The sequence below is a fragment of the Natator depressus genome, chromosome 6 (genome assembly GCF_965152275.1).
Source record: "Natator depressus isolate rNatDep1 chromosome 6, rNatDep2.hap1, whole genome shotgun sequence".
Lineage (NCBI taxonomy): Eukaryota > Metazoa > Chordata > Testudines > Cheloniidae > Natator > Natator depressus.
In genome coordinates, this window is record NC_134239.1 from 42539422 (window position 1) to 42611510 (window position 72089).

Below are 72089 nucleotides of genomic sequence, written 5' to 3' on the forward strand. Positions count from 1 at the left end.
AGAGTCCATTACATTTTCATTGAAGCAATTCAATAAAAGACAACAGCAAACATTAATCATATGACAGGTCACTTACAGATACAATGAGGAGCAGAGTGCAGGAGTACAGGAGAAAGAAAAGCAAACGGACCCAAAAAAGGAAATAAAAAAAGCATAAGAGTCTTCAACAAGGCTCGTGTATGTCAGTCTGGCTAACCAAGAGTTGGTCAAATTATTCATTGCAATTATATTTGTTAAATTAACCTCCTTCATTTACAGACTTTCCCCCCCTCCCAATTATTCAATGACCAGTTTATGTGAACTAATTTTAGCCTACAGGGTGTTCACAAACTGACTGTTCATTTTAGTTCTTCACTAGACATGGTTTGTGACTGGTTATCTAAGTCACATGGTGTTACTTCTCCCTGATTAGATGACTCAAACTTTCAAAACAGGAGAATAATGATTGGTGACTAGTGAATAGCAAGGATTTGTGCACAGATACTTCTGTTCACCAGTGAAGAGGAGTGTTCATACTACCACCAGCTCTTCATGGGAACAATAACAGTTTATGTGGAGAGTAAATATACAGTCAATATTCCTGGACACTGTACAGCACCCAGCACAATGGGGCATTGAATAGTGCACAACAAGCACAGAAGAGGAGACAATCCCTGCCTGATATGTAAAAAATCAACCTACCCAGTTACTGTCTGGTGGCTGCATTCATCCTAGGTGAATAACCCCTGCCTTAGTCAAGATACTGATCACAAATGGAGGGAGGACTTCACGAAATGTGCATCCTGCACAATACCACACCTGAGATTCAACTTGGAAACCTCCAGATTGCAGCAAGCAGCAGGTCTACCAAGAAAGCTAAAAGGGAACTTCTCTCTAGCTGACTCACTGTGAGCTCAGTAAAGCTTGGGTTGTCTTTGCTGGAAGTTGCTCTTGGCGACACTTAGATGCAGAATGTAAGATATTCAAAGTGTCTCATTCCGCTTAAGTGACACAACCTCCATGCTATATAAGCACATGCAAACCTATGGAAGATGATTTCCCAGATCTTCTGCTGTCTTGTTGAGGCAGAAGACTAACATTTTTTGCTGTTTTGGACCTTATCCGATATTACAGGAGGGAAGACAGCAGATAATTTCAGTATTTGAGCAATACAATTCATTAGAACTTTTAACGTTACCAGCTGTGTACTAGCTACTTGCTTCTCCAAAATATGTTTGTCAAACTTAGTGAAGTTGGACACAAAAGGTGACAAGTTGCATAGTCCTGCAGAGCTTGCCTTTAAAATGATATTTTTATGAGGGATTCTTACATGCAATCCTTCCTAGAGGGACTCTACTCTGTTAAAGTCAATTGGTCATTGACTTTGATAAGAGCAACGTTACACCAACACTGAAAGCTTTTGTAAATCCTTTTGTTCTACTAGTAACATGTCTCCAAACTTTTATCTCATTTACTGACAGTGTTGAGTCTCACCAGTGCTTCATGGTGAGACTTCAACCTATTGAGAAGTGTTGTATCTAGTTACCATAATAGCCAGAGCTGGGCAAGTACTTCAAAGACTTGCTCAAATAATTAATTGAAGTCATTTTGGACCTCATAACTCATTGGTGTTCATGCTTGTAAGTAGTGCAGCCTCACCCCATTGGCACCCCCTCATCTCTGGTTGAAGCATTACATGGGATCCTTGTCTCTAGTGCTCACTACCATGCTCTCCCTCAGCCCTACAATAGCCTTTCCCAACCTTCATCTTCTCCTGACTCTCCTTCTGGGTGTTCTGTGGCTTAGCCCTCCAGCCAAGTCACATGAAAGCCTAAACTCCTTTTAGGGTAATACAAATGAGTCCACATAAAAATCCAAACAAATCTTCAAAATAATACCCCTTTTACACCTCTCACGTACTGTAGTTCCCTTGTTGGACCTACCTCAGAGCTTTGCCAGCAGGGGATGACACAGGTCCTCTAGAGTTCTCTCTCCATTGTTTCCTGTCTGTACCTGTCTGTTTCCTGTCTGAACCCTACCCTAGGGCTTCTTCCCAGCTGAACTTCTCCAGTCTACTTATAAGGCCTATGTCCACTGCCTTAGTCCAGGAGGCAATTAATCACCCATGTGCAGAGCATAACTAATTGGGGTTCTTATTCTTGTCTTGGTGGTGATGTGGGTTCAGCCCCATCACAGTACCCCATTGAAGTTTACTACCTGCGGACAGCTGAGTGACAGATTAGTGGCAAGGATATTCATGTAACAGCCAGTTTTAAACAAACTGGACATTATGTGAAAAGCAAATTTTGAATATTCAAACTGAGTGTCCAACAGACCAAACTACTAAGTCTCCATCCTTTGATGTCTGGATGACTTTCTGGAAGATATGATTTAGTCAGTGCAAGCTATTGGGCTCAATGCAGTGCTGACTGGGTGAAATTCTGTGGCCTGTGATATATAGAAGGTCAGACTAAGTGATATAATGCGTACTTCTGGTCTTAAGATCTATGGAGAATAAAAGGTATAGCATGTTACCTGCAGTATGTGTCCAATCAAAACAAGCCAACAGAAGTGGAACTCTGAAGATCCACCACTGTAATGACTTGCTGGTGAACAATGTACAGAAGAAGTAGTAGACAAATAAATGTTTGGGGGGTGTAGAGGACCAGCTCAAGGCCTATGCACCATTTAGGTTCCATATAAGACCATGATACAAAACTCGGTGAAGTCAATGGAAAGCCTTCAACAGGGGTAGTGCACAAGCCTTGTGCTGGCCCTCTGCATAGCTGAGACTTTAGCCCTAGGTGAACATGCTTATGAACTCATAAGCTGCTCAGGGGCAAGTCACAAACAGAAAAAGATGGTAAATTCAACAAATAAATGATTTACTATGCTTCATTTCCACAGCTCTAGTATTGACAAACATAAGCATTGTTGTGTGGCACTGTGTAAATCTCTAGCCTTTTAAAAGCATGTTTTACAAGCAGCTGTCCCAAAATGTCCTGTGAGAGAGTCTGTTGGATCTCACAACTTAAGAGGAATGTGTTGGGACAGTGGTGCATGAAAGGATGTGGCAATTCAGTAGGAGGTACTCTATTCCCTCAGTCTTTACTAAGCAAAGCCCAGGTATAGGGAATTGCAGATCAGATGTAAAGTGAAGTTGTGACAGCTTGCAGTTATTAACAATCATGGCTTTTTCTGTCAGAGTTGATGTTATGATGTTATGTCAGAGTTGATGTATGATGTTAACCCTAGTGTTGTTTCACTTCAGTAACCTTCATTTTCTGAGTTAAACTTTAAACTTCAAGACTTTCATTATAATCCTGATTTTGAGTCTCTGGCCCATTTAATCAAAATTACATAATGTACCACTGCCCTCTATTGGACAAAATGTATCTGTGTTTTTACAATAGATTGTGGGATCCCATCTGGCCCAATACTGGGCTGATGTAAATATAGTTTAGATTAGCAAACTAACTAATTACTAATGAGATATTGCAACATAAATTATGCGATCAAGAAAAAAAATTAATGATTTGAAGAATACTTTGTTGATGGAGTGTAACTTTTTCAATAAGACCTTTACAAAAGAATAAAATGATGCAAATGCAACAAAATCCTTTTTAATATTCTAAGAGTCATAAACAAGCACAGATAGAATTTACAGAAGCACTTTTGAAGGCACATTTATTCTCTCTCTCTCTCTCGCTGCAGATAAAGACCTGATCCTGTAATACTTATTCAGTTAAAATTCCCTTGCCTGACTAAGGAGTGGTGGTTTGGGGCCAAATATGAGTAATAACCTTGATTCTGATCTCACACCAATGCAAATCAGAAGTAGCTCTATTGACATCAATGGAGTTATTCTAGTATAAGACTGGTCTAAGCGAAAAGAGAATCAGGTTCAACATACATATTATTGTTCTGTCTCATAACTTCAGTAGAGCAATAAAGACCTCCAAAATGACATCTCACAAACAAAATTGTGATGAGAATTATTTTTTTCAGTAAAAAAGTCTTAGAAATTAAATAAGTTAAATACTATTGATGACAGATTTCCCTATTAACAGACAATCTCCCCTAGATAATTATATGCATAATAACCTTAAGCATTAATATCCATTGGTACATACAATGGACTAAACATTTTCTCTACTAGTCTGAGGCATATACCATATAGAATCAATACTAAACTAATATCATCACTGCAAAAAAGACAATTGCTGAATATAAAACTGTTGTAAAGATCTAAAAAATCTACCATCACATCAATTGTGTGGAACTGTATGAAAGAATAAGGGATCTTGCCAACCTAGGCCTTGATCCTCCCAAGACATATATATGCGAATAACTATACACACGGTGTCTAAAGTTAAGCAGTGTGTCTTTGCAGGATTGGGGCCTAGATAAGAAAGATCCCTTTCATTCTTGTGTAGAATTCCACAATAAAGGGGAAATATGACGACTCTGAAAAGATTTGAGGTAAAATTTTCAAAAGCAACTAAGTGACTGAGCACCTGAAGTCCTATTTTCAAAAGTGACTTAGAAGCCGAATTCCCATTGACTTTCACTTTTTAGAATGGGACGTAGGCTCCTAAATCACTAAGGGTACGTCTATACTGCAATTAAACACCTGTGGCTGACCCAAAGACAGCTGATGTGGGTTCGCAGGGCTCAGGCTATGGGGCAGTTTAATTGCGGTGTAGACACTTGGGCTTGGGTTGGAGACCATGTTTTGGGACCCTCCCACCTTGCACGGTCTCAGAGATTGGGCTCCAGCCCAAACCTGAACATCTACCCAGCAGTTTTACAGCCCTGCAGCCTGAGCCCAAGTCAGCTGACCAGGACCAGCCACGGGTGTTTAATTGCTACGTGGACCTACCCTAAGATCTACCTGCAAATATTACTCTTGGGCTTTGTTTCTAGATCCCTATAATGAGCAAGCTATTAATATCTTTACATGTACATGATGCTTTACAAAACACCTTAAAAATGAAGGTCCCAGCCCAGAGAGGCGTATAGTCTAACTTAGATAATTAAGATATGCAGGATAAGAGTAAAAAATAGGTGTGCAGACATTGCTGAGAAGGTGATCAATGATGGAAGGCTTTTAAAAATAAGTGTGTTCTAAGGGGGAATGGAATGAGGGGATAAAAGCTGCTTGGTGGGAAGCTGTTTGAAGCAAAAAGGATGGCATGGAATAAGATGCAAAGCTGAGAGCAGCAGGAGACAAATGGAGTCATGAGGGGAGACAGAATGGAGGCATGTAGAGAATAGAAGGGAGTGTTGGATGAGATAAGGGCAGAAATGTCAGAAGGGCGACGAAGTTGGTCACAAAGAAACTGACCTTGATTTGTAACGTGAGAGGAAGCCACGGAGGACAAATATAAGATGTAGCTCTCCATTTTATATATTGCTAATTGTTTTAAACTTGGCTGTATGTAAATTTCTTCGTTTGCTGTCCCTCCCTCTTTGTACTATTTTAATACAATACATTTACATATTTAAAACAGAAAACCAAAACTAGACTAACATCTTCAGTTCTCCTTATTCTTTGCTTTGGTTTTGGTTGAAGGAGCAGTAGCTTGGTCCTAAGCCTCTCACAGTGCAGTCAGTGTTGTCAATATCACATGACTCACAATGGCACTCTGTAGCCACTGGGTATGAATAAAACGATTCAGCATGGTCAGCACAGCCAGGGATCTTCACTGTTTCATAAACAAGCTCCTTGAAAGTACAGGTTTGCTGAACTGATGATGCCGGTGGGTACTTATACACTGGATCCTGAAAATGACAGGAAGGAAATATTTGACTTGAAATTAGTTTGAGACCTGCGATTTTTCTCAGAGTTTGTAAAAACTAGAATCTGCATGGCGGATCTGACCCAAAGCCCTGTGAACTCAGTGGAAAGAATCCCACTGACTTGTTAGGCTTAAAATTACAACCAAGTCTTCCAGTTTTCTCCTTTCAAAGATCCGATGTAGTAAATACATGCAACTATGGTGTAACTATAAAGGATTATTGTTTTTAGAACTCAAAGTAACTTTTATATGAAAGGCACAGGCGTCTATTTGGTAATGATTGGACACGTAAACTCCAGTGCAACCACCAGATTATATCCTTTTCCAACCCTGTATTAAACAGAAATTGGCAAAAGGCAGAGTACTAGACTGGAGTCAAAATATGGCCAACTTCTCAGCTGTACAAACTTTGTGATTATGTACCATCTCTGTAATGGATCAAATTGGGACACCAAATGTGAGCATCTTCAAAACTGAGGGGAAGATCCATTTGGAGCTAAACTTTAAGGCTTGGGGCCATCTTTAGTATCTATGTTTTTCCATATTTCTGGTTCACGATACATTCAAAACCTATGCTCGTTACACTGAATAACACAAGAAAGATTTGTTAGCATCTTTACTGTGAGAAAACAAATACATAGTTTATAATCAATCATTTATGCTAATTCTTGACTCAAAATACTTGTTAAACTCTATACTGGATTGTCTTACAGAATTGACTAAGGTTTATATTTTTGATTTTGTATTGTGTTACCAAATGCGGTAGACTCTCAGTTGCTCTCAGGTATAATCACTAAGGCCAAATTCTGCTGTCAATGACACAGAAGCAATTCCCAGTGACGTTGATGGGAGCTATGCCAGAGTAACTGGGAGCAAAATTTGCCTCCACATATCCGCTTGCTTCTGAAAGGCTCTTTAATACCCAATCCTGCACAATGCTGAGCACTCCTTTGGGCTGCTGAGTGCCCTGATGTCATTGGGAGTTAGGAGCACTTAGTATTGCGAAGGAGCACTCAGCAACTTATGACAGTAGGCCCTGAATATGCATGTCATAAAGCAAAGTCTTTTTAAAATTAAGGGAACTATATAAACTAACATTCCATGAGATGCACAGTGTTTATGTATGCAGAGAAGGAAGGACAGTTGATAAGTGGCTTTCAAACAAAATTAATTAAAGGTTGATTTTCTTTTTTTACACAATCCACAGTTAGGAAACCTGTGTATGCAGTTGAATAAATGCTGAATTTAAGGAAACCAAGCACCTTTTCACCTGTCTCTCTGTACTTCAAGGCAGCTGTGGCATTCACAGCTCCACTTCATAACACACATTGATTATTTAAGGCTGTTTCACATTTAACTGGACCCTACCTGAGTCTTCTCATTACAGACTGTAAGACTGGCTTGTTCATATTCATTTTTGGGGAGTATTTAATTCCTGTCCCAACTTGACAACTTGACAACTTAGATTCTCACCCTTGTGAAGCAGTATCCAGAGCACCAAGTGGCATTCACATTAATGCAGAACTTGCACTCCTCCTTCTCCACTGCTATGGTGATATTGGACAGCTCACAGATATTACCACAAATTGCTTTCCAGCAAAGTAACAGCAAGTAACAATTAATTGTCTTCATCCTGTAGTATAAAGCAAACAGTTCAGACTGGAAGAACATGTAGAGTTATTTGAAACATAAGATTTCTGTGGAAAAAGACAAAACCTATGTTGATTGTCCTATTATCCACAAATGCTAAAACAAGAACAATTTTTCTGCAACATTGAGGAACATTAAAAACATAGGTTTCAGAGTAGCAGCCGTGTTAGTCTGTATTCGCAAAAAGAAAAGGAGGACTTGTGGCATCTGAGAGACTAACAAATTTATTTGAGCATAAGCTTTCGTGAGCTACAGCTGCAGTGAATGCATCTGATGAAGTGAGCTGTAGCTCACGAAAGCTTATGCTCAAATAAATTTGTTAGTCTCTAAGGTGCCATAAGTCCTCCTTTTCTTTTTATTAAAAACATACAGCACATTCAGCAAAATACAGTTGTAGGATTATTGTTAAGGGAGACTGGTTTTGTTAAATGACTAGAACTATATATCCAGTAATTTTTGAGAGAAAATGATTACAGCACACCAAGACATTTTCTATGAATAAATCCTATCTTAATTCTTGTTACAAAGAATCCTGGTAACATTCCTCTTCTGAAAAAAAAAACTAGTGTAAATACATTAGAACTCAGGAATAGTAATGGTAAGGAATAATCAATTTTTAAAAAAGCAATTAAACATACATTTGCAATTTCAAAAACACCACAAATCCAACCAACAAACCTTAATTCAAGAGCTGATGAAAATTCACATCTATTCTACTTGTTTTGCTGGTAATAGCTGTAGAGAGAGCAAAGCCCCAAGCTTGCCTTTTATACTAAATCATGTGTAACTTACACCTTGAAGATTTGCAGGGTATTAATATAGTTTGGTGCGTGGTGAAAGAGGATTAATTGTTAGCCAGACAGTGAGATCAAATATTGTTTTTTTAAAAGCAATACTCTAAATTCAGCAGATGATGAGGCATGTTATTGTCACAGAAATAATAAGTTAAAAAGTTGTACCAGACTTTATCCATTAGCATGTATTGTAATTATTATTTAAACGGTAGCATCATTTGGAGCCGATGGAATAGCAGATATATTTTCTGTCAATAACTGTTTGAATTAAAAAACAAAGGGTGAGATGTTCACACCCTTTTTGTGATGTGTTAATGGAAACATTAAATTATTTGTTATTCAGTAGGTTTTTCTGGTGTGAGATAAAAGCATAAAGCTGGGATTTAGAAAATAGAAGTCAAGTGAACCATTATAGTGCTAACCCCATTCCTCTCCAAATCATCCATTGTGCTGCCAGAGGACCCCATTCCTCCATATGTTTTACTCCCATGTAGGGGAGTGGAAACCGTGTAAATTTAAACTTGTGGCATTTCCTTGGAATTCTTCTGCTGGTTTTTGAGTGGTTCCACCATTAAAGTCATGGGTCTGTGAGAGACATAAGAGGCTTCCATGTGGAGGCCTCTGCTCTCCCTGCTCCTACTCAGTGTCCTTCTTTCCTTGCGGCCCCTGAAGAACAAAGCTCCTACAGCAGCTGTGCTACTTCACTGGCAGGAGCCATTTCACTGACCATCTGCTACCTCTGAAGACCTGTCAAAGATGGACTTCTGCACCATGGAGGGAGAAGCTAGGTAAATCATTGCACACTCTCTCCAGTAAGGTGCATTGGTTTCCACTATGGGCTTTTAACAGGGGGATCTAGCAGTGTCCAGCTGTATTCTCAGCTGTGGGGGCAGTAGCTTGCAGATTACCAGTGTTAGGCTTTTGCAGAACTGAAGAGCAGGGGGGCATGTAGAAGAGGGTGCACTCCCCTATTTGTACCTTTTCTGCTGTGATCAGCAGATGAGAGATCCCCTCTGCTGTAGAACGGCAGGGAGCATTTTGCCCACAGCGTGCTGCCAAAGCAATAGAGATGTAGTCAGAATAATAAATTCTATTTTAACTTTCTGGACACATTAAAAACAACCAACCAACCAACTCATAGCATTAAATTGGCTTATCCCCCTGAAACGGCTACTAGATTCAAAGTTAAAATAATAACAATGATCCACATCAAAAATTGTCCAACTAGCAAGCTACGCCCTGTGAAGATAGGGAGAGTAGAATGGATTTGAACACCACTGCCCCTACTGGTTGGAATGCTTGGTCTGCTCAAGTGTTAACAGGTTTCTGTTAGCGGAGCTGCTTTTTTAGCTCTCTTTGGCAGAAATACGATTTTGAGAGGGGCTGAACAGGTTAGCTGAACTTCAGGTACCTCCAACCAAAAGATGTTAAGAGGCCTGTGTGGATTCCTACATTCAAAATGAGTATACTGCCAGCTAGGGCATCTTTAGTATAGGTATCCCCTCACTACTTAAAATTGAGCCTGACTTGCAAAGAGGCCTCATCCTGGCATCCATTTGTCCCCCTTCATGTGCACTATTTTGATGAATATTTTTCACACTAGCACTTGTGTATGCAGGTGGTGGCATGTCTATTAGAATTGGCTGGATGGCATCAATTCTGTTTCATGACAACTTTCAAGGTTTCAAAATTTGTTTTTGTTCCGCATTGGAATGAAAACAATTTTTTTAAAAAGGTTTTGCTAAACAGAATTGTGTCAAAATGTCATTTTCAGTGCAAAAAAGTCAGGTTTTCAATTCATCTCTCTCTCTGGTGTCTCTGGACTTCAGAAACCTTCCCATCGAAACTGATGCTTTTTATATGGCTTTGGCAAAACAGCATATCATTCTGTCCAGCTCTAATGTTTATGCATCAAACCCATTCATATTAAAAGTAGCTCCAGCCAATAGCTACAATGTGTGGAGGTGGTCAGTAACTTCAGGATGCATCTATGTGTTCTCCCTAACAATTAGGTTTACTCTCTGTGGCTTTGGAACCCTGAGGTGTATGAGGGATCTGTGGGCTAGCATCTTTGGTAGCTAATGTCCACAGGGCCTTATATAATATGGCTTGTTGATTTTTGGGGGCCAAAAAATTTCCAGTGGCTAAAAGTCAGCCTCTGATATTACACAGGTAAGTTTTGCACCTGTAAATGGTTGGGCACATAACACCCTCATATAGCTAAATATAGAACTAAGTGAGTTAAAGTTCCTTCCCCAGGGACTGCGCCTTGCCATGGAGGGAAGGCATGCATGCCCCAATAACTCTGAGAACTATGCTGGCAAGAGCATAACTCCTGGAAGGGTCACCCATGCCAGGCAGGTTAAAGGGTATGAGCCAGACTAAAAGTAGTCCACCATCCCTCCTGGTAGGGGGTTGGGAGTAGGCCAATGACCTGCTCCTGTAAAAAACAGTCATTAAGGAAACCAACACTTCTCTCAGTTAGGCAAACTCAATTCAACTCAACCCAATTCTTATCGACCTAGAAGACAGATGATGACGCAAAGTGGCCAAACCTCCAAGGAAGCTACTCTGCTGATGAATTTTCTCTCTCCTAAATCCATAACTAAAATTGGTACATGGAATGTGAGCACTTTGTGAGAGCTTAGTAAAACGGTCCAAGCAACAAAAGAAATGGACAGATATAAATTAGATATATGAGGCCTAAGTGAAATGAGATGGGTAAAAGAGGACAAATCACTTTGTCAGCTGGACACATTCTACTAAATCCTGGGCTACCAAAACATACACAGAGATGGCATGGGTCTGATATATCAAGGAGGGCAGCCAAAAGCCTGATAGAATGGGCATCAGATTCAGAAAGGATAACAGTATAATTTACATCAAAGTTCCAGAAAGTGTCCATTATTCAATGGTATGCTTCAAAAAATCAAGCTAGCCAAGAGGAAAAAAGAACGTCTATTAGCAGCTACAGAATATAACAGAAAATGTCCTGAAAAGAGATGTCCTCCTAGTAAATGGAAACACGAATGCTAAAGAAGGGAGCAACCAACACTGGCAGGGAAGTAATTATGGGTGAAATGACCGAAAATGGTGTAATGTTTGCAGATTTTTGTGGATTGAATGACTTGGTCCCTGGAGAACTATCTTCCTTCACCATACTATTCATGAGATAACTTGGAGGTCAACAGATCATAGAACAGGGAACCAAACTATCACATTACAATTTGGTGCAAAGAGAGAAGAACTATAGAAGATATACACAGCAGGAACAGAGCAGATGTGGGACAGACCATGCACTAGTAGTAGCTAAATTGAGAATAAAAATAAGAACAAAGAAGAGACTGGAACAGCAGAGATGCTCATGTTATAACATCACCAAGCTAAAAGAGTATGTAAAATTAAACTGAAACTAAATCACACAATAAGAAGAACACAGACACAGCAACTCCAGGAGGAATATGCTGTAAAGAACAAAAAGGCCAAAAAGAGTCCTAGAACAGACAAATGAGACTTTATAGACAACATAGCAACAGATGCACAGATGGCTGCAGCACAAAATGATGTGAAGACCCTGTACAACGTGATAAGACAGTTGTTAGGAAGAAAAACAGATCAGTTTAAGATAACAAGGGCAACTTAACAATGAAAATGTCAGCACAATTAAATGTATGGAGGAAGTACTTTAATCAGCTTCTGAATCATGAGCAGTGGCCAATCCCCCAGATATACAGGAAGGAGAAGATCCATCTGATGTTGAAATAGGATCTGTCATGAGAATAGAAGTAGAGAGGGCAATCAATTGGTTAAAAAGTGGAATGGCACCAAGTCCAGATAACATTCCAAGGGAGGGTCTTAAGGCAGACTTGAAGCACACAGTAGGCATTTTGATAGGCCTCTTACAAAAGATATGAGAAGAAGAAAAAATACCAAATGAGTGGAAAAAGGGTCATATTATGAAGCTGCCAAAGAAAGGGAACCAAAGTCACTGTGAAAACTTGAAGGAATTTAATTGCTAGACAGAATAAAGAAAGCAGTATATTCAAGGTTATGGCGAGAACAGGCAGGATTCAGGCAGGAGAAATCAAATAGTAACCCAACGTATCATCATAGAAGTGTCGATCAAATGGCAGTTATGAATGTTATAGATCTCCAAAAAGCTTTTGGTAGAGTGGATAGACCAGTTTTATGGAAGTTGCTACACTATGGAATCCTTCAGAAATCTGTGAACATCATTCAGAGCTTCCATGAAAATATGACATGCCAAGTAACACATAACAGCAAACTAACTAAGCCATTTGAGGTTACTGTGGGCATCAGACAAGAATTTCTTATGTCACCCCAATCTTTTTACTGGTAGTAGATTGGGTAATGAGAGATCACAGAACCACCCAGGGATATACAATGTGTTTTCACATAGAAGTTAGAGGACCTTGACTTTGTAGATGACATCAGCTTGCTATCCCATATCCATAGAGATATGCAAGCCAAAACAAATGATCTTCAGGCCTATGTGCTATTACTAGGGCTGAAAAACCACATCAAGGAAATGAAAACCATGAGAATCAACAATCATGAAAAACCAACAACACTTTCTGGGGCTGACATAAGAGGTTAAATATTTCACCTTTCTTGGAAGCATTGTAATTACACCAGGTGGAAGAGAGAGACATTTAAGACAGAATAGTTAAAGCCAGACATGACTTTGTAACTCTAAAGCTAATCTGCAGAAACAGAAATCTTGCCTTCCAAACTAAACTTTGAAAATTTAACATAATTGTAAAGGTGGTCAAACTACATGGTGCTGAACTTGGAGACTTAAAACCTTATTATCTAAACTCCAAGTTTTCATAAACAGCTGCCTTAGACAAATCCTCAATATCAGATGGCCAGACAAAAAAAATCACCAATGAAGAACTCTGGCAAAGGACGAAACAGAATCCAATAGGACAGGAAATCCCGCAACCAAAATGGAGATGACTAGGATATACATGGAGAAAAGATGTCAGTAAAATAACGAGACAGGCATTGGACTGCAACCCCCAAGGTAAGATGTGACAAGGTAGATCGAGGATAATACAACAGATGCAGAACTGAAAACTATCAGAATGACACGGGAAGAGGCTAAGATGGTGGCAGGAGACCAGCAAAGACAAAAGGCAGTGGTGAAGGCACTATGTTCCACATGGAATAGAGATGCATAAGAAAGAACAGAGAGTTACAGGTAATTTTGCTTAGAAAAAGTTAGTGCACATGTGTACTAGCTGTTTTCACTAAAAACGCTGTAAGGAATTTTGGCAGGCAGACTTAATAAGAAGAAATGAATAATACATGGAGTGAAGTTCCAAAATACTTATTGAAATACATCTACTGGAACGTTATGTTATGGCTCTATCAGCTTTCATTTTAAAAGTCCCTTAATACATAACTTACTGTAAATGCCAGCTCCCATTGATTTCAGTGTATTGGTTGAATATGCATTTTAAAGTAATCCTAATATACCAGCTCTTGACACCTAATCTATTTTCCACTGTTCCTGGGGTGCAAAGCAACCATAAACCTGGCTTACCCAGGTCACAGTGATTCCCCTGCCATAGGGCAAACACTGGGAGGAGAGAACTTCCCTGAATTAATGTATCAGATGCATGACCAAGAAAGGGAGTGTGACAGGAGCTGTGTGATAGGAGCTTTGCTCCAGTGAACCCCAGTTGTGAAATGGCCCATCAGGGATTGTGCTGCCAGGCATACTTTTCAGCAGCTCTGTGCCTGTTCTAAATTACACTGGGGGCTGAACTGGCTCCTGGTAGCTCAGGGGATTGGGGAAGTACAGAAGCGGCTAAAAAGCTACCTTTGCCCCCTACCTTCTATGCTTTGCTGAATAGGGCTTTGGTGCAACTGTATTGCACAGAGAGAGGATTTTTCTAAATGGCAGCCCTACAAACAGCTTGGGATCAGAGAGTCTTTCTGGCCTGTACATCACTGCCAATGTAATAAAGATTCTCCAGCCTTGATCCAGGGGCTCACCACCCCTCCTTGTTCCTTTTCCAAAAAGTTTCTTGCTTGTGGCATGTTAAATCTAGGTGTTTCTCTTAACCAGATCAATGACAGAAAAAATAAATTGTTAAAGAGTTTCACATACACCATGGCTCCAACGGGAGCACCTGAGTAGCAGCCCCTGCACTTCCCCCAGACAAAGGGACTGCAAATCTTACCTGCCCTTTCATGGGCTTTAGCATGGCTCTTAGGTCATGTGCATGAGGAGTGGAGCTAGAAAATATTCTGAGCTGCAGAGTCCATTTTAGACTGATCTTTACAGAACACCATCCACCAAATAATCTAGCAAGGATATTAAGTTAGAAGCATTACATCATCAACACTAATTCTCATTCATTTGTTAGTGATCCTGAGTACAGGAGGCTGCTCAGAAGTGGCTTTTACAAATTAACACTTTGGTGGGTTTCGCATCCTCCCCATTGTCAATGGGGCTGAGCATGTGTTCCAGTTTCTAGCTCTTTTGCAAAGGTTCTTCTTATTAACTTGGTTTGTTATTAAACTTACTACAAGTCCGAAGTTAATAGGCAATTAATGAAATTTCCCTGGGCAACTACTATAATTATAATCTTGTTTATATGAAAAAATTGATTAAAAAACACAGGAGCCAAGAGAACAGACAGCTGCCTCTTTCCTAATGATTTAAGATCTGCAATTATTTGGTAATGGTCTTTTGCCTCATTTAGTATTGATCGGTTCTATTACATTCTTTGGGCCAAATCCTTAGCTGCATAGAAGCCAATCAGGAGACTGATTTATACCAGCTGAGGGTCTGACCCAAAGAATGCAACAGAATTGATCAATACTAAACAAGGCAAAAGACCATTACTAAATAATTGCAGATCTTAAATCACTAATTTGTGCAGATTAAATAAAAATGTTTCTTATAACTAGGTTATCAATTTTATTTCTCTCTTGTTTAAGAGTTTCACAAATACAGAGACTAGACATCGAGGGAATATCTATTTTTCCCCATTGTGACAGTCTCATTCAGTATCCATGGGTGTTACACATGTGCTTGAAGGAGAACACAAACCCCTCTTATAAGAGATTTTACTATGTCATTGATTTTAATGGAATCAGGATTTGGCCATCCATTACTAGGCTAGCCAACCCTTAGCATACACTGTCTATAGTGTCAAGAAGATCATTCCATCAGTATCATGGTATACATTTATTTAGTGAAATGTTAGTTAAAAAGGTATACTATTTAGGTCTACTTCTGTTAACAGGAAAGATGTCTGTATTTTAAATGTAATTTTGCTACAGATTTTCTGTTCAGGAATCTGGGAAATTCATACACTCTAGCAATTTCCTCCCAGCTCAAAGTTACTCCCCCACTATCTAAAGAATAATTTACTTTAGAAGTAAATATAGGGAGTTTCATGAAAAAAATTCTGTTAAACTTCATTGCCTGAATTATCTCCTATCTGCATTACTGTTGCTGTGCTGTAATATCACATAGCATTCTGTCTGCTGTGCATGTGTACCACTGTTTAAAACTGATGGTAAACTGGAGGCAGAACTAGGAATTGAACCTTGAGCTCCTGAGTCCTCGTCCCTAACCACAACATCATCCTTCTTTTATCTACTGACTCCGTTGTTATTTCAAGATTGAAGAGGGAGAGCAAAGGTTGGTCTTTGCCTCTTCTAGGTGATTATTAGCACTGCATTGGTTTGGTGCAGGACTACATAGGGTGCCTGAAAATGGGGGTGTGCTATCATTAAGGAGATGAGCTATGAGTTTCCTTACCAGTTTCTTCACCATATAATGATTCATAAGTCCAAACTCACTCTATTGCTGCTAATCATTACAATGATAGCTGCCAACAGTCCACCCTCATCCTTGTGTCGTGATCTTTAAGCAGCGTAAGATTTCAAGTTATACTAACCCATATATAATTTAATTCTCTTTAATGTCACTTTTATAGCATAATTTAAAGCAAGCCATTATACTCGTGGAGTCACATGATAAAATCTTAACTCTAAGTAGCATTTATAGGAAAAAATGCATTTAAACCCAGTGTGGTCACCAGTTTTTATCTAAAAGTGTTCACTTGCAAATGCCCTCAATAAAACATAAGATAAATCAGTGATTTTGCTGTTTATGTTCCCCACAATGGCATGCAACCACCCCCAAATATACAGGGAAGTATTTATTACATTCTTCAATTTTTGTTTACTATTAAATCCTCTACTTCAGAGAGTTTAAGTTTAACTTCATTCTGAGCCTCGCCGGCAGTCCATTTAAAGGAGAGAAAGTTGCATCTCTATAAGCCAAATTCTGATATTCTTTACTTTTCTTGGATAGCACCATGTTGCAAAATAGTCTCACTGAAGTCAGTGGGACTATTGTAAGAGAAAGGTACTATTCAATGTAAGGGGTCCCTATCTAAGGAGGGACTGGAAGTGCATCTCTTCAAATGAACAGATGGACGGGGCAGGGCTCCGTGTCTCATAACAGTTTTATGGCCCTGTTACTTTCGCCTAATTAGATTTTTCTAATCAAATATACTTAATATCTCCAAATAAACAAAAAAATGTTCAGATTAATACAAGTGAAACTGGGACAGCCATCCCTTAAAAACACAACTTGGAATCAGAATGTAACTTAAATCCAAAGTTCTACACAGCATTTCAGTAAAATCTGCATCATCAGTTCACTGTGCCAAAACAGCATTTCCCACAAATATATTGCATATATGGATTGAAGTTTTCTATTAGAGCATAATAAATTGTCCAGACAGGAAAATGATTATATGTTTTTTGGGTGGGATTCATGAAATGTTGCAATGCTGAATGTCACAGTGCCTAACTTTTAGGCACCTAGAAAATTACAGGAATAACACTTGATCCACAAAGTCTGAGTTATTCTGGTGGGAGGAGAAGGATTGGAGCAGAGGGTATCCCACATCCCAGGCGAGTGCTCTAACCATTGGGCTAAAAGGTGGGCACCACCACCACCTCCTGCTCCTCCTTGATTTTGAATGGGACCCTATCTAGGCCCCACACATGACATACGTGAACAAATACCTATCTTCCCCTGGTATGTGGATTGCTCTGGGACATAGGAGGGACATAAGTGTCTGGACGCCTAGTGGGAGACAGGAGTGTGCATGCTCAGAAGTAGAAACATAGGCTTCTAGGGAACTTGTATCCTGAAAACTTAGGTGCTAAGTCAGGGGTGGGCAAACTTTTTGGCCCAAGGGTCACATCTGGGTATGGAAATTGTATGGCGGGCCATGAATGCTCACAAAATTGGGAGTTGCAGTGTGGGAGGGGTTGAGGGCTCCAGCTGGGGGTGCGGGCGCTGGGGTGGGGCCAGAAATGAGGAGTTCAGGGTCTCCGGGGTGGGACCATGGGGTTTGGAGGGCAGGAGGGAGATCAGGGTTGTGGTGCGGGAGGGGGTCTGGGGTGCAGGCTCTGGGCGGTGCTTACCTCAAGCAGTGGAGATGCGGCCAGGTGGCTCTGCATGCTGCCCTGTCCGCAGGCATCGCCCCTGCAACTCCCATTGGCTGTGGTTCCCAGCCAATGGGAACTGCAGGGACAGTGGTTAGGCTGGGGGGGGGGGGAACAGCGTGTGGAGACTCCTGGCTGCTCCTATGCCTAGGAGCTGGAGGGAGGACGTGCTGCTGCTTCTGGAGATTTGGCCCTATGTCCCCAACAGAGAGACTATTTGAATCTATTATTCTACAGATGACAGTTTCTGTAGTGTAGGAAGCTTGATAGGCTATTCCTTAGAGAAAGATATTCTACAGACTCCTACCATGCCACTCTTTGTAAAACGCTAACTGTGGAGTTTAAACTTTCCTTTAACCCTCTTGCTCCCACTCCCAACAACTATCAAGGCACTGCATCCCTGTGCATTGCCATTTTGGTACCAGTGCTGTTTGCCCTGGGGCTCTTGTTACAATACCAAGCAACCACAGCTACCGACACGCCCAGCATGGAACTCTTGCTCTCCTACCGCAATCACTGATTCCAGGCAGAAGTTCTGTGATGTGTTCCACTAGCTGTTTCCAAACTAGCAATGAAGGCACATGGGGCTTTTTGTTTTTGAGGAAAAAAAGAAGAAAAAAAAGTTTGATGCCAGGCCAAAAACTGGGTTTGCTTTTTCATTACCCTTGACTAATGTACATCCTCACTGAGGTGAATTAAAGGTTTTTTTTAAAGCACATCACTGCTATTATTCACAGCATTGCCTTGTTCAGGGAAACAGTTAAATACTAAGCACCTTTCAGAAAACTTCTGCATCTATGGAATTTGCCCAGTGCTGTTGGGGCAATTGATTATATATGTGCAGCTCATCCACACTGAGTAATAAAATTGATTCTATCCCAAGAGAAGATGTATTCATTAAACATTCAGGTGAGATAGACACAATGCCTGATACAAAATAACTGGTCTTATTGGCAAATAATTCCAGCTGTTCACTAGTTATAGCTCTTTATACATTAAAAAAAAAATGTGTCCAGGGATTCAGTCTTAGGCCTGAGAGATTCATGGCTGTAGCTTCCCTACCTGTTTTAGGTCCTGTTAAATAGAGACCTTTCTGGTAAATTGAATAGTGTTAGCATGTGAAAGCTGTTTCTCATAGAAAATATGGCTCTGTTAAGTTTCTACCGATGGGAACAGAATGGAAAGCCCTTCCCTGAAGTTTGGAGCTGTCCATTTCACTGCTGTCTCACAGAGTGAAATGCACTCCTGGCTGCTTAGGGCCTATGAACTACTTAATTCCCATGTAAGCCCTGTTTTGGCACATTTAAGTCTACCTCTGCATTTAGGTGTATGTCACCCACAATGTGTGCATTGAGCAAAATGTATCACTACTGCCACCCAGTGACTGATTGTCAGTATCCTTAGAGTACAAGGATCTAGGCCACAAATTTGAAGGGGTCTCTAGACCTGGGATGGTGAAGTACTGGGCTTCAGGAATCCCCAGTGAGGCTAGCATTCCCCAGCACTGGCTTGTCTGCGAACTGGTCAGAGCTTGGTTCTTTCTGCCTGCTACAGGAAGCAATGTGAGTGCTTTGACTGAATTCTGCACTACTGCGTATTCCTTTGGGTCTCAGTCTAATTCCTGTTAAAGTCAAAGGAACAATAGTCATTGACATCAGTAGTACTTGAATCAGGCCCTGGGTCCTCATCATTCAGTACAATTATTGCCAGAATTGTTTTATGTTCCCAGTGTCAACAGTATCAAAATTGCTAAATGGACTGTACCTGCCAAACATATAGCTGGGTAGCAGATACTAATTAGTGCAAGTTAAAGAGGAAAGCTGCAGTGAGAGACTAACATACCCATAAACTGACAGACTACTTCACACCAAACAGATAAATAAAGGGAAAGCCACAATGTGTTATCATCACTTAGGTCTTTATTAGAATAGATTTTTCTAGCAAATTCTGGTACCTGCCCCCTGGCAGGGATCCTCTGTAGGCTCCTGCACATCCCCTCTTCTCCCGCAGGGCCCCCAAGTCCCCCTTGGTCATGGAGTCTTCCCTCTCTTACCCACACAGTGCACAAGCAGGTACAGCCAAGTTTTCGGCAGACTTCCCTCCACGCTGCCATACAGGAACAGTCTATTACAGAACTATTTGATTATAGCACTATTTGGCCTGGCCGCCCCTCCACCTGAAGAAATGTGCATCTCTCCAAACAACAGCTGGATGGGAAAATCTCTCCATTATTATTCATAGCTGGACGACAGCACTGGCAAAGTGTGTTCAAATTACAGCTGTGACTAATAACCCTAGGCTTATTTGGATCATGCTGACAATGTGCATTGATCTGAGCATGTGATAGCACAGTAAAGTTGATGCAAAATGATGGAGCACACTGGGCAACAGATAAAAAGCTCTTTTCATTCTGGTTACTAAATAAAGCCTTAGGTAGGAAATGCCTGACCCACATATTTTTAGGTACAATAATTTGCAGGTCAAATTCCATGGGGAAAAATAGGTTACATAGAATTCATACAGCTACAACCAGTTCATATGGCAGTATTTTCTACAGTCTACCTGAATATCTATCTATACAATTTTAGGATTCTCACCTGGGGAGATTTTTTTAAAGGTTTTGTTCCCAGAAATCCCTCAATACTTTTTGTTCGAGGGCAGGAAATAGCCATTATTGTATAGCCGAGGTGAATGCATTGCTCTGAGAGCCATCGAGTTGTTCATTTAATTGGTTTGCCAGAATTTTCAGCAAGCTTACTGTAAATAAATGTGAAATGATAAGTCTCCACACAAATCTAGTGAATCTGTGCTAAATGGAGCAATCTTTCTGAGCTCTAATGAGGAAATTAATATGGGGCTTTACTGTGGAAAAATCTTTGAAACTATCAGCCCACTGCATATCTCTAGTAAGGAAACACAACTTACACATTTGCTAGGATGTATTGGAAAAAAAGATAGAATACAAAATTAGGTTAAGTTTCTAATAGAAGTTGTATTATTTTTGCAATTATAAATTTTTTTTAAAAGGAGGCAATTATTATTAAATAAGGTATTAATTTATTCCCCCCCCCCCTCATGTGGGTGGTAGCTGCTCCATCTCTTGCCACTTCTTAACCTGTGGCATCTCTATTTTTGAGTTTCATTTTACTATCTCTTCTCAGCTACTCTGGAATCTTTGAGTTTTGACTATAACTGAAGCCAACGTGTTATGTGCCTTTGGTGGCATATTTTCATTTCATGTTTTCAATGAAATTATTCTGCATTATTTTAAAAATGTGAAATAAACCAGACCAAATTCAAAAGTGATATGAAAGGTGATGTAATTTAGCCTTTTTTGCACTAACTTAGATCCTAGGCATTTCTGATTTTGAGAAGCCCTAAACCCCTATTAATATCTTGACCCTTCCAATCAATCCTTATAGTTCTGAAAGGTGAACCTCCTGAAGAACTTTGGCCCTTTCACTGCCGCCTTTTATCACTAAATGGAGTTAATATTGAATGGGATATTAAGGGCTTTCTTGTAGCCATGATGGTCATCATCATCTGAAGGAAGAAGGAGCGTACATTGCAACCCTGTTCTACCATGTGCCTTATAGGTTGCTCCTGTGCTTTCTTCATGCACATTTTTCTCATATGAGTTGAAGGAGGAGAGTTTGCAGTGAGGAGGTCTTCCCTAGCCATGTTCTCTCAGAAAATCTAAGGTAAGGGCTTGGGATGTGCACAGCTACCACACTTCTGAGTGAAAATGGACGTGTTCTTAGTGAAAATCTCAACATGTTTGAAATCGAAGGAGTAATTCCAACAAAAATCAATTTCCCCATAAAAAGCACATTTTAAAAGTTTCATCTGGAAACTGCCATTTCACAAAAAGTGACATTTTGAGGGCTTCAAAATGGCCTAGAACAAAGGGTGAATATTTTTCTTACAACATTTTGGGTTGTACAAAAAGGTAAAATAGGTATTTGGTTTTTAAGTTTTAGTTTTTACACAACCCTAGTCATTAGCAATGCATTCCTCCCTGGCCCAAATAGATAAATCTGTATGATGCATGCTCAATTTTGGGGATACAGAAGAAGGAGACTCCTAGGAATGAAGATGCATTTGCAATCTCTACCGCGCCATCCATGGAAAACTAGTGTTCCCCCTCTTGTCCAATTGTTCTTGATAATTAAACTACCTTTACAGCTTGTTGTTGTGCCATCTAGTGGTTACTGAATAAAGCTTGACAAATAGCTGAAAGTAATTGTTTTGCTGCAGTAGCATGTTTTGTGGCATTGGATCAAATAAATATAAAATAACAGCACTTAGAACTTCACCACTCCCTGACATCTTCTAACTATGGGGCAAATTCTATAGCTGGTGTATCTTCACAACAAACAATGGGTTGCTTTAGACCAGTAGTTCCCAAACTTTAACAACCTGTGAACCCCTTTCACTAAACCCTCTCCTAAAAAATGAATATTTCCAGGGATTTTCTCCTTTACCTGAGTATAAATTATAAAAGCAGTGATCTTGGACGTATAAAATGTGTTTTTATGACATGCTTGTTACACACTATTTATAATTATTTATCATTACAGTATTTTTATTACATTATGAAAACATCAACACTCTTCCAAGATCTCACTTTCATAGCTTGTATCACTTTGAATAAGCCTGTTATAAGACAAGGCTCCTATGTTTCATCAAGTAGTATCAGATGTGAAACAGCATGAAGGTATTTAAAAAGCCAACTCAAAGAGTTCCTCCTACATAAGCATTCAGGTCTTGAGCAGTCCAGGCAAACAACGCACGTTACAACAAAGCTTAAACTTGTTCTTCACAATAATTTTAAAAACAGTACTAGCTGCCTATTTAATTTGAAAAACAGCAAAAAATACCCACCTCCCTTTCCATTTCTTATAAGGAGTCTTGAAGTTTAAATCTCCTCGGTGTGATCGGTTTCAGAGTAGCAGCCATGTTAGTCTGTATCCACAAAAAGAACAGGAGTACTTGTGGCACCTTAGAGACTAACAAATTTATTTGAGCATAATGTTAGTCTCTAAGGTGTCACAAGTACTCCTGTTCTTTCAGTGCGATCAATATGCTTGCTTTGATCTGCTTAGCTCTTGGAAGTCCAGGGGCTCTAGGCTGCTGGCCCTAGGGGCAGCTCTGTTTGCCATTAGGGAATTTCCCCCCGAAAACCCTCTGTAACATTTCACAAACCCCCAGAGGTTCATGAACCCCAGTTTGGGAACCACTGCTCTAGACTCAACAGAGAGGCACAAGAACAATAATAGTACAGCAAACCTCAAAAGCTGTGAGATTAATTACTTTTGTCCAGATTTATCTGGTCCTTACATGGATATGTAAGAGGAATGGGGGACTGGGCCCAAAGAAACACTCTCTCTGTGTACTGCCGGCCACAGTTACATTCATCATGCTCTTCTGGACACAAGGACTTCTCTTAAAATGGGCAGGCTAGGGAGAGGTGGGGGGAGTGTAGAGCAGCCTCCAGGGCCCTAATGCACCCAGTCCCTCTGTGTGGGTGTGAGGGAGGGGAGGGGGCTGTGAGGATTTACATACCAGAATATCCTACAACCTGTTCCTGCCCTTCTTCCAGCTCACCGCCACCTGTCTTTTGCATGCTGTGACAGGGCACTGAGCAGGAACTGCTGAGCCAGCCCTCTGTCACTCCAGCTCCAATTCACCTCCCTTAATTGGAGCTGGTTAGACCACCTGGTCCTAATGGAGAAGCAGAGACAGCTGCTGCCTAATTAGGCTGGGGCTGTATAAAAGCCTCAGGGGAAGGAAGAAAGGGAAAAGGCAGGGAGTGGAAGCAGGGAGGTAGTGCTTCCCTCCAGACAGTAAAGGGCTACTTGTATGGTGAAAAGGTGGTGGGAGCACAACCTGTAAATAAACTGCACCGGTTGTTACTGAATGCAGGGTCTCCGAGTTACTATCAGCCCAACGGGGCAGGAGCTAAGAGGGCCCTTCAGCACCTTGTTACATATGCAAACTGAGCTGAACTTTGCCTCATGCTGGAAATGCACGTGCTTTGTGCAATCCCTCTAAATCCTGCCCAATGTCCTGTGAAACCACAGCCATCCTTAGGACTCTCTATCTGCACCTGCTTGGGAGGGGGTAGGATTTGCCTGAGTTAAATTCCTGACATTCCAATGCCATAGCTCTTAAGAAGCAGACACTAATGAAAGTGTCATGTTTGTTAGGCCTTGTTTTTGCTTCCGATCACAGAAAACCAGGAATTTTCAAAACAACATCACTTACCATTTATCAGTTCTTTCATCTTTGCTAGTACTGTCTTCTGGTTCCTTTTCACACTCTGCTCTTTCTAGATTATGGTTTTATCACTGTTTATTGCATCCTGGAGATTAATGGGCATTTTCAGCAGCTGATTGCCATCTAATCTGTCTCTTAATTTCCTGTTTGAATTATCTCTTTGAGATGGGAACTTGAGTTTGTATACTGCTATTGGAGCTGTAAGCCACATATCTGTCCACATGGTGAAATTTCTGGGGTATAAGTGAATGTTATAGTCCTACACACTTCAGTCATCTAGCAAGTCTGCATGACTCAATACAACTGCTTACCTAGAGTTATATTGTTCCACATCTAAGCTTTTGTGGATGGCCAGGACAAAAAATCCCAGCATACTTTGTCGGGTATAGCATGAAAGAGGAGAGAAACACTTCTGCAACAATGTCTCTCCTTTCCTAGAGCCATGTAGAAACTCCATGGATTTGGGCTTGGCCAGATCAGAGAGACTGAGACCAGGGACAAATGAAGGAGAGAAGACAGCTGCTGTCCATGATGTTTTGTGCATTCCAGTCCCTTGGTTGTTAATGGGCAATTTAAGGGATAGTTTTGATACTGTGGTGTGGGCAGAGTTACTAAACTCTTAGGGCCAAATCTGTCACTGACTCAAAACACCTGGAAGTGGATTGAGTAATGGTAATGCAAGTGTGTACAGAATCTGGGCCTCAGATCTTCACTTTCACTACAGTTAAATTTTTAAACCAGTTCAACTAGTAAATTATTACCCATTATTTAGTCTGAGAAAAGTGTTTATTTTGTTCCTATACTATGGAACAATCCCCTACTGGATTAGATTTGTAGATTCCAAGACCAGAAGGCACCATTGTGATCATGTAGCCTAACCTCCTGTACAACACAGGCCATAGAACTTCCCCAGAATAATTGCTAGAGCGGATCTTTTAGAAAAACATCCAATCTTGATTTAAAATTGGTCAGTGATGGAGAATCCACTCCAAACTTTGGTAATGTTCTAATCATTACTCTCAGTGTTAAAAATGTACTTCTTATATCCAGTCTGAATTTGTCTAGCTTCAACTTCCTGGCACTGGATTATGTCATACATTTCCCTGCTAGACTGAAGAGACAATTTTTAAATATTTGTTCCCCATGGAGATACTCAGAGACTGCAATCAAGTAACTCCTTAACCTTCTCTTTTTTTAAGCTAAATAGATTGATCACCTTGAATTTTTCATTATAAGGTAGGTTTTCTAATCCTTTAATCATTCTCATGACTCTTCTCTGAACCCTCTGCAATTTATGAACATCTTTCATGAATTGTAAGCACCAGAACTGGACACAGTATTCCAGGAGTGGTTGCACCAGTGCCAAATACAGAGGCAAAATAATATCCCTGTTCCCACTTGAGATTCCCCTGTTTATGTATCCAAGGACTACATTAGCTCTTCTGACCCTTTGGGAGCTCACATTCAGCTGATTATCCACCACAAATCCTAAATCTTTTTCAGAGTCATTGTTTCCAAGATAGTTCCCCATTGTGTGAGTATGGCCTACACTCTTTGTTCCTAGATGTATACATTCAGCCATACTAAACCACATATTGTTTGCTTATGCCTGTCTTACCAAGTGATCCAGGTTGCTCTGTATCAGTGACATGTCCTCTTCATTTGCAAACTTTGCCAGTGATGATTTTATGTTTTCTTCCAGGTCATGATAAGTGTGAAATAGCGTAGGCCAAGAACCAATCCTGTGGGACCCACTAGAAAAACACCCATTTAGTGACGATTTCTGTTTACAATTACATGTTGAGACCTATCAACCAGTCAGTTTTTAATCCATTTAATGTGTGCCATGTTAATTTTATGTCTTTGTAATTTTTGTAACCAAAATGTCATGCAGTATCACATCAAATGCCTTATAAAAATCTAAGTATGTTACATCAACACTGTTACTTTCATCAACCAAATTTGTAATCTCATACAAAAATTTATATATCATTTTGGTTTGACAGGATATATTTTCCATAAGCCCATATTGATTGGCATTAATTATATTAACCTTGTTTCATTCTCAGTCGCTCCATTGTCTTGCCTGGGATTGATGTCAAACTGAAAGGCCTATAATTACCCGGGTCATCCTGTTTACCCTTTTTCAATATTGGCACAACATTAGCTTTCTTCCAGCATTCTGGAACTTCCCCAGTGTTCCAACACTTATTGAAAATCATCACTAATGATCTAGCGTTCACCTCAGCCAGCTCTTTTAAATCTTTTGGATGTAAATTATCCAGATTGGCTGAATTAAAACTGTCTCACTTTAGTAGCTGCTGTTCAGCATTCTCCTGAGATACTAGTGTAATAGAAAGAGTGTTATCATATGATATGACTACATCATGTGTTTTTGCCCAGCTACAGAACAGAAATAATTATTGAACACTTTGGTGTTTTCTGTATAATTATTGATATGCATATTCTACCATTGTTATTATTGATAATTGAACCATTTCCATCTAATAATGCCTAGTTTAGGCTATGTTACCCTTCTTTTATGAGTAGTGCACATTTGCTGATACAAACAAATATTTCGTTTCATTACCTTTTCCCACTGCTCAGATGTGTAAGGGGGAAAGTTCTGTGAACCCCTTGGCTGTCTAAGTTAAGTCATCTTTCACAATTAATTTGAGAACTATATTGACTAATACAAAAGGAGAATAAAGAACTGGTTACAGCAACTAGGCAAGTAAAGACAAGTCATCAGCATATGCAATATTTAAGGGTGTGTAACCTATCTGAATGATCTGAAAAGGAGGTGATTAAAGATAAGGGACTGTTATATTTTACATATACCTTGCCTTTAAGTATTTCATAATGTGTTTAAGATTTACGTTAAGGCATCTCACATACTAGAGAGGGTCAAGATTTCACTGGCCTTTAAGCTCTGCAAAAGATTCAGACATCCTATATTTCTAGTCTTTATTCCTGACCACCGCTGTCATCACCTGTTTCTGGATACTGGAGATTATTATAAGGCTTGAATGACCTACTTAACTATACAGAGTTTTGACTAATAGCATTTTTTTCCACCCTCATCTGCTAAATGCCATTTTTCCTTCTTTAGAGACAACTGATAAATTGAAGATGATTATTACAAGCTTTTATAAGACACTTATCATTCTAGTCTCTGGGGAAAAGTTACATGTCTTCTCTTAAGGCAAATTTATCATGGAATATTATCAGGTTCTGAAAAAGAGAGCCCATGTTTTTAGGTCTTATAGATAATGTCATAAATATAAAGGGAAGCGTAACCACCTTTCTGTATACAGTGCTATAAAATCCCTCCTGGCCAGAGGCAAAACCCTTTCACCTGAAAAGGGTTAAGAAGCTAAGGTAACCTAGCTGGCATCTGACCCAAAATGACCACTGAGAGGACAAGATACTTTCAAATCTGGAGGGGGGGGGAACAAAGGGTTGGTCTGCCTGTGTGATGCTTTTGCCGGGAACTGATCAGGAATGCAGCTTACAACTCCGGTAAAGTTAGTAAGTAATCTAGCTAGAAATGCGTTAGATTTCCTTTTGTTTAATGGCTGGTAAAATAAGCTGTGCTGGATGGAAAGCATATTCCTGTTTTTGTGTCTTTTTGTAACTTAAGGTTTTGCCAAGAGGGATTCTCTGTGTTTTGAATCTGATTACCCTGTAAGGTATTTACCATCCTGATTTTACAGAGGTGATTCTTTTACCTTTTTTTTAATTAAAATTCTTCTTCTAAGAACCTGATTGATTTTTCATTGTTCTTAAGATCCAAGGGTTTGGGTCTGTGTTCACCTGTACAAATTGGTGAGGATTTTTATCAAGCCTTCCTAAGGAATAGGGCTTGGGGGGATATTTTTGGGGGAAGACGTCTCCAAGTGGTCTCTTTCCCTGTTCTTTGTTTAAAATGCTTGATGGTGGCAGCATACGGTTCAAGGACAAGGCAAAGTTTGTACCTTAGGGAAGTTTTTAACCTAAGCTTGTAAGAATAAATGTAGGGGGTCTTTCATGTACCCTAGAGTTCAGAGTGGGGAAGGAACCTTGACAAATAATAACTAGATGTCTAAAGGATATTCTGAAGTCCCAGCCCAATATCCCAGGAGGAATGGAAACAAGGCTTAGAAGGAATTTACAGATTTATGACAAGCAACAATTTAAGACCCACAATTATGGTGCCAGATTTTCTAAAGCACACATGCGTTTTTACATGTAAGTGACATTAGTTCACATGTCCTTCAGTGTGCTCATGCAAACCATACACGGCGTGGACTTGCATGCCTGTACCAGGCAGATGCTGAAAACTATTGAAAATTTGGCGCTGTAGAATGTTCACGGATGTTTCTCTCTCTGAAGCTGCTTAATTTAAAAATGTAAAACTTCCTTCGTATAGACTGGCTTTGTCCACACATCTGCAGATTCTGGATCAAGACTTATGCAACTCTTGGCTTAATGAGTGATGTTCCCTTGTCCTTGGCTCACCTGCTGGGAATTCAACCAGGATTAAAAACCTACCCCCTGGAAAACGTATACACGTTTTATTGGTGTTGGTGAAAAAATATCTTTTAATATCTGGATTTTGGACACTACTCCTACTGCACAAGGTGCATGGATTTCCGTAATTAAGGAATTGATTCTGCCTCCAGAACAAAGTATCAACTATATATCAGAAGGAAATACAACTTGTGAAGATAAATGGCTGCAAATTTTAAACATCTTGAAGGAACAGAAAAAAATGCATTTTTCCCTTTCTCTATAACAAACTATGATAAACTACAGCTTGTATTACTGCCAGCGAATGAAATCCATGTTTGTTTTAAATTTCATTTCTTTTAGTTTATTACAATGCGTGTGTGTATAAAAATAAAAGTGCCTGTTCTGTTCTTTAGGTACCTTACCCATAAATTAAATACAAGACAAAATCAGTAGCTTTTCTTCAGCCAAATAAAAAAAAGTCACCAATCAGATGAAATAAAATACATATCAGGCTGAGGGGGAGTTGAAGTTGTGGGCACCAATGACCTTGAGCGGATCACTGCAGACTACGTGGCTCTGGGAAGAAGGATAAAGGAGTTTGAGGTGCAAGTGGTGTTCTCGTCCATCCTCACCGTGGAAGGAAAAGGCCTGAGTAGAGACCGTCGAATTGTGGAAGTCAACGAATGGCTACGCAGGTGGTGTTGGAGAGAAGACTTTGGATTCTTTGACCATGGGATGGTGTTCCAAGAAGGAGGAGTGCTAGGCAGAGATGGGCTCCACCTAACAAAGAGAGGAAAGAGCATCTTTGCAAGCAGGCTGGCTAACCTAGTGAGGAGGGCTTTAAACTAGGTTCACTGGAGGAAGGAGCTCAAAGACCTGAGGTAAGTGGGGACGTGGAATGCTGGGAGGAAGCACGAGCAGGAGAGCGTGAGAGGGGAGGGCTCCTGCCTCATACTGAGAAGGAGGGACGATCAGCGAGTTATCTCAAGTGCCTATATACAAATGCAAGAAGCCTGGGAAACAAGCAGGGAGAACTGGAAGTCCTGGAGGAGTCAAAGAATTATGATGTGATTGGAATAACAGAGACTTGGTGGGATAACTCACATGACTGGAGTACTGTCATGGATGGATATAAACTGTTCAGGAAGGACAGGCAGGGCAGAAAAGGTGGGGGAGTTGCATTGTATGTAACAGAGCAATATGACTGCTCAGAGCTCCGATATGAAACTGCAGAAAAACCTGAGAGTCTCTGGATTAAGTTAAGAAGTGTGAGCAGCAAGGGTGATGTCGTGGTGGGAGTCTGTTATAGACTACAGGACCAGGGAGATGAGGTTGACGAGGCTTTCTTCCGGCAACTAACGGAAGTTACTAGATCGCAGGACCTGGTTCTCATGAGAGACTTCAATTACCCTGATATGGGCTGAGAGAGCAATACAGCGGTGCACAGACAATCCAGGAAGTTTTTGGAAAGTGTAGGGGACAATTTCCTGGTGCAAGTGCTGGAGGAACCAACTAGGGGCAGAGCTCTTCTTGACCTGCTGCTTATAAACTGGGAAGAATTAGTAGGGGAAGCAAAAGTGGATGGGAACCTGGGAGGCAGTGACCATGAGATGGTCGAGTTCAGGATCCTGACACAAGGAAGAAAGGAGAGCAGCAGAATACAGACCCTGGACTTCAGAAAAGCAGACTTTGACTCCCTCAAAGAACTGATGGGCAGGATCCCCTGGGAAAATAACATGAGGGGGAAAGGAGTCCAGGAGAGCTGGCTGTATTTTAAAGAATCCTTATTGTGGTTACAGGGACAAGCCATCCTGATGTGTAGAAAGAATAGTAAATATGGCAGGCGACCAGCTTGGCTTAACGGTGAAATCCTTGCTGATCTTAAACACAAAAAAGAAGCTTACAGAAGTGAAAGATTGGACAAATGACCAGGGAAGAGTATAAAAATATTGTTTGGGCATGCAGGAGTGAAATTAGGAAGGCCACATCACACCTGGAGTTGCAGCTAGCAAGAGATATTAAGAGTAGCAAGAAGGGTTTCTTCAGGTATGTTAGCAACAAGAAGAAAGTCAAGGAAAGTGTGGGCCCCTTACTGAATGAGGGAGGCAACCTTGTGACAGAGGATGTGGAAAAAGCTAATGTACTCAATGCTTTTTTTGCCTCTGTCTTCACGAACAAGGTCAGCTCCCAGACTACTGCACTGGGCAGCACAGCATGGGGAGGAGGTGACCAGCCCTCTGTGGAGAAAGAAGTGGTTCGGGACTATTTAGAAAAGCTGGATGAGCACAAGTCCCTGGGGCCGGATGTGCTGCATGTAAGAGTGCTAAAGGAGTTGGCGGATGTGATTGCAGAGCCATTGGCCATTATCTTTGAAAACTCATGGCGATCGGGCGAGGTCCCGGATGAGTGGAAAAAGGCTAATGTAGTGCCCATCTTTAAAACAGGGAAGAAGGAGGATCCTGGGAACTACAGGCCAGTCAGCCTCACCTCAGTCCCTGGAAAAATCATGGAGCAGGTCCTCAAGGAATCAATTCTGAAGCACTTAGAGGAGAGGAAAGTGATCAGGAACAGTCAGCACGGATTCACCAAGGGCAAGTCATGCCTGACTGATCTAATTGCCTTCTAGGACGAGATAACTGGCTCTGTGGATGAGGGGAAAGCAGTGGACATGTTGTTCCTTGACTTTAGCAAAGCTTTTGACACGGTCTTACACAGTATTCTTGCCAGCAAGTTAAAGAAGTATGGGCTGGATGAATGGACTATAAGGTGGATAGAAAGCTGGCTAGATTGTCGGGCTCAACGGGTAGTGATCAATGGCTCCATGTCTAGTTGGTAGCCAGTATCAAGTGGAGTGCCCCAAGGGGTTGGTCCTTGGGCCGGGTTTATTCAATATCTTCATTAATGATCTGGAGGATGGCGTGGATTGCACCCTCAGCAGTTTGCAGATGACACTAAACTGGGAGGAGAGGTAGATACACTGGAGGGTAGGGATAGAATCATAGAATATCAGGGTTGGAAGGGACCTCAGGAGGTCATCTAGTCCAACCCCCTGCTCAAAGCAGGACCAATCCCCAATTAAATCATCCCAGCCAGAGCTTTGTCAAGCCTGACCTTAAAAACTTCTAAGGAAGGAGATTCTACCACCTCCCTAGGTAACGCATTCCAGTGCTTCACCACCCTCCTAGTGAAAAAGTTTTTCCTAATATCCAACCTAAACCTCCCCCACTACAACTTGAGACCATTACTCCTTGTCCTGTCATCTTCTACCACTGAGAATAGTCTAGAACCATCCTCTTTGGAACCACCTCTCAGGTAGTTGAAAGCAGCTATCAAATCCCCCCTCATTCTTCTCTTCTGCAGACTAAACAATCCCAGTTCCCTCAGCCTCTCCTCATAAGTCATGTGTTCCAGACGCCTAATCATTTTTGTTGCCCTTCGCTGGACTCTCTCCAATTTTTCCACATCCTTCTTGTAGCGTGGGGCCCAAAACTGGACACAGTACTCCAGATGAGGCCTCACCAATGTCGAATAGAGGGGAACGATCACGTCCCTCGATCTGCTGGCTATGCCCCTACTTATACAGCCCAAAATGCCATTGGCCTTCTTGGCAACAAGGGCACGCTGTTGACTCATATCCAGCTTCTCATCCACTGTGACCCCTAGGTCCTTTTCCGCAGAACTGCTGCCTAGCCATTTGGTCCCTAGTCTGTAGCGGTGCATTGGATTCTTCCATCCTAAGTGCAGGACCCTGTACTTATCCTTGTTGAACCTCATCAGATTTCTTTTGGCCCAATCCTGCAATTTGTCTAGGTCCCTCTGTATCCTATCCCTACCTGCCACCATATCTACCACTCCTCCTAGTTTAGTATCATCCGCAAATTTGCTGAGAGTGCAATCCACACCATCCTCCAGATCATTTATGAAGATATTGAACAAAACCGGCCCCAGGACTGACCCTTGGGGCACTCCACTTGATACCGGCTGTCAACTAGACATGGAGCCATTGATCATTACCTGTTGAGCCTGACAATCTAGCCAACTTTCTACCCACCTTATAGTGCATTCATCCAGCCCATACTTCTTTAACTTGCTGACAAGAATACTGTGGGAGACTGTGTCGAAAGCTTGCTAAAGTCAAGAAAGAATACATCCCCTGCTTTCCCTTCATCCACAGAACCAGTAATCTCATCATAGAAGGTGATTAGATTAGTCAGGCATGACCTTCCCTTGGTGAATCCATGCTGACTGTTCCTGATCACTTTCCTCTTGTGTAAGTGCTTCAGGATAGATTCCTTGAGGACCTGCTCCATGATTTTTCCAGGGACTGAGGTGAGGCTGACTGGCCTGTAGTTCCCAGGATCCTCTTTCTTCCCTTTTTTAAAGATTGGCACTACATTAGCCTTTTTCCAGTCATCCGGGACTTCCCCCATTTGCCACGAGTTTTCAAAGATAATGGCCAATGGCTCTGCAATCACATCCGCCAATTCCTTTAGCACTCTCAGATGCAACTCATCCAGCCCCATCGACTTGTGCACGTCCAGCTTTTCTAAATAGTCCCTAACCACCTCTTTCTCCACAGAGGGCTGGCCACCTACTCCCCATGCTGTGTTGCCCAGCGCAGCAGTCTGGGAGCTGACCTTGTTCATGAAGACAGAGGCAAAGAAAGCATTGAGTACATTAGCTTTTTCAACATCCTTTGTCACTAGGTTGCCTCCCTCATTCAGTAAGGGGTCCACACTTTCCTTAGCTTTCTTCTTGTTGCCAACATACCTGAAGAAACCCTTGTTACTCGTAACATCTCTTGATAGCTGCAACTCCAGGTGTGATTTGGCCTTCCTGATTTTGCTCCTGCATGCCCGAGCAATATTTTTATACTCTTCCCTGGTCATCTGTCCAATCTTCCACTTCTTGTAAGCTTCTTTTTTATGTTTAAGATCCGCAAGGATTTCACCGTTAAGCCAAGCTGGTCTCCTGCCATATTTACTATTCTTTCTACACTTCGGGATGGTTTGTCCCTGTAACCTCAATAGGGATTCCTTGAAATACAGCCAGCTCTCCTGGACTCCTTTCCCCCTCATGTTATTCCCCCAGGGGATCCTACCCATCAGTTCCCTGAGGGAGACAAAGTCTGCTTTCCTGAAGTCCAAGGTCCGTATTCTGTTACTTACCTTTCTTCCCTGTTTCAGGATCCTGAACTCGGCCAACTCATGGTCACTGCCTCCCAGATTCCCATCCACTTTTGCTTCCCCTAGTAATTCTTCCCGGTTTGTGAGCAGCAGGTCAAGAAAAGCTCCCCCCCTAGTTGGTTCCTCCAGCACTTGCACCAGGAAATTGTCCCCTACTTTTCCAAAAACTTCCTGGATTGACTATGCACCGCTGTAGTGCTCTCCCAGCAGATATCAGGATGATTGAAGTCGCCCATGAGAACCAGGACGTGTGATCTAGTAGCTTCTGCGAGTTGCCAGAAGAAAGCCTCATCCACCTCATCCCCTTGGTCCGGTGGTCTATAGCAGACTCCCACCACTACATCACTCTTGTTGCTCACACTTCTAAACTTAATCCAGAGACGCTCAGGTTTTTCTGCAGTTTCATACCGAAGCTCTGAGCAGTCATACTGCTCCCTTACATACAGTGCTACTCCCCCACCTTTTCTGCCCTGCCTGTCCTTCCTGAACAGTTTATAACCATCCATGACAGTACTCCAGTCATATGAGTTATCCCACCAAGTCTCTGTTATTCCAATCACGTCATAATTCCTTGACATCACTAGGACCTCCAGTTCACCCTGCTTGTTTCCAAGGCTTTGTGCATTTGTATATAGGCACTTGAGATAACCTGCTGATCGCCCCTCATTTCAGTATGAGGTAGGAGCCCTCCCCTCACAGACGTTCCTGCCTGTGCTTCCTCCCGGTATCCCGCTTGCCCACTTACCTCAGGGTTTGGTCTCCTTCCCCTGGTGAACCTAGTTTAAAGCCCTCCTCACTAGGTTAGCCAGCCTGCTCGCAAAGATGCTCTTTCCTCTCTTCGTTAGGTGGAGCCCATCTTTGCCCAGCACTCCTCCTTCATGGAACACCATCCCATGGTCAAAGAATCCAAAGCCTTCTCTCCGACACCACCTGCATAGCCATTCGTTGACTTCCACGATTAGACGGTCCATACCCCGGCCTTTTCCTTCCACGGGGAAGATGGACGAGAACACCACTTGCACCTCAAACTCCTTTATCCTTCTTCCCAGAGCCACGTAGTCCGCAGTGATCCGCTCAAGGTCATTCTTGGCAGTATCATTGGTGCCCACGTGGAGAAGCAGGAAGGGGTAGCGATCCGAGGGCTTGATGAGTCTCGTCAGTCTCTCCGTCACATCACGAATCTTAGCCCCTGGCAAGCAGCAGACTTCTCTGTTTTCCCGGTCAGGGCTGCAGATAGATGACTCAGTCCCCCTGAGGAGAGAGTCCCCGACCACCACCATCCGCCTCCTTCTCTTGGGAGTGGTGGTCGTGGAACCCCCAACCTCAGGACAGCACATCTCATGCCTTCCAACCAGCGGAGTCTCCTTCTGCTTTCTCCCCCCAGATGTATCATCTGGTCCACTCTCCGCAATGGTACCTGTGGAGAGAACATGAAAACGGTTACTTACCTGTGTCTGTGTTGCTGGTACCTGGACATTCCCCCTTCTTCTTCTGGAGGTCACATGTTGCCAAGCTTCTTCACTGGCCTCTTGGCTCCACTGTGCAACCTGCTCTAAATCTTTAGAGCTTTGTGCCCGTAGAAGCATATCCTGACTTTTGTCCAGAAAATCCTCAGATTCTCGTATGCAACGCAGGGTCGATATTTGCTGCTCCAGACCTTCGATCTTCTCTTCCAATATAGGATAGGATACAGAGGGACCTAGACAAATTAGAGGATTGGGCCAAAAGAAATCTGATGAGGTTCAACAAGGACAAGTGCAGAGTCCTGCACTTAGGACGGAAGAATCCCATGCACCGTCACAGACTAGGGACTGAATGACTAGGCAGCAGTTCTGCAGAAAAGGACCTAGGGGTTATAGTGGACGAGAAGCTGGATATGAGTCAACAGTGTGCCCTTGTTGCCAAGAAGGCTAATGGCATTTTGGGATGTATAGGTAGGGGCATTGCCAACAGATCAAGGGACATGATCGTTCCCCTCTATTCGACATTGGTGAGGCCTCATCTGGATACTGTGCCCAGTTTTGGGCCCCACATTGCAAGAAGGATGTGGAAAAATTGGAAAACGTCCAGTGGAGAGCAACAAAAATGATTAGGGGACTGGAACACATGACTTATGAGGAGAGGCTAAGGGAACTGGGATTGTTTAGTCTGCAGAAGAGAAGAATGAGGGGGGATTTGATGGCTGCTTTCAACTACATGAAAGGGGGTTCCAAAGAGGATGGATCTAGACTTTCTCGGTAGTAGCAGATGACAGAACGAGGAGTAATGGTCTCAGGTTGCAGTGGGGGAGGTTTAGGTTGAATATTGTAGGAAAAACTTTTTCACTAGGAGGGTGGTGAAGCACTTGAATGCGTTACCTAGGGAGGTGGTGGAATCTCCTTCCTTTGAAGTTTTTAAGGTCAGGCTTGACGAAGTCCTGGCTGGGATGATTTAGTTGGGGATTGGTCCTGCTTTGAGCAGGGGGTTGGACTAGATGACCTCCTGAGGTCCCTTCCAACCCTGATATTCTATGATTCTATGAACCTGGATCTTCATAGCCCATGTGAGTGCTCTAACAACTGGGATAAAAGGTAGAAAGGGGGAGGAAGGACCACAGTAACATGATGATAGCATTTCCTACTGACTAGCTTACGTGACTCCCCATTCCATGTGCTGGCTTTTGTAGATATTCTCACGTACCTAATGCTCCTCCTGAATCAAAAGGGAGCCAAGGCACCTAACTCAGCGCTGTGGATTCCACTGGGTAGCTAGGGATTTAAAAGTTAGGTACTGCCATGCTAAATGTTAAAATATCTTAGTCCTTTATCGATCTAGCCCTAAATTCTGTTCTACTCTGATATCTTCAGTGTGACTTAGGGCCACTCTATCACATTTCTTCTTTGACTCTATTCTGATCCACCACAAGCAGAGGCAGGACTATGTGGGGCATGGTTTTAGGTTCCTATTTGTGTAATACCAGCATATGGGTTTTTTTTATATTGACATAGGATGTTTAGTTCTTGTTACATCATTTTTAGGAGTAACAGGCATTTTTAAGTGTCTGGGAAGGAAAGGAAATAAGTCTTTGAGATCAGAAAGGCTTTCTTCCTGTGGTGGACTTATTAGACTGCTCCATTATAAAGTTGCATTGAAGATATAATTGGCACTGACATAAAACCAGCTGAGGCTCATGCCCATAATGGCAACATGCTTCTCTGTCAAAGTTCTGATGAATGACTGACTGCCAATCAGTTGTGGACAGGAGTTAACATGCTAACTTTTATGTACATTGAATGGAAAGGAGGGACATAGTGGCCAAAATATTTGTATATTTTAATTGTAGTAGAGATCTCATGGTCACAACAGGTGTGTCTGGGAGAGAGATTAGAATTAACTAAATAGGGAGTGAAGAAATAAATTACCTAGGTGATTTTTTTCCTCAGAGAGGAAGAGCAAAAATGGCCATCTTTGATATGGCAAGTTTAACATTAAGAAATCTTAAATCATTTAAATCCTCAAAGAAGGAACAAGAAACGGGATAACGGTGAAAGAACAAGACAGTTCTTGATGTGCCATACTAAATGAAAAAAAGGAATTATTTCGGTGAATGGCAGTTTTCCAGTCCACCTCAGCCCACGGAATGACTTCAGTAATGTCACTCTGGAACCCTACAGGAGAAAACACAAGAGGGGGGCAGAGAGTCTGTTCAGAGAACTGAGTTTCCAGCAGTTTCCCAAAGAAAATAAAATGTCCTTCTCTGTCATCTCTCAAAGGAAGCAAAACAGACATGCTGGAAACTTATTAAAAGGAGGTTAAGTCAGCTTCACCTACAGCTGAGCAGAAGATGACACTAACATCACTGTCGAAACAACTTGCTTCATAGTCTTCCTAGCTTCAATAACCTTTGAACTAGCTGCATTTTGGACTGGCTGTTCCTTTCAACTTTGTGTATCTTTCCATCTCTTGGCATATACATTAACGCTTTCGTTGCTGTGAGGATGTACAAAAGAGCATATATCCACATAAAGGGCTTTTGTATGTTCCCAAGTATATTTGTTTTCACAATATCTCTATAAAAGTGGAGAGGAATCTGCAAGAGCTCACTAACCAAGGACTTATTAGATGAGGGTTAAACTATAAGGGAGATTTGGATCTGGTAGTATGTTCCCTGTAAGGAAGGCTCCCACCCTTTACCCTGTCAGTAATGTTTTTGAGGGAATGCCTCTACATCTTTCCTCACTATCCAGAGCATTCTGCAACCTTCTTTTCATAGTTGGTGGTGCTATTGGGATCACTGTTCCCTCCTCCCAGGTGGATCCCCCAGAACTGACACCTCAGATTACAACTGTGCACCCAGGAAGCTAGAGATCATGTAGAAGTTGGACTTCCCAAGAATGCTGGAGTATTGTTACTGGGAAATTCCCAGAATTAAATAATAGCAGTGCGATGAGTTTCTGCCATTGGAGATTAGGGAACAGTGTTTAGGTTTTTCCAGACTTGAGAAGGTCTAGTTCATTTCAGAGATGGCTGAAGGTTAGAATTATGGGTAGGGATCCTGGTTTTAAACAAAAGTCTTTTTAAAAACTTCCCCAAATACTCCATAAGACACTGAAAAATAATCAAAAAGACAAAAAGGACAATTCTGATCCCCTCAGTTAGTTACGACTCTTCCTGTTAGCAAGACCTGCTAACAGAGTTATCACAAAAACAAGCAACCAGCATTGAAAGGACACAAGGTGAAGGTGATCTCAGTGAGACAAATTTTGCCCTTATTTACAGCTTTTCATCCTGAGTATAATTAAAGGTTCAAAGTCACCCACTAAATTTTCAACATTCCTGATACATTTTGCTAATTTAAGAATTGCACAAGGGCCCATTGCAAAGGAGCCATCTGTTCTCAGTATTCTTAACTGACCCATTTTTTTATTCCTCCTTGTAATGGTGCCAATGTGGTGGTTACATTTCTAGGTCTGAACCATAATCTATTGGGGAAAAGCACAAGGCTTGTAGATAGATGAGCTGAAGAGCTACTCTATGAGGGCCTGATCCTGTGTTTCCTGAGCACCCAGTGCTCCCAGCAAAGCCAGGAAACAACCAATGAAGAAAGGATTGCATTTTTAGAGGCCAAGAATAACTGACCATCTGCTTGGCTGCAGTCAGCTATCATATCAGTGATCTTTGAGAATGGAGCAAGAAGTATTGAGGAGATATGTTAAAGGACCAGCTCTCTGGCCCCGATGAGACTGCTTTGCATGCTTCTGGCAGCACAAAGCTGCCTTACGTGACTAGCAGGAAATTCCCTTAATATACTGTGGAATAGGGTGCTTGCCTGTGGCACGGGTGGATTGTTGCCAGAGCATGCTACACAATGGCCCTTTACATCCAGAGGCTGCTCCAACTTATGCCAGGGGCTAAAGTGGCCCCAGGAGCTCTGAGGAGCAGGAGAGTGCAGTGGTGGTTTAAAGCCACCTTCACCTGCCATCTCCTCAGTTGTACTAATCCAGAGACCTGTGCCAAGGCTTGAGCTATGAATTAATGAACAGTGATGCAATGTCATTGTGACACTTTCTCAGGGTGTCCGCGGCTATTGGTTGCCTTGTTACCTCTTGCCTTAGTGAGAGAGAGTCTTGCTGGTGCTAAACTGCGTGTTAATTCCCCATCACCCCAGTCAGTTAGCCACCCAAACAGTTTACTCAGAAGCTCTGCAGATAACATTTGCTGTACCCCAGCCCCTGAACATCCCCAAAGCATCTTCCTGTACTGTCCAGATCCCATCACTGGACATTCACAGTAATTACCATGCCCACTGTCTCCAAAGAGACTGTACACACAGCCAGAAGGTTGAAACTCAGGATCAGGTCCTTTATAACATAGTACGGTAATCTATTTATGGTGTTTACACTGAAACACAAAAATTATTTGCTTTTTCAAAGTGTGTAAGTCCTGCACACATGCACAATGATAGATTAGGATTTTCCTTTCATGAGGAAAGGTTGAAGACAAAATACTACAAATGCACAGTGTAGCTGAGTTAACTCTAATATTGCATCCAGATCTCCTTGTTTCCTTCCCAAACAGCAGCTGAGAGGGAAACTTTGTGTTGATATGCATGTAGGACCAAAGTGTTCCTGGGGCAGATCTTCAGCTGGTGTAGATTATCATAGCTCCAAGGATCTGTCCTCTGTCTGTCTAACTGCCAATGCACTGGGGATCTCAAGAGGAACTGGGGGAGGAAGGGAGAAATCCTTCACCCTGGCATCCCTATGGCTACAGTAGCACTTATGGGTCTAGAGGATTCTCTTCGCGGGGACCGGACGTTGGATCCATGCATTCATGAATTCATCAGCCTTATACTTGCTCCTCGTCTGGCCCATGTTTAGCCCCCTCCCCAAACTGTGTTGCACACTGGAACCCCTGGAGAGGAATGCAGTCCCCCTTTTCCAAGCTGTAGAAGTACACTAGCCCCTTGATCTGAGACTAAAGAGGGCATCAGTAGCATTTGCACATAGAGGACAGACTCCAACATCAGCCTGTCAACTGTCTAAAGCAACCTCAATTAATTCATTTTCATTATAATGAAAAATACAAAGGCAGCCACATGAAAAGTAAATGAAATGATTTAACTATGTAACATGGTCTTAAGCTAGAAAGTTTTTTTTTAAATTTTTTTTATTAACAGCCTGTGTTTCCTTTGTGTTTTCCTCAAGGCAGTGTTAGAACTAATATTCAATCCTCAAGTGACCATCAGAAGGCAGGTTGCTTGTGATTAATGTTTGTGACATGGAAATAAGTTCCCAGCCTTGACAAGAGCTATAACAAACTGCCCCGCTGCCTCTTAATTATTTAATGGTTACTAAATAACCAGGCCTTCAGCACAGCTCTGACACTTTCTAAATCCAGTTCAATTTTACCTGCAAGCTCAATGATATAAGAGAATGCTTTACCTGAAAAAGACAGCAGAAAAATGTTAGAGAAAGAGAAAAAATAACCTTGAGAGCTAGCAAACAGGAACAGTAAACAGGGGAGTTTTGCAATGGAGTTCTTCAGGTAAATGAGTAGTGGCTATGTGACACTGGGGATGAGTTTGTTGTGTACTTGCTTGCTGTGTGCCTGCCTGATTGAAGTTTATAGTGTGGTTTGTATGCAGCACCTACCAGCCAGCTAGGCAAGGAGGAGAGCTTCCTAAGGAGGGTCTCGCCTGCCAGCTTTCATTCCTAATCCCTCTAGGACCTTGTGACGAAGGGGCGAGGCTACCTCAGGGAGAGCGTGGGTTTAAAAAGCCAGCTTGTAACTGACCAGAGAAGCTAGCAAACGGGACTTTTGCCAGGTAGTATGAGAGCCAGACACACTCAATAAACTTTCTTTAAACTTAGGCCAACATCTCCCCAAATTCAAAACCCGCAAATGAACAACTCCCCTCACCCCTGCAAGAGTAAAAATAATGCAGGCAGAAGTACAGCAGCAGAGTGGGGGCTATCCAGTTTATTGCACTGAATGAAGCATGTATGATTACCTGCCTTATAGGCAGGCAGCATGTGTGTGCATTTGGTGCCAGTAGCTCATGGCCCTGAGAGATGGAGTACAGGCTCTTGAGATCTGAGTGGCAGAACTGGAGGAGCCAAGGGAGACAGAAGTACATAGACAAGACTTTCTGGGATACAGTAGAGCAGCCCCATCCCCAGTGTGACAGCCTCTGTGCTATTGAGAAGAACGAAAGTCTTGGGGAAGGAGAACATCGAGTTGGAGCAGATTGAAATGATCCCGTAGTTGGGATCCTCCTTCCAGATGATGTCATGCTATCCCTTCACACTGATGATACCTGTCTGGGGGAGGGAACCCCAGTTATTAGGAAGATAACAGTCAGAGAGTAGTGGGGGGATTTGATTATTAGATATATAGACACTTGGGTTTGTGATGACCAGGAGAACTGCATGGTAAATTGCCTGCCAGGTGCAAAGGTTGAGAGTTGCTTTGGAACATGTGGTTACCAATGATATAGGGAAAGATAAGAGGTCCTGGAGGCCCAATATAGATTGCCAGGAAAGAGCTTGAAGTCCAGGACCTCCATGGTAACATTCCCTGAAATGCTTCCAGTTCCATGCACAGGGCCAGTTAGGCAGAACTGCAGGCTTTCAATGCAGGGATGAGATAATGGTGTACGAGGGAGGAATTTAGGGTTATTAGGAACTGGGGAACATTTTTGGAAAGGAGGAAGCTATACAGGAAGGATGGGCTCAGTGTGAATCAAAATGGAACCAGATTGCTGGCATGTAAAATTAAAAAGGTCACAGAGGAGTTTTTAAACTAAGAACTGGGGGAAAATTAAAAGGAACAGTCACAAGAGTGAAATGCTTGCAAGACAATAAGAGGACCAAAAAGATGCCACCATGGCTAAACAAAGTGAAGGAGGTGGTTAGAGGCAAAAAAATAAAATTAGACATCCTTTGAACATTGGAAGTCAAATCCTATTGAGGAAAATAGAAAGGAGCATAAACTCTGGCAAGTCAGATGTAAGAGTATAATTAGGCAGGACACAAAAGAATTAGAATAGGAACTAGCAAAAGACACAAAAATTAACAACAAAATGTCAAACAGTCAGTGGGGCCTGGATGATCAAGGTGCTAAAGGAGCAATCAAGGAAGACAAGGCTATTGCAGAGAAGCTAAATGAATTCTTTGTATTGGTCTACACTCCAGATGATATGAGGTAGATTTGCACACCAGAGCCATATTTTTTTATGACAAATCTCAGGAACTGTCCCAGGTTGAGGTGTCAATAGAGGAGGTTTTGGAACAAGTTGATTAATTTAACAGTAAATCACCAAGACGAGATGGAATTCATCCAAGTGTTTCATATGAAATTGCAGAACTACTAACTGGTATGCGGTATGTAACCTCTCACTAAAATCAGCCTCTGTACCAGATGACTGATGGGTAGCTAATGTGACACTGATTTTTAAAAAAGGCTCCAGAAGTAATCCTGGCAATTACAAGCCAGTAAGCCTAACTTCAGTATCAGGCAAATTAGTTGAAACTATAGTAAAGAACAGAATGATCAGATACATAGATGAACAGAATTCACTGGGGAAGAGTCAACATGTCTTTTGTAAAGGGAAATCATGTATCATATTAGAATTTTTTGAGGGTGTCAACAAGCATGTGGACAAAAGTGATCTAGTTGGTATAGTGTACTTGGACTTTCCGAAAGCCTTTGACAAGGTCCCTCACCAAATGCTCTTAAAGTAAGGAATTATGGGATAAGAGGGAAGGTCCTCTCATGGATCAGTAACTGGTTAAAAGATAGGAAACAAAGGGTAGGAGTAAGCTGTCAGTTTTCACAGTGGAGAGAGGTAAATAGTGGGGGGTCTGCCAAAGATCTGTACTGAGACCAGTGCTGTTGAACATATTCATAAGTGATCTGGAAAAGGGGGTGAACAGGGAGGTAGCAAAGTTTGCCAATGATACAAAATTGCTCAAGATAGTTAAGTCCAAAGCAGCCTGCAAAGAATTACGAAGGGCTCTCACAAAACTGGGTGATGAGGCAACAAAATTGCAGATGAAATTCAATGTTGATAAACGCAAAGTAATTCACTTTGGACAGACTCCAACTAGATTCCATCATCTTGAATGTATAAATTAGCTTTTAACACTCAAACATCTTGACATCATTTTGGATAGTTCTCTGAAAACATCTGCTCAGTGTGAAGCAGCAGTCAAAGTTAACAGAATGTTAGAAACTAGTAGGAAAGAGACAGATAAGACGACAAAAATATGCCACTATATAAATCCATGTTACACCCACACCTTGAATATTGTGTGCAATTCTGGTTGCCCCATCTCAAAAAAGATATTAGAACTGGAAAAAGTGCAGTGAAGGGCAGAAAAAGTGATTAGGAGTATGGAACAACTTTCTTTTGAGGAGAGATTAAAATGACTGGGACTATTCATCTTGGAAAAGAGTCGACTGAAGCAGGATATGCTAGAGGTCTATAAAAATCAAGACTGGTGTGTAAAAATTGAATAAGGAAGTGTTATTTATCCCGTCACACAACACAAAAACTCAGGGGTCACCCAATGAAATTAATAGGCAGCAGGTTTAAAACAAACAAAAGAGAAGTACCTCTTCATACAGTGCACAGTCAGCCTTTGGAATGCATTGCCAGGGAATGTTGTGAAGGCCAAAAGTATAACTGGGTAAAAAAAAAAAAGAATTAGATAAGTTTATGGAGGATAGGTCCACCAATGGCTATAAGCCAAGATGGTCAATGATGCAACCCCATGCTCTGACTGTCCCTAAACTTCAGACTGCTAGAAGCTGGGACTGGATGACAGGGGATGGATCAATTGATAAATTGCCCTGTTCTGTTCACTCCCTCTGAAGCACTGGGCGGTGGCCACTGTCAGAAGACAGGATACTGGGTTAGATGGACCATTGGTCTGACCCGGTGTAGTCATTTTTATGTTAAATGACTGAAGAGAAGAAAGCAAGATTGTAATGGATTTACTATCTAAAGGGGAAAAAAAACCCCAAGAAATAAAGACAGGCCAAACAATACTGCTATTCAACAAACAAAAAACCTGAGCCTACTCCCATTGTTCAAAGGTTCTATTATTCCAGAGTTAATGCTGCTGCTGAGTTTTGCCTTTAATTTAACGGGAGTTAATTATTTAATGGGACTGGGCTCAGATTGGATACTTTGAAATGAAGACTAACCAATTCCTTATAGAAAAGGTTTAGAGACATTCTGTTCAGAAACATTTCTGCCTATAGAATATATCAGTTTCTGTATTTATCTTCCTTTGCTGTTAATTATCTGGGATATCACATGATCTTTGATTCTTGTGAGTTAATTGGTTCCTGTTGCTTGTTCCTCATCTGAAGACATTGTCTCCTGTTTGTGACATCACAACCATCTCCATAGCTACTGTTTGTGATATTACAGGAGATGGTGACGTCAGGTGAGGTAACATTCAATAAGAACAGGTGAACGAAGCTTAAACATTTAGGAATATATTTTGGACCAACTTTTGCCACCCTTACTCCAGCTGAGTAGTCCCTCGGGTTTCTTGCAAAAACATGTACCTTCAAGAATTATGCACACAAATGCATTCAGAATTGTGCTCCCAATTTGTATGTGCAGTTACTACTGATTAATGTACATATCAAACAACAGCATGAGCAAAAGGATAGTTATGCACCTAGAAGACCATTTGGGTCTGGAAAGTCCTGGATAGTGCACATGTTAGTCATGCAATTGAAAATAAAGACTTTATGGTAAACATCTTTTAAAACAATACCGTCCCAAGTTCCTAGCAAAGACTACTACACCTTTATGAAATCAGAACAAACAGTCACCAGAGTCTCCTAACATAAGAGAAATAAAATGTGAAGTTTCCCTCTTTATAGTTAGTATAAAATTTCTGTTAATGAGGCAGAGTTTACATAACTTATACCATTATAAGAGAAACATAATCACCAGTTTTAATGGTTGATTTTTGTAATAGTTATATCAAAAGGTAAGAAATCATACTGACTGACCAAACTAATTGTAAGGGTAGGAAGGTTTCCTCAGATTCTATATGTAAGATAAAATAAGCCAATGCAGGGAAGTGCAGCGGAGGAGTTTATTCTTTAATCAGTGAGCCTGATTCTCCTCTTAGCTACGTTGTGTAAAAAATAAAAGATTTCAGCAAACATTTGAAGATAGCCAGCTTTCTGTGAATGATTTTTTGGAGTACATTTTCCAGAAAAATTTAGCTTGTGAACTCCTCTATGAAATTTTATTGTGAGCAACCAAACAAAAAAAAAAGCACATGTCTTTTATTCTCAAAAAATGCTTTTTTCAGCTATAAGTACAAGAGAGATTTTTTTTATTGACTGGATAATACATTTCTTTGTGATGAATCACCTCAGATTGCTTCAGTTAAGCTGGTTCTATCACATCATGAAACAGTGTGAGATCTTTGAAGCAACTCGACATACTACCTCCTGAAGTGATGCATCAGACATGGAAAAGGGGAAGTATTTTCAACAGGAATTTTGCAAAAGCAAGCAATATCAAACAAAAGGAGGACCAGATCCTACCTTCAGTGGTACTGTAAACCAGGTGATTTCCCTCTTAGCAGATCCCTACCCTTCTCTTCTTCTTTGGTAATTCATTTGGAAATAATTGACATAAAATATATTTTAAAGTCAAGAAAATACAGTAAAATTCCTATATTAAGTGGATCTGTGGGGGCTCAGGAGCTCACTAACTACCTTGCGTAGGCAATATTCGTCTCTTTTTACATCAGTCTGTTCATTCTTAATAACTCTTTCATAGTTGTGGTATCTGCAGTTGTGCACCCTATGGTAACCATGGTTACAGCAGGGCTGCAAAGCTTGGTTTTGCGGCAATCCTGAGTACCTGAAAAATCCCCCTACAATCTAAGTATCAGGATGACATGGATACAGCTTTTGGGTTTGTTCAAGAGTGGGGTTAGCAGCTATAGTAGGGGCTTCTCTTACTAGTAGTCAGTTCCAAATTCCTACCTCTTGCCTTGGAATGGAGAACCCTCCTACAGTCTTTGTGGAGGTAAGACTTCACCCAGGAATCACTCAGTCACTTTAATCAACAAACAAACCACCCCTGTACTCCTCCAGCATCTGTCCCTCAGTCGCCCATCAGGGAACCTCTTTCCCTTTGGGCTCCAGCCATTCCTCACATGCAGTATAAGCTCACAGAGACCACATTCTCAGACTGCTCCTTGGCCTGTCCCCCAGCCCAGAGTGCAGCTTCATATGCCCTCTCTGGCAACCCACACAGTTCCTTCTCCACTTACAGAAGAGCTGGCAACAGGAAGTAAGATTTCCCATCATCTCTAGTCTGCCAGAGTTCTGTGAGTGAGGGGAGGCCAGCTTCTCATGTGTGCTCCTCCTCCTGCCTATCTTTCACAGCACTGCTGCTGATCTGCGGAGTGAGGCTCCAAAACCTGCCTTTTGTATGGTTCCCACTGAGACCTTGAGAATTACATGGCTGCCATTCTGAGCTGTCAATACTACACAACAGTATTTTAGTGACTGAAACCTATTCATTTGGAACTACAGGGGAAATTTATATAGACAGGATGAAAACTGAGGGGAATTCCTCTTTTACAAAGTTCTGAGGGGACAGGCAAAAGTCTTCATAAAATTAGGGATTCAGATTATCAGTGTTCTTCTGATTATGCTATAGAAAACTTTGTAGAAGCTTGACCTGCTAAGTAGCTCACCAGAGGCAGGGAGGAAGGGGCTTCCAGGAGCAGAGAGAGTTGGTCGACTTTCCTGAGGCTGTTTAGCTCAGCAGAGGACGGCTGTAAAAGAGGTTCAGGCTTGTGGCGCCTCTAAGCTTCACAAGAGCACAGCTTCAGTCTGGCAGAGTTTAGGTTCTTAAGAGTTGTCAGGATAGAGCTTACGTCAGTTGAATGCCTTGGGATTATTGACTAATTTATCCAGTGAGCTTTGAATATCTGGAGTTCAGTTAAATGTGGTTGCACTCTACCTGAATCGCAATTGGATTCCTGGTCTAGCCTTCCCACTGACATGAGTCTTACACTAAGGAAAATTGGACAACTGTAACCTTTACCTAATATAGTCCATATGTCTAGTTAGATAAAGGAAAATACCTGTGTGGACCATAAGATCAGGATTTGTTAATTTATATTCCCAACAGTGTATTCACAGAACCTCTTACAGAGCTCCAGGAATATTCGTGAATAATGAGGTGGCGCTGAGATGCATTTGTATCATTGTATTTGAGGAGTTGCTGTTTATAGCCTGCGGGAATACAGTTAAATACAAGTGGAAAGTGTGCATGTTCCTGTATATTTCATAGAAAGGCTCCTCCTGTGAATGAAAGCATATGTCTGACAAATGATTGCTAAACACAGCATCCACAAATCCATTTATAATCTTTGCTTGTCTTGTTTCACCTTTTGCCTTGCTTCATAGCCCACTGGCTGAGCACTATTCCTTAGCACTCACTGACATATTTTGTATTACAATTTATACATTGTGAAATGTTTTCTATTTCAGATTCATACCTGACCCAGATAGTTACCCGCTGCTTAGTACAGATTATTATCTGGGAACTTGCACAATCATGGGAAAGTTTTAATTTCTATTCTTGACATTTCAGGTGATGCTTATTTTTTGGACAGTAAGATTAAATTTACTTAGCTCCATTTGTTCACAAGCCTCACAAGCACTTGATTCAAATCCTTTTGTAGCCTGTGTACCACCTTGACACTAATAGAAAACTATCTGAGATGTGCATCAGCTTTAGGAGAATTAAGTCTGCATGTTTTATACATAACAGTGGCAAATAACTTGCCTTGTATATCTAATTTATGGGATGTAACAAGGTACGGTCCAAATAATTTCTTGCACTTCGGGACTAAAAACCAAACCAAACACTCCTATGAGCACATCCAGTGCTGGTCACTATCAGAGATAGGACACTGGACTATAAGGCTATGACAATTCCTATGTTCTCTTGCTCAACTCTACTGGGCTATAGCTCAGACATATACATCATTTAACAGAGAACCACAGATACCCACCTCATTACTAAAACATGCACAGAAAAGAAGGTCATTCCTATTTGCCACAGAGGGAATGTTTCTTTCTGACCCCAAATATGACAACCAACCAGTGACTACTCTGTGCAGCCAAGAGGGCACTAAACTAAACTAACACAATGAACTTGTCAATTCATGCCAGCCAGAAACCTGGTGAGTGGCTCATTCCTCCTGCCCTGAGATCAACCTCATTTAACATGCCAACTCACCAGATGAAAGGGAGTAGAAAGGAAGGGGGGAATCCATCCTTGAGGGAGGGAAGCAGGTAAGCCCTATTTGCACCTTTTCAATGCCCACCTGTAGAAGGGTTGACTCACCCCTGGTATTCCCTCTCATGGTTGAGCATGGCATAGCAGCTCTCTCTTCTACTTCCCGCTGCCAACAGTTGCTCAGGTTCTGGAGTGCTCTGCCTCTTCTGAGCCCTCTGGACAAGTCACATTTAGTCTCATCCCATCCAGGGTAAACAAAAAGTACACTAAACTCAGATAAACAAACTTTTCACCCCTATCCAGGCTTTCCAGGTTTGTTCTCCTGCTCTGGTTCAGAGCAGCACCTCTCAGTGCTTTCTCCCTGGAGGCCTGGCTCCATATTTAATAGTCCTCCTCTTTGTGTTAGTTGTTTCTACACCAACTTTCCCCACAGTCAGTATGGGTCTTCAGGCCCTCCCTCTTCTCTGGGCTTAATCCAGGGATGCTGTGGTAAGAAGCTAAGGTCTGCTCCATTAGACTCCTTGCTGCCTCCCTAGATGTCTTCCTACTTTAGCTTTCCTTCAGGCCCTCTCCCAAAGCTCCTCCCTGGACTTACTATACATCTGCCTTTCTGTAGCGTGTTTGGTCAGTTGGTCTATCCATCCTACCTACCCTCTTACAATCAGCAAAGAACTACAGAATTCTTGTTCTCTCTACAGCCTCCTTCTGTTCCAGAATTCCTTTCTTTATACTAATTACCTGGCTCATTCCCAGCTGGTCTTTATCTTTAATTAAACCTGGCCCACCCTCCAGCAGTAGTCAGGTAGTATAATGACCTCTCAGGCCCACATGGATTCTTTCAGTTTCTGTGTGGGGCTGTGAAGGGGCATACCCTTACACTGACAGAGAGAGGACTAATGAACGCCTCTGGGCTTGTTCTCCACCAACCAGGTGCACCTGCAAGGCTTATTCTGCTGGAAGGGTGGGACCTTAAAAGGGAAAACCTGCTACAGGAAGGGGGTGGTCTGTCTGCTTCCCTCTCTCAGCTGTTGGGGTGTGGATGGGTGTGCATGTGTGTGGGGGTGGGGGTGGGGGCGGGGGCGGGGGCGGGGGCTGAGAGAAAAACAGTGCCAGGATCTGAAGGGGGGTGGGGGTCTGAAGAGGATCTGAAGGGTGTCCCTTTGACCCACAGGGTACACACATCATCCCTTACAATGGAGCTTTCAAATCAGTTCAGTCACAGAGTGGCCTGTCATGTGCCACAATATGCACTTGTTGATGAGTAAATGTGGAGGGCTTTTTCCCCTTTGGAGCCATCCCAGTAAGCCAGCAACATCTACTCTTTGTTAAGATCTGGATGGAGCATTTACTCCAGAATGCATATACCAAAAACTGTTTGTAGTGGTTTTGTAGTCGTGTTGGTCCCAGGATATCAGAGAGGCAAGGTGGGTGAAGTAATATCTTTACAGGACCAACTTCAGCTGGTAGAAGGGACATGCTTTAAAGTTTCTCAGACCTAGAAAGAAAGACCTGAAGAAGAGCTCTGTGAAGCTCAAAAGCTTGTCCATTCCACTAACAGAAGTTGGTCCAATAAATGATATTACCTCACCCACCTTGCCAATCAAATGTAAGGAATGTTTATAAGATCTTGTACAAAGTAATGGCAGGAACAGTATATTTTTCCAAAGGTATTTAAGACTTAAAAACACTTGTTTTTCAAAAGAAGACATCAGGAAATAGTCTTTTAATAAAATCTATTTACTTTACAGGTTTGGCAGAGCTTAATGGAACACATATGATTATATAAGAAAGAGATTTAATTTTCACACTGCAGAGATCATCATAAGAGACACGTGCTGCATTATAAGGGAGAAAGAGCCACTTAAGCCAATTGTGTGGAAAATAAAATAATTAACTTCTTGTGCTTACAGAAGTAAATCACAATAACAAATTAATCCACTGAAAGGAAACTTCTGTGCACTAAAGCCAAACATACTGACATATTAAAAGTTCTTAAAAAACGAGTCTTTGGGCAAAAATGAGTGCGGTGACATGGAACTGAAGTTAGATAAACGTGACACTGCATCACACAGTAACTGCTGTTACTATTACATATTTTTAACCTTCTCATCATTTTCTTAAAAGAAAGTGTCCCTGTTTTCTAATGGCTAGATTATGACTTGGCCTACGCATGAGGGGAAGTAAGAATTCCTATGTGTGGACTCCCTTGACCTTGAATCTGGGTATGCAGGCACAGTGTGGTCCATCTAATCGCTGCCTCAAAAGCTGGAGGGCGGAAGTGGGTGGAGTCTTGTCCAGTTGGTCTGGTGCAAGAGATGTCATAATTTGTTGCAGGGACAAACCAACATCAAATTAATGCTTCCAGGAGCAAGCAGGAGATAGGGAGACAACTGTGCCTCAGAGAGAGGCTCTGAGTGACTGTATCTCTTAGAGCTATTTCTCAGGTGGTGTGGCTTGTGCAGCATCTTTACTCAAGGCCTAACAGTACTTATAGGTTTTTTTTATCTTGCAAAACATTACTTCGTCTACTTCAAAAAAGATGGCAGGTTGGGGCCTAGAGGAGAGATTGATTACGGCACATGCAGTCCAGTCTCCGCTTCATTTCATGGCATTAATTTCTGATGGTCTTGGAAATGTTTTTGCAGCTAGGTCAGAGGGCGAAACAATGAGATTTTATTAGTTTAAATTTGAACAGTTGCAACAAGAAAGAAGTTAAGTGGTTAAAGTAAAATATTTTGTTTGATTTTATCAGCTGCTTAACAAAAAAAATGTCCTTTCAGAAAACACAAGTGGATGAAATTGGAACAGTCATGCAGAAACGTTCACGGGATTCAGCCTGTTGAAATTAAGTGACTGTTTGACTAGAACTGCAGCCTTGAAACCCATTTCTTTTTTTTTAAATGATAAGTTTACTCTATATGGTTTCTTCTACTGCACTCTTCACCATGCTGTCTGAGTGCCTAGAACACTCACCCCTTCACCCCTTTCCTCTCAGCATATGGATTTCTAGAACGATGGTCTTTTTTGTTCAACTGTTGAAAAAAAATCAAACAAACCATTTTAAATTTAAACTGCACATATTGTTTCTTGTGTTAACTTCAAATCCAAACTGATCAAATCTAATTCCATGCTTGCCCTTCGTTGCTTTCATCTGCTGTCCAGAATGGACAGGTGCTAAAAAAAGAGCAATACACAGCAATTTTGTCTTCAGGTCAGCCCCATCTCATCACTTCTGACATGAAACAAAATGATTCTCAAAAAGAAACATAAGGCAAATGTTTCAGTAAAAAAGTCACATAAATCCCAAAGGAATCACTCTTTGCTGTGACTTAAAATTCTGGGGCCCAAATCTGCAAACCTGGTTTGCCTTAGTTCCCTATCAGTAAAACAGGGATACAAATACCTATGTCCTCCTGCTTGTTGTCTGTCTTATCTATTTATATTGTAAGCTCTTTGGGGCCGAGATTGTCGCTTACTATTTGTAGTACAATGGGGCCCTATACTCAGAGGAGGCCTCTAAGTGCTATATAATGAGTATTCACATTTGACTGCATGAGATGATGAATCATCTAGCAAGGACTACTTGCATGAGTATGCGTTTCAGAAAGCATTAACTAATTTCTATTAACAATTACTGAAATCAAACCAACTGATATTGTGTGGGAGGAGAGAGGAACATTTACAGCTCTGACAGCTCAGTAGTATTAACATTACAGTTGTATTATAAATTAAACTTTTTATGTGAAATAGTTTTTCTCTTCTGTATGATGGTTTTGTTTATATTTTCCTCCTGTCATAAAAAGCAACATTTCCCAATGACATCTCTCTTATGTTCCGTTTACAGTATCCAGCTGATAAGGGGATAAAAAATGGGAATCAAAGCCAGGCAATAAGTAATGGGTTCTAATCCAGCTTTGGTCAGTAGTGACAAAAAGTTGTTCCCATCTCATAGAGGATATCAATGTCAAATGTGCTGGTGGTCTCCCTCCAATTTCTAGTGGACACTAGTCCCATCTCACAGAACCCATCACCTTTGCAAACTTTATTTTTAATTGCAGCAGAGAGGCCAAAGACTGAATAGGAATGGAAACTGATCTATCCTGTCACCTTTAGGTATGGTTTCTCAAGGCTAGGATTGAGACAACATTATGGGAGAGTTGACGTTGCTTCTGCCCTACATATACCATATTCAGCACCAGCCATGAACACTAAATTCCCTAATTTATATATATATATATATATATATGACTAATCACTGGCATAGTTTTCTCAGTGAGTTAGAACTAAACTGGAATATTTGAATTAGTTTATAATATATTATTATACTAAGAAATCTCCCCATATAGTTAACTTTCTTTCTGGCAGGAATTAACTCATTTTGGAAACCAACAAGAATTAACAAGCAATCAAAGTATTGTACAAAATTTTGATAGAAATTGCCAGAATGCTGTATACGTTTTCTGTTTTTTGGTTTTGGACCTGGAATTACTAACAGGAGAACTATAATAATGTTCTGATGAACTTTGAAGTAATAGGAGAAAGCAAAAACAAATGAGAGTTTGCCTTCAACTTGCAGTGAGAGGATGTGAAGTGAAGGGACATGGGTGAATTTATTTGACTTAAAATCATATTACAGAAAATATGTGCAAGAGGCATATTCCTGAAAATGATGATTTTTTTTGTTACAGTGTGTGTACAATGACTAGCACAGGGTTTCCCTGATCCTTGATAGTCATCACTAATATCATGTAGATAAGATAGCATATACTTCCTCATTCACTTGCTGCTTGTTGCACCCTGTCCCCCATCCACAGTAAATCCCATTTTTAAAAATGACTTTTGAAAAGGAGACTAAAGCTCCAAAAGTCACCAAGATGTTTTTGAAAATGTTCTTCTGGGTCAATTACTTTTCCGTTTCAGTGTTTCCAAAATAAAACATTGCGGAATTTCAGTTCCATGAAAGATTTTAGGTTTGGGGGGTTTTGTCTCAGTTTGGGATGAAACAAGTCCAAAGCTCAACATGTTTCACAGAATTGAAATTCTGTTTTCTGGCCAGCTCTAGTTATTTGTATTGGAGTGGCACCTTGAGATAGGGCACTGAACAAACACATAACAGAAAGAAAGTCCCTGCCTAGAAGAGCTTACAATCGAAGGGGAACTATACGGAAAATAGAGCTGGAATGTGACAAGGTGGATGGAGGAAGCATGGGCTAGATTTACTTGGAAAGCATCGATATGTAAATAATGTAATAAACTCTGGAAGGTAGTGAGTAGGACTTAGCTGGGTTCACAATAACATTTTCACTATACTGCAGTTCAGTCTTTGATGCTGTTCCAGGGAAACAGCCTAAGTATAGAAACTGCTTCCTCTTCTCCACCTTATGCTGAGAACCACGGACAGCGTTTCTTCTCCCACTCAGATTCCCTTCCAAGATATGCCTCCTCCTCCTGCCGAACAAGGTCTTTTGGGCATAGAGCATGAATAGGTCTGCAGGCCTATTTTTAGTTTTGAAGTGAACCTTCTCATCACCCAATAGATGCAGGCTGGAGAAACTTGGGAGAAAACTTGCTTTGCTTATTGCAGCTTGAAAATGAAGATGACCGTTCTCTCTCTCTTTGTGTTTGTATCAGAGGAGATGACAGGTAGAAGTAAGGTGAATGAAAAGAACTGGAGTTAGGCGGGGCATGTAACTGTTTTGGAACCTCAGATCAAAATGTCATTGCTTGGGCCTATCTCCAGGTTTTGCACAATCAGAATTTGAAAATATTGATAGGTTATTGTTCACAGGGCCTAATTCAGAGCCCCGTAAAGTCAAAAGAAGACTTTCCATTGGACTTGGACAGGCTCCAGATCTTGCCCATAGTGAGCTAGTAATTCATCACGTGTTACTTTCTTCTTGCAGAGACCTAGTTCAAGAACTGTTTGGGAATAAGTCATATCAATGTAAAATGTTTTGCTATCTGCAGGATTTCAGAGAGAAAACAATAAGAGAAGTGAACTCAACCAGACACTTCAAAAACATCATGAGACATTGACCTTTAAAGGATAGTAACACAGATTTCAGTAGTGGAAGCTATTATGTGCTGCAGGTGGAGTAAAACAATGAAGTCAAAGAAGGCAAGACAGACAGAGATTAATTTGAAAATAATCACTCTGTACACACGCTAAGGATTTTGGAATATTCAAAGATAGCTCAGGAATGTTTTATGCTTTGGATGCCAGTGCATCAGTGAAACCGGTGGGGGTGCGGTGGGCGCTCTGTCCCTGTAAGCTCGCACATGTGTGTGGTGGGAGGGAGGGAGGCAAGAGGAAGACAATGAGGGACTGGAGCAGCTGCTGTGGTGCCCAGAATTGGGCTGGGGAACAGGCAGGAATCTCAGGGCCTCCTTCTGCCAGGTGCCCACTGCTGAGTCTCAGTAGCTTCCCTTGCTCCTCCTCCTATCTCTCTGCCCCCGATTCAGAGTGAGTTTCTGCCCCCCACATAAGATGCTATTCATTATATACACAACATCTATCTCTAAGATATAGAGTCCCTTATCTTTTAAAACTAGATTTGCCTCTAACTGTGATCTTCTTTGGCACTGATCCAGCAACTAAAAAATCATATAGGACCAAATTGTAATGGCTTTATTTATGGAGGATTTAAATGGAACTTAAGGGCAGCATAGACCTTGTACTAAGTGAATTTCACCCTGTTTGAGCTGTGTTTAGCTGTGATTAGTCAAATGTATTACTTTGAAAGTCACCTTCTGTGAACATTTGCGCCAAAAAAAAAAAAAAAAAAAAAACTTGACTGCACAAATATTTGTAGGAAGCAAACCCGAAAAAGGGGGAAAGGTGGTGCTAAAGCAAATTCATTGGAAATTGGAGTGAATATTCCTGGCTGCCTTTTTTTTTTTTTTTAAGCATTTACCTACAACTTGTTTTGATTGAACTGTCCATTCTTGAAAGACTCACAGTGCATAGGCAACAAATAGACACATCTGTGGCTCTGCAGATATGCCATACTGACTACAGTTATGCAAATAACTGAGTTTTTGGTTCACTGGCCAAATCAAAAAGAAATAAATACAAAAAATTGTTTCAGGTCAGCCTGAAACTAACACTTGTTGAATTTTCTGGCTAGCTGAAAAGCCAAAAATCAAATTCATTTTGAGTCGAACAAAACATTTTTTTAACCTGAAATGAAACATTTCATGTAATTTTTTAAAGCTTATAAAAAATAAAATAAAATTTAGGAAATTTTCTAAACAAACAGTCCTTTCAAATTGAAAAATTGAGTAATTTTTTTTTTTAAAAAAACCTAGGTATTTTCTGGGCCTGAAAAAGTGGTTGGCAACTGGGGCACTTATTCCTGAAGGTAGAAATATTGCTAAAATATTGACTTATCTTTTTGAGGCTGAAATAGAAAAAAGTGTTACTCATTATGTATACAGCTGTATATCGGGGTGATGCATACAATTGTCTGAAGTAAATACTTTTTACTTAAAAAGGGGATTAAACAATATATTTAATGTCTGATTTTCTCCCTTACACATCTTTCTACTGCAGTTTTTATCTCTGCATTAGCTTTGCTGTGGAAACTACTGAAGAATCTTACGTTTGTCTCAGGAGGCAGAATCAAGTGCTTGACAGCTGTGTCTATTTCCAACAGATTGAGTGGAAATCCAAATTGGAAATGTGATTCCACTGAATGCATTTAGGATGACCCACGTTATTCCTGCTACATAAACATATAGTCTTTCTTCCAGATGTTTCATGAGTATGTTCTGTATGTGCAAATGAGTACAGACCTAATGTTTCCTCAATGCTTTGGTAAAGGGTTTGTCGCACATGACAACTAACTCTCCATTTTCAGAATTCAAAGTTGTTGAAATGGACACAAGTTTTGTTCCCAAAACATTGCCACTGCTTGTTATCTTCAATAGGTCACTTTTTTCACTTCTTTCACTTGTGATATAAACACCATCATTGCTGTGTCACTTTTAAAAGATGGCACATGCTGTATGAAACCTTCCGAAGTTTGTGCAATAAACTTCCTGAAGAAGAAACTTTCTCAAGACCCATAGCACCATCAGGGAGCTCTGGCTGTAAACATAAATAAATAGGTTCCATAATATTTGGCCTTGTGGTACCCTGACTAATATGATGTGTAAATCAGATTTTATCTTGATTGAATTATAGGAGACATGTAATGATGATCTTGCCTTCAAAATATGCTAATTTGATATTCCACACATGGAAAAGCCTCACACACCTTGAGTTATCCTCTGACCCTGAGCCTCACACATTTGTTTCCTTTCATATCTTGTAACTGGGCAGTATTCATCACAGAGAATATTGTCAAACATCATTCAGAAGGTTATTAATCAATAGTTAGCAAACACAACAAAATTAGCATGAAGAGTAGACAGATTAAGTCTCCTTCATGATCTGAGGACACATGTAAATACAAAGCCATTGTAAAAATATCACGTACCAGAGTCAACATTATTAATAAAAAATGTATGCTGATTACAATTCAGTGCTGCAAAAAATGAAATACATAATTGCCCATTTCACAACTAATGTTATATAGATCTGCTGTGGCTCGAACCACCACTGCTCCAAGTCTCTCCCCAATATGCAGTTATGAGTCCGGGAGGCCTTGAAAACCTAGCCCTTGACTCAGAGAAGTGCTGACAAATCATTGACTATTGAAAATAATGTATTAAAAATAGTAACAGATACACAGGCCTAATAGATAAATTATTCTGTATTAAATCTCTCATTAAAACCCACCTATTCCATAATGCCAAGAAAACTTAATGGTTATGCAGCGACCATTGCTAGTATACCTGTTATAACTGCTTTAGAGCCTTGGGCTCTCTGTTGTATCTGCCTGGTGTCTCATGTCTTATATTTAGATTGTAAGCTCTCTGTGACAGGGGATGTCGTTTTGTCACAGTGTGTGTACAATGACTAGCACAGTGCTTCCTTGATCCTTAATAGTCATCACTATCATCACGGAGATAAGATAGCATATACTTGATCATTCACTTGCTGCTTGTTGCACCCTGTCCTCTATCCAAGTGACTTTTGAAAAGGAGACTAAAGCTCCAAAAGTCACCAAGATGTTTTTGAAAATGTTCTTCTGGGTCAATTACTTTTCTGTTTCAGTGTTTCCAAAATGGAACATTGTAGAATTTCAGTTCCATGAAAGATTTTAGGTTTGGGGGGTTTTGTCTCAATATGGGATGAAACAAGTCCAAAGCTCAACATGTTTCACAGAATTGAAATTCTGTTTTCTGGCCAGCTCTAGTTATTTGTATTGGAGTGGCACCTTGAGATAGGGCACTAAACAAACACATAACAGAAAAAAAGTCCCTGCCTAGAAGAGCTTACAATCGAAGGGGAACTATACGGAAAATAGAGCTGGAATGTAACAAGGTGGATGGAGGAAGCATGGGCTAGATTTACTTGGAAAGCATCGATATGTAAATAATGTAATAAGCTCTGGAAGGTAGTGAGTAGGACTTAGCTGGGTTCACAATAACATTTTCACTATACTGCAGTTCAGTCTTTGATGCTGTTCCAGGGAAACAGCCTAAGTATAGAAACTGCTTCCTCTTCTCCACCTTATGCTGAGAACCACGGACAGCATTTCTTCTCCCACTCAGATTCCCTTCCAAGATATGCCTCCTCCTCCTGCCGAACAAGGTCTTTTGGGCATAGAGCATGAATAGGTCTGCAGGCCTATTTTTAGTATTGAAGTGAACCCTCTCATCACCCAATAGATGCAGGTTTCTTTTTCTGGTGACTGGAGAAACTTGGGAGAAAATGGAACTTGCTATGCTCATTGCAGTTTGAAAACGAAGACGACTGTTCTGTGCTGCTATGTGAGCTTACTTGTTTTCTGCTGGGGATACGCTAGAAAAGGAAATTACATTGCAATATACCAGCATCAAACCATTGTCAGACTTAATATCACATAGTGAGATGTTGAAAAATTAAAATACTTCTAAAGGAATTTGGAACTTTCACTGCGTATTGGGTTTGCCTGGTTTAGGGCAATTTCCCCCCTCTCCTTATGTGAGTAGATGGGACCCACAGCTGCTAGGACCTGCCCCTCTACCTAGTAGCAAGCTTCTCCCAGCCCTGGGAATCAATGGTAGTCCTGCATTACAGGATTCAAAGGCCAGAGAGGAGGAGGGTAGAGGCAGGGGGCTGTCACTTTCTGCAGGATGTTCCCCTGCTGACCTCAAAAATGTCCAGGGGTATCCAGCCAAGTTTTAAAGCTGCCAGAAGCAGCATTAAAACCTGAAGAAACCCAATCCTCAAAACTGATGCTGTACAGCAGCAAAGGGAGGGAACAAGTAACAGTACAGCTCTTATTGGTGCTGTGCTAATAGGGGAAGGGGCCTATAGGTCAGTCATGTGGGGGAACACTGCCTCCACACACGTCCCAGGATTCTCAAGAACAATGATGGTTAAAGGCGTGATTGGCAGTGGTGGAGGAGACAGCCCTTTCTCCAGCAACTGCACAGTGGGCAGGAAACTCTGCAGTTAGAATATTGCTCTGAATCTTATACCATATGTAGGTAACAGAGCAAAATACCATGTTCCTAGCCATGGACATCTCTACAGGACAGTTACCTAGGACACCAAAGTATCTGGGGCAGGGGAGAGACTGTGGCCTATGGATATTTTCCAGTTTGCTAAGATAGATAAGTCCCTAGACTCAGAAATGCTTTTTTCTTTTGTAGGGGAAGGGGGCATTTTCCCTTTAAAGATAATACCTGCTAACGTTCATGGGAGTTACATGTGTGCAGCAAGGGGAGATGAGAACTCTTTCCTTTGCTTATGGAAAAATCTAGCATATTTTTATTCCAGTAAAACTCATCTTTGAAAAGTCAGAGATTACAAGAGCATATCTTTCTCTTTTGTGGGAGAATAAAGTCCTGTCTAAAGAAGAAAGGCTCCTATATTTCTTTATTAAGAATGTAGAGAAGATTTGTGCTGCTATCAGCGGTGCCATCTGGAATTTTGCTCCGAAAGTCTGCTGTACTTTGTTGGTGGACAAACGGAATGACTTTCTCCCTTCACTTAGAGTCTGATTTAAATATTGCACTGATGGATGCTCATATTAGGGCATCACACCTCTATGCACACTCTCCGCACACACCCACAGGTGCGCGCACGCTCACAAAGCTTTGTTTCTGTTGTGATTGTCCTCTAAAATATTAGAAAATATTAGGCTTGCTTTGAATCTATTGGTCTCTTACAAGGCAACTCAGGGGCTGATCCTGTGGTATCTATCTAGACAAAACTTCAATTGACATTTGTAGGAATTTTCCCTGCCTCAGGATTGCAGGAGCCGGGGGCTCATCGATGATGGGAGCCCACAGCACTAGTTTAAGATGGCAGAGGGGAGAATCAAATCAACAACCTAAAAAAAAAAAAGTTTGTAATTAATCCACTGGCCATCATTAGTGATACTTTTAATGTCAAGTTGCCTCTCTTGCACGCATTTTCTTTGAACTGCTGCAAGACTGAACCCTTTTAAACTCAGAAAGCCCAGAAAATGAAACTGCCTCCCAAAGTTCCCACTTCGCTTCCCAGTCAAATACTATCTGCACCACTACAAGCACCACTGTTGGTGAAGTGGAAAAGCATGTTAGTTCATTTGACAGTGCTCTGACTGTCGGAGCCATGCTTCTCTGAAGAAGCAATTTGTTAATTAAATTACAAAAGGCCGACTTAGGAAAGAAATCTATTTTTCTCAAACCTTTGTTTTTTAAAGCTTTGTCACTTAAAAAAACCAAACTAAATCTCCTCCTGGGCTGAGGAGATGTGCATGTGGGGTGCCAACCTGCCAGGGATTTCTACTGCAAAGCTGTCAACCTCTAAAAACAAGGGTTTGTAGCACCTTTACTCTGTCATGATGTCTTTGGGTAGCCAGGCATGGACCTTGTAATCAGAGAATGCAGATACAAAGACCCCAACTGGGCAAACAGCAGGGTCTGAATCTGGGATCTATAAACATGAGCATTAACTTGAGCCAAAGGAGTAAATCCATTAACTTGTAGAAGTAGTAGACTCCTATCCTCTTAAGTGGACCAGCCGCTATAGGGGGACAAATATCCACTCACAGCCAGTGTTGGTTACACATTAATCATCAGGATTCTGGGTGCCTGCCCCTTGCACCATTTCCTTCCTTTGGGCACCCGCACAAGAACACACAGAACCTGGCTTTTAAACTGACTTTGTTTTCAGTTATTCACTGGAAGGAACTGACTGGAATTTGAGTAGGAGGTCACACCATAATTGAACAACACCCCAGATCCCAGATGTACCCTTTCCAAAGTGAGTTCATGTTCAGGCAGTGCAATGATCCTGAGGGAGTCTCTGGTACTGCAGTCTGCATGTTGTTTACTCCAGGCGGTTTCTCTGTGCTTTTTCTGGGCAAGAGAAGAGGGTGTTATGCTCTGAACTGTTGTGCAGCATCTTGAGCACCTTGAAAGGGGGAATTTTATAAATATAATAACTCTTCACCCTTTTCAAAGTAACAATATTAAAATACATCCCAAGCCGCGCCAGCAGATGCTGAAATATTTCCCTGCTCTTGCGATTTTCACTGAGAGTTTAACTGCTGTCATTGCTTTTCTCTCTCTTTATTTTATATAAATGTTTCTGCATGTCCAGGTTGGAGTAACCCTGCTTTTACTGGGCAGCATGCATCATACTGTGGAATTAACAATGCCCTCATACACACTCTTGCAACTCCAGTGAAATCAGTGTGAGCGCATGGGTATAACTGAAGGCAAATGTCTGCCTGGTGTGTTTGCCACAATCCTGGGGGTAAAAGAAAGAGCTACAGCCAGAAATAGTTAGAAACTACATGGAGAATTGTTCTTCTCCATTACACAATGACACATGGAGATAATTTTCTTCACTATTATTATAATCTATATTGCATTAGCACTTGAAAGGCCCAGTCACAGTCAGAGTCCCATTGTATTTAATAAGAGCAGCCACAGGAGAGGAAGGATGGTCCTATGGTTAGGTTCCTAACCTAGCACTTGGGAAACCTGGCTTCAAGTCCCTATTCTTCTACCTGTGTGAGCTTGAGCAAGTCACTTATCCTCTCTTTCACTCTATAAAATAGGGTGATTAGCATTTCCCTCCCTTACAGGGCTGTTATGAGGATAAATATACCAGGAGATGCTCAAACATTACAGTAATGGGGGCCCTATAAATACTTAAGATAGACATCCCCTAAAGAGTTTACCATCTATGGCCTTAGGCAAAAGGGTAAGTGTGCTTGTGTCTGAAGCCAGTCTCCCTCAGTTTCCATGGTCAAATCATTTAACCTATTGCCTCAGTATTTCTGCTTGTAAAAATGGAGCTAATAATATTTTTCTGCCTTCCAAGAGTGTTGGGAGAGTTAAGGACCACCTCCACATTCTGTGAACAAAGTTAACCATTTGCTTAAGAGTTTCCAGGATTGGGACTTAATTTCAGACCAAAGGCAAGAAGTGGGCGCAACAAGCAAAGAAACAAAGGGTATAGGATTGGGAGGAGACAAATAAAGGTGATAGGAACAGGTGGCTGTGTAGTCTAGCTAAGTGCATGATTAATAATGTACAGTCTTTAGTGACAACTTAAGGCAAAACTTCACTATACTATTAGAAAAATTTTGAAGCCAACTTCCAGCAAAAATAAGTTAAATGAGCCTCTGACCCTTGGTATCCCTATATCCACACCCTTCATAGTACGGCAATCAAATCTATACAAAACATTTGCAAATGTCAAAGCTTCTCAGAATTTGAGGATACCTCCCACACACCACCAAATTTTGTTATAACAGGCTCAATTTCATCACAATTTTCACCACATTTCACAAAGTTTTTCCAGTGGAGATGGGGTCATTTCTACGAGAAGGGTGACTCCGAAATGCAAAATTTGAATTTTCTTATGTGATGGATGCAAAAAGAGCAGAAATGTAAAACTGGAAGGTTCCAAAATCACTTGAAATGAAAGAGCAACATTTGTTAAATTTTACAGTAAAAATATCACCAGTAATTTCACACAGCTATATTGGCAGATTTTTTTTTTACCTCAAATTGAATATGGAGATGTACCTTATCTGAGTTTGGGAAAAAGATCTCTTCTCTGCTTGTGCATTTCCTGGCATTACTTAGTAGTGGAACTGTCAGAATACCTAAAAAAAAATTGATTTGTGGTTCTTGCTCAGCTGGCCCAATCCATGAAGTGCTAGAAATAATATTTAAAATGTTTTATCCTGTGATTTTTTGGCATGATTTTGGTTGGATGCTTTTGGTTCAACTTTTGGATACTCAACCAAACTATCATGAACAGAACCCAGAATCTTTGTAGGTTCACTTATCACCATCCTCCAGGATGGGACATTTTTGTCTTTGTTAGGGTAACAAAATGGCGGTCTACTACTCACTAGTTTGTGGAGAATAGTCTGATCAGCTGACTCACCTACTTCCACACCAAGAACTCCCACAGAATAGCATACATAGTAAATAGACCACCACAAGTTACAGGAACTACTTCCTTCTGCTAAATAGCACTACACTTGTCCCAAAACCAAAAATCTTCTTGGTTTCTATGGTGTATGCTGATACTTGTTTACTTTGTACCACATCCTTAGAGAGAGAAAAGTCCTCTTATCTCTTACAGAGGAACTGCAATTTTGTATTCAGATGCAGCCTGCTGCAGAGGAGATTCTCACACACTGTGATCACTCATGGAGACATTATTTTTGTTCTTTTTTGTTTTGCTGTTCACTAAGAATGTAGTAGAGGACATTCTGAAAGAAAGTATATGGTTGCACTTTGAATATGGAAAAGGCTAACAGTATCACATCTAGATTTATAACAAAATCCACAGTCTAGATGATCATAAACATACCCTTTTAAAAAAAACTGCATAAACGAGTGCATAGCTATAATTGATTTTAATTTTACACAATGTGTGGTAGGTAGCCTGCAGCCTGGTAAGAGCTTCTAAAATCTTCTAGAAATATCAAGGACAATACTCATGAAAATCCAATATAGTCAGACTGGCAATAAAAAGCCTGAGAATTACATCCCATCTTTGTATGTTACTCTAGAATATATTACATTCTTTTCTCTATTTTCTTTCCCAGCCTGCAACAAGAAAAACACCAGACTAAAGATGATGAAAGATGAGATTTCTGATGCAAAATTAGGGAAATCTATGAAAATCAGGGACGTTTTAGAAGCAGGCAAATGCATTTTCAAAAGATGTGAGAAGGCTCATAATATATTATCTTCAACAGTTAAGCTGGTGGAGGATAACCAGTGGAATGATAAACTACTCAGAGGGATTTAATTTTTTTCCAATGTAATCTCAACATTTAATTTCTTGAATTGCTTGATGTAACATAATCTTATACAGAACCCAGTGCAAAGCATAGGTCATAAATTTCATAAATATCAATTCCTTTACAAAAACAACAAAGGAAGGAAAATAGCTGCTGAACAAGAGGAATTTTCCTTGGATTGTAGAAGCAAATTTCTAAAACTGTAAACATAACATAACAAAACAAAACAACCCAAAAACTCTCTTCAGCAGTGAATCAAAGTGCAAGATAATATTATAAGAGTCCATAGACCTAGTGAGGTAAGTAAAGCTTTTTTGTGCAGGAGACAACACTTTCTTGGAATTAGTCCAAGACAGGAATGAAATCAAGCTGGATCTAAAACCCACCAAAACCTTCCTGCAACCTTCCATTTTTTGACCTTGCTTTCACTAACATACAGCATAGTAGATAAAAATACATTTTTTAAACAATTAAAATTACATTAAAAACTACTCACATTCAATTTTATGCTGGGGAGAAAAAAGAAAGAAAGAAAGAAGTAAAGAACTACACATAACAGATGTTAGTCACAACGCATACACCCCAGTTCAGCAAGCTACTTAGGCTCATATCTAACCTGAAACATGAGCAAAAAAACCGAGGAGTCCTTGTGGCACCTTAGAGACTAACAAATTTATTTGGGCATAAGCTTTTGTGGACTAGCACCCACTTCATCAGATGTATGAAGTAAAACATGAGATTACTCATGCAGGGATTACTCACATGCTTAAAGCCAGGGGTGTGCTTAAGTACCTTGCTGAACCATGGCCTTACTGTACCACTGGAGGGTCCTCAGATTCCATGGTGATTCAAATGGTATAAGAATCTGAATAGACTAGTTCTGGCATGGCATAGGAGTCTGTTAAAGATTAGACTCATCACTTATAAACATAGTCTATTTATTTTATAGATGTGCTTTATAGTTTGTCAGCACTTCAGGTACTGTAGACTGAATTCATTCATGAACTTTGCAATTTTCTACATTGCTCGTTGTAGTATTTCAAGAAGAAAAGCTGACATGTGAACAAATTATTGTTTTTTTGCCAGTTAGATATGGTGCATTGTTAAGATAAAGAAAGCTCTAGGCAGTGCTTAATTTGTAATGAAAGAGGTGCTGGGGCTCAAACTGGGTGGCTGGAAAGTGGCAGCTGCTGGCCGGGCACCCTACTCTGAAGGCAGCGCCGCCATCAGCAGCAGCACAGAAGTAAGGGTGGCGTAGTACATGATTGTCATCCTTACTTCTGCACTGCTGCTAGTGGTGGTGCTGCCTTCAGAGCTGGGTGGCTGAGAGTAGCGGCTACTGGCTGGAAGCCTAGAGGTGTTGGGGCTATGAACTGCCTAGTCTAAAAGTGCCATATGACAAGCCCCAGCACAAATTAAGCACTGGTTCTAGGACAGTACAACAAGCCTGATCTGTAGGGTGTCTACAAAAATGTAAAATAGCATTCACTTAGCCTTGTAGGTTGCTGAATCAAAACTTGATATAGTATTCTCACCCCATAAAGGTGTTATTAGTTCATTTATCTGTCTTCCCAGCTGAACAAAGGTAATGGACTCTTACAGAAGAAGTAAATGCATGCAGTAGGGAAAGGACCTTCTTTTATTTGTGGATAGATGGGGGTGTGTGTTGACTTTATTCATAGAAATGTAAAGTAAAATACATATTTATTGAATTGACTCTTTGCAGGCATTTTTTTCCAACCCTTGGGTTTTTAGAAAGGCTTAATATCCCCCCCCCCCCCCCCAGGCATCAGAAGACAGTATAGGACTGCCTGTCTGTCATTACATGATTCCAGATCCTCACAGATAAGTGTGACACCAAGCATGCGAACACATGCATGCATACACACCTGCTTTGCAACACTACCCTATATTTCTTTTAGAAGTTCAGAAAAAGAAAAGGGAATGGTGGAAATAAAATATCTTCTAGGAACAGGGTGGTGCAGGTGATTAGAGAGCATGCACATACTTCTTCAGCTTAACTTTCCCACAATTACTACATACTGTCACAAACAAACAAACAAACAGTTCCCCTTCATCTGGGGGCAGAGTGAAGAAATGGAGACTGAGATCCCATATGTTTCCTTTTACTTTTTTTAAGGCACTCAGTACTGTGATGGCCACGGTATAAAGGCTTAGGTGACAGATTAGATAGATAGATCGTAAGGAGATACAAAGCCTTTCATCTCCAAATCATCAACTGTAAACTTGCTAGGCTGCAAGTCATTGTTTGGAAATGTATGTAAGGTGAGTGGTTAGTTTCAATCTTGTTCATGTTGGTTTCCACATCACTAAAATACGCTCAAGCAAGCAAGCAAACCAACCAGATATTACCACAATGAACACCTGTTACAACATCTTCCCTGCAGAAAAGACAAGGATGAAATGGGCATGGTAGTAACCTTCATGGAACTTGGAGGGAGGAGCACAGATTGCAGGAGTGAAGAGTTTGGAGGAGGAAGTCAGTCTATGTGTACATGGCTAGAATACTAGTTATAATTGCATATCTTAATAAAGAGCAAGTTTAGTTTTACAATAATTGAGTCCTTTCATATCATTACCCAGCATGAGATACATAAAACAGACTTGGTGTAGGGCTGCACTGCAAAAACAAAAACAAAAAAACATAGCAAGTCACACAGCCCAGGTCAACTGACTTGAGCTTGCAGGGCTCATGCTATGGGTCTAAAAAAAACACTTGGCTGGAGCTTGGGTTCCAAAACTCAAAGAGGGGGGTAGGTCTCAGAGCTTGAGCTCCAGCCCAAGCAAGAACATCTACACTCCTGTTTTTAACCTTGTTGTGTGAGCCAGAGTCAGCTGACCTGGGCTCTGAGAATTGCTGTCATGGGTTATTTTTGCAGTGCAGACATACCCTTTCAGTTTGAATTCCCCTCTTCCTGACCAGATCAGAATAGAAGCACAATGGTAGGGGAGTATGAAGAAGTGTATATTGCTTCTTCCCATGCTGTAACTCTATGGATAAAGAGAGGACTTCAGGCTCCAGAGCTGTTAATTTCTAGCACCTCCATCAGCACTAAACTTGCCCTCCATTTGGGGCAAGAGTCCAGAGTAATTCAGTACTTTCACAAATGAAAGGAAAAAAAAAGGAAAAGATTTTCCTTTCAAATATTTTCCCAGAATATCTGAAAGTGGCTGCTTGGTGTGTGCCAGGCTAGGAAGAGGACAAAACTCACCTTGTAAATAAGCAAACTGGATTTTGAAACATTTCTCCTCTTGATTTCCCCCTTTTATTGTTCTTGTTCTGAACATGAGCTTACATCTTATAGGTTTTAAGGTTGTTTTTATGAGAAGGGATCTCATTCCTGTTTTTAATTTATTTTGTGTATATAGCAACATAGAATTTGCCTACCTTGGAGACCTTGGTCTCAATATGTGGGAAGGACAAATGCATGACAACAATATATTGGAAAAGGGGGAATAGAGAAGTGGCATGAAGGTACAATGTGAGGGAAAATGACACTAATAGGAGAGGAAGAAGCTCAGTGAGGGAAGCGAAGAAAGTAATAATGGGAGAAGAAATAAGTTATTTGCTGTAATTGATTTAGAAATTGAATAGTTACTAATTGTCTCTTCTCATTTATTTCTACATAATAGTCTGTTTAATTAAAACCCATAAGTGCTGTCTGGAATGATGACTAACAGTGCCTATTCCCCTTCAGACTCTATTCAATTGCCCCCCCTCATCAGCTTCCTCATGAAACTGTCAGGGAACAGTGAACACCATGTCAGTTGCCAGTGACTGTGTACTTAGGCTGTTACCAATTCATGACACAGCGTCTTCAGTGTCTTCTACTCTGAGGCACCTGCCAATGATTAACTAAATGTAACAGTCAACCAGACATAACCCCATGGATCTTTACAAGGAGGTGCTACTTGCTAAGTATAAAAAGTATGGTTAAAGCATGAAATAAAAGATGATTAAATGAAATATAAACTTAGCTGGGCACCACTAAAATGGTAACCAATCAAAGCTTAGTTAGAGAAATTGGCATAGTCATCATTCTTTTGTGCTTGCATTACTGCATATCACAAGAAAATGTCTGCCAGAGGAGACCCTGTAGGTATGAGAATAAATTTTCTAAAGGGCTAGGAGGCCCACCTTACTTTTTGTAGGAGCAAATACCTCTTAGTGTAGTGCAGCTGTGAGCACTCCCAAACTGTGGAGAACTGTGCTCGTATACTGGGACCCACTAAGTACATGGCTTCCATATGGGTGAATGGTACAGTTGTCCAGGCCCTATTCAACTTTGACTGAAGTGAAACATTTGTCTGAGGCACCTGTATGATGTTGTGCTACAGACACACAGAACTGTGAGCCACTATATAACCACAATCCCTCGCCTTGCAGGTAACAGTCGGTGAATCTCGGTTTCAGAGGGGTAGCCGTGTTAGTTTGAATCAGCAAAAACAATAAGGAGTCCTTGTGGCACCTTATCCCTGGTCTACACTGGGGGCGGGGGGCGAATAGCATAGCTGAAGTCGGCATATCTTAGGTTGACTTACCTGGCCGTGAGGACGGCGGCGAGTTGACCGCTGCTGCTCCCCTGTCAACTCTGCTTCCGCCTCTCATGAGCTGGAGTTCCGGAGTCAACAGTGAGCGCGTTCAGGGATCGATTTATCGAGTCTAGATGAGACGTCTAGATGCAGGGCAGACTGCAGTATAAGCCACTCATCACAGGCGAGGGGGTTTGGACCTGCTCCCTCTGCCTACCCGTGGCTGCCTCTGCAACCCCCGTACCTAATAGACCTTACCAAGCCCGCAGCCTGGGGCTTTCCTAGGTTGGAGCTCCCAGGCTCCCTTGGCCTTCCCCAGCCCCACTCCAAACTAGGTCCTTGGTTAAGCCCCTGCAGCCAGACCCTTCTCCCTCTCTACACAGAGAGAGACTCTACTGGACCTTCTGGCTCAAAGCCTTTATAGAGCCAGCTGGGCCCTGACTGGGGTGTGGCCCAGGGAGTGGGGGCTAGTTGGTGACTGGCAGTAGCATAAGACTGAGGTGAGGTGGGGATAGTGGGTGGGGGTTCCCCTGGGAAGGGGAGACCCAGAACTGTGGGGATACTGCCAGGGGGCAGCACCCAAGGTAAGGGCACCGGGGTCCAGGAGGGACACGGGGGCCAAGGGTGGTGAGACACTGGCCTGAAGAGGGCGCCCCAGAGGCTGGAATGCTAATTCCCTGAGACAACCAGCAGGAGGTGCCGCTGGTGAGTCTGCAGCCCGTGACAGGGGGTCTCTGCCAGTTGGCATTGAGGGGCTCCCAGGGTCACAAACTCGTAATGCAAGAAGAGGGTCTTCCGGGGTTATGTACAGAGAATGCCCCTGTGAAAATGTTAAGTCATTGACAGAGGACTGATGTAGATGTACTATTGGGGACCACAAGCATTCTCTAATTTGTGGGGCTGGGCAAGAAGTTATCTTTCCAGTTGTGTTGGGGTGGGACTGGGTTCACTTTAACCAACATCTAGGGAGTTTTCAGGGATTTCTTGCCTCCCCCGGTCTGCATCCCCAAACCTACAAAGTGACACCAACCCCATCTATTTAATATTTAACTTATTTATATACTGTCTTTCTAGGTAATTACATGGCCATCATCATACTATCTGAGTACTTCACAAACATTAATGGAAAGCATCCTCATGATAACCCAGGGATGCACAGGATTCCTTGAAAAGAGATATTTCTATCTCAGGTACTTAAATGACCCCCATTATTACCATAGTATCTCAGCACCTCACAATCTTTAATGCATATATCCTCACAACACCTCTATGAGGTAGGGGAGTGCTGTTATCCTCAGTCTACAGATGTGGAACTGAAGCACAGGAAAACTAAGTGACTTGCCCAAGGTCACACAGGAAGTCTGCGACAGAGCAAGGAATAGACCTGGGGTCTCTTGAATCTCAGGCTAGTACCCCAACCACTGGATCATCCTTCCTCACTCTTCTTCCCTTCTGGAATTGAGACCTTGGCTTTCCGTATGCTTACTTGGCTAATAAAAATAGTGGTTTACCAATGTAAACACTATCATAAATTCTCCCTAGGTTGCTAGCTAGATCAAAATTGGCCCCAGGCATGTTTAATTTATGTGTTAGCCTTGACAGTTTATTTTTCTCCATCCTCGTGTAGTAATAACTGTCTGGCACCCCTGACAGGGGCTGCTAATTTTGCTTGTATATTCAAGCTGGGAACATTTATTTTGCTGTTAACTTTGTGGCTTGTACACCCACAAAGCTGTACAACAACCTCCCCGATACAAAGATGTTTAATGAACTTTTGCTTGGACACAGTTTACACGTAATTTGCTTGGACACAGTTTGTTCTACTGTCTTTGCCCACTTGGGCCTATATAAGTGGTGCATAATAAAATTAGGCATCAAGCTCCCATCTGACACTGATCTGAAGCCATTAGGATTCAAGTTGAACGTGGACCCTGATTTTTGGCAACATAATTTTCCATTGTAAGAATTGCATACAATTGTTTATGATGTTTCAGGTTGTCATGACTGATAAAATGCATGCATTTTTCCCATGTATATTTGTGTGCGGTTGTGTAAATATAACTGTAAGAAAGAGAAAGCTCATAACCATTATCTCATTCCCCAATCCATGACACAGTTGTGGATAAAATGACACATAAAACTGTCACAGTTCTTATACCACACCTCTTATTAATTTACATGTTCTTTCAACTTTTGTGGCAGAATCATTGTCTCTTTTTAAGACACAAGGTCAAATTCTCATTTGTAGGGTGTCAGTAAGAAACTAGCAGAACCCTCCACTACAATGATGGCACAAAATCACTCTCTCTCTGGGCTGGTAGTAGTGGCATCTGACCAGAATTCATGGACGCATAAAGGTAGAAAGGACATAACTGTGGGTCTTCCCCCTCCGAACAATCTATTTAATGTGAAGGGCTCAGAGGCAAAGCAACTCCTCTCTCCTGACCAACCTTATCTGGTGCCACAGAGCAGAAAACTCCCTCAGTGTACTTCTCTCTCCACCATCAGGGTGGCCATAGCGGATACAGCAGAAACTTTGACATGCTGATTTTGGCCCAGAGTCTCCTATGGGAGTTGTACTTTGTTACCGCAAGGCTAAATTTGGACCAAGACAGTTGTGTCAGAATATGGTCTAATACATGATCTTGTGCTTGAACACCAAGACCTTTCCTTCTAGTGTAATATGTGTGTGCTGTATTGTATATCTTCTAGCATGGGGTCCTTCGACAAAATTTATAGCACCGTGGAGATAGTGTTTTACTCACAGTTTTTCGCCTGATCCTGCAGTTCCTCCATGTACATAACTTCCATTGATGTCAATGGCAGCTTCTTGGTATAAGAACTTCAAGTTCAGGACTGTAGAATCTAAAAGTCATGAGCTCATGAAAGCATCCTTTTCCACTCAAAAAACTGGACAAATTGGTGCCAGCTGACACCAAATTAAAAGGCACTATTGGATACATTTGATACTGGTAAAAATATCTGCCATGTAGTGAAACATGTCAAAATTCTTTTCTCTACCTCTGTGACAGTTTGGCACAATACCAGGTTGCAATGTGAGACATTTCCAGGTACAGAGCTCCTGTACAGTTCTTAAAGCAAGTGTTTTTGAATTCTTTGCCTTGGCCCAAAATGTTGCTCTTTCTAGTTCTCCCCCCAATAGATGTAACCTTAACAGTCCAAAAGCAGCATTAATTGTGAGCCCACAATCTAATCTCTCCCCAGATTACCCCTGCTTTTGTCAGGAATAATCTGCAAGGGACTGATGTCCATAGCCGGGTCAAAGAATATTAATATTAATGTGTGTTAAATTTCACAGGTCATGCTTCTGACCAAACACTAGAATGGCCTGGTTCTACTTGCAGAAGAATACCTGCAAAGCATCCTCCCCATGAGTTTTTCAGAGAGCCTTAACTAAGGTGAAACCCAGCACCCCATGTTTTTCCATCCCCCTTAAGCTTCCTCTGGCATGTGGACAGGAGCAAATGCCACCCACAGTCTAACACCTAATATCTCCTGGTCTTTTGAGTGCCTTTATAATGATTATATTCCCCATTTGTCCTGTTTCAAAATTGCAAATACAGGAGGGCATTTGATTCAGTACACTGAGCAAGCAGAGTTTAAAAACAATCACAGAAATATAAGGCTGGAAGCTCAAGAGGTCACCTAGGACTCCCCCCCATGCTGAGGAGGAACCA

At 41.4% G+C, this 72089-nt stretch overlaps 1 protein-coding gene across 1 annotated transcript; it reads right to left on the reverse strand.

The window, feature by feature from the left end:
- Positions 1–5090: 5090 nt before the first annotated feature.
- On the reverse strand, positions 5091–45815 carry FSHB (follicle stimulating hormone subunit beta). Its single transcript, XM_074956962.1, has 3 exons — positions 45757–45815; positions 7254–7413; positions 5091–5763 (listed from the first exon to the last, which is right to left on the reverse strand). The coding sequence occupies exons 2-3, from the start codon at positions 7410–7412 to the stop codon at positions 5527–5529; spliced, it is 396 nt and encodes a 131-aa protein (XP_074813063.1). The 5' UTR covers position 7413; positions 45757–45815; the 3' UTR covers positions 5091–5526.
- Positions 45816–72089: the final 26274 nt, after the last annotated feature.

What these genes read in the sequence shown, in the direction of transcription:
- FSHB (XM_074956962.1), bottom strand. Translation starts at nt 7,412, where the DNA reads ATGAAGACAATTAATTGTTACTTGCTGTTACTTTGCTGGAAAGCAATT. An exon ending in CTGGATACTGCTTCACAAGG is followed by an intron (nt 5,764 to 7,253) that starts GTGAGAATCTAA and finishes TGTCATTTTCAG; the next exon opens with GATCCAGTGTATAAGTACCC.